Genomic DNA, 72,089 nt, shown 5'->3' with positions numbered 1-72,089 from the left:
AGTGCTTTCTACAATCCCTTTATATCCGATGCAAACTTCCATAATCCCTAAAACTACTTGTGATGACATGGAGCGTAAAACTAGGAGTTTCATATGGGGAGATACAGTAGATTGTAAGAAGACTCATTTAGTCTCCTGGGATACCTTATGTAGGAAGAAGCAGGACGGTGGTCTAGGAATTAGACAATTGAAAGGGATGAACCAAGCTATGATTATGAAAGTGGCTCATGGGTTGATGACTGATACTGAAGCTTTGTGGTGTAAAGTTCTCAAAAGTAAATACAAAGTGGGCACCCAGTTGTTCCCAAATGTAAGAGTCTCTAGAACTGGATCGAATCTGTGGAAAGGAGTAGCTCGAGTTTGGCAGCCTGTGGTGGATAATTCTCGAGTTCTTGGTAATGGACAGAACACGTCTTTTTGGAATGATCGTTGGGTTCCTAATTGTACTCCTCTTTCACAGCTTACGGTGCATCCGATTCCTGAAGATTGTCTTTCATGGACGGTAGCTGGATGTGTAACTAGTCAAGGGAGTTGGAACTGGAATTTATTTCAGCACCTGCTGCCTAGCTCAGTTTTGCAAAAAAGTTCAAAACCTTGTGCCTCCTTTCTTACAAGGTGGTCCAGATAGAGTGATTTGGACAGGGACTAGTGACGGTAAGTTTTCAGTGAAGACAGCTTACTCTCTCATTGCACAAACGGAAGTGGTAGATAATGTATTTCCTTGGGACAAAATTTGGAAATGGCCTGGTCCTGAGAAGATACGTTGCTTTCTTTGGCTTTTTGTTGGGGATAAGCTCTTGACTAATGTGAAGCGTGTTCAGAGGCATATGGATGATTCAAACATGTGTTCCAGATGCTTAGTTTCTGAGGAGAATTCCATACATGATATTCGTGATTGTCATATTTCTAGAGATGTTTGGAAACTTATTGTTTTGCAGGTAAAGCAAAAGAATTTTTTCTCCCAGCGTTTCAATGATTGGTTGCAGTCAAACCTCGTGGTTGGTGATATGGGAGATAATCGGGAGTGGCCTTTGATTTTTGGTATTGCTTGTTGGTTCATCTGGAATACCAGAAACAAAATGATTTTTGAAGGATCTCAGGCTAATGCTTATAGCATTGTTCGACAGATTTGGTGTTACCATGATTATGTGTTGCAGTCTAGAGTTCTTTTTGTATCTTCTGGTCTTCATCGAAGGAATAAAGAGGAGCGATATATTCGCTGGACCTTTCCTCTAGATGGTTGGATAAAGATCAATGTAGATGGGTCTTGTACAATGGGAGGAATGCGTACTGGGTGTGGCGGTGTTCTTAGGGATGATACTGGGAGTTGGATTGTTGGCTTCTCAAAATACCTTGGTTGGGGTAATTCTCTTACAGCAGAACTTTGGGGTTGCCTTCTAGGACTTAAGATAGCTTGGAGAAGAAATTATCGTAGAGTGTGGTTGGAAGGAGACTCGGTGGTCGCTATTGATTTTATCAATAAAGACTGTAATCAGGAACACCCTCTGGCTACTTTGGTTCATCAGATTCGTCATTACATGCAAAAGGACTGGCTTGTTCATGTTTCCCATGCTTACAGGGAAGAAAATCGTCTAACGGATGCTCTAGCTGGTTATGCTCATTCCTTTGGTTGGGATTGGCAAGAATTTACAGCTCCTCCAAATTATTGCGAATCCATTTTGAGGGATGATGTTGTTGGCGTGGCTATGCCCAGATTGTGTCTTTATTTGTTTTGTTTAATTTTCCTTGTATTTCCAAAAAAAAAATAAGCGAAAATTTTTTATTACCAACGACGGTTTTTGGAAGTTATACTATAATAATTGCACAGTAAAATTTAAAATATTTAACAAGAAAAGGATTTTATTTAATATGACAACAAACATATAATTATGATATTCAAAAATAAAAGTTCTTAATAATTTTTCAGCATAGGATTTTTTTTTAAATTTTATAAAAAAAAGCATAGGAAGTTTTAGGAAGCTTGTTGTAAAGGATGAAAAAAACTGTAGAAGACGTTTGGTAAAGGAGAATTTTTTTTTTTATCCGAAAATCTCGATTTTCATAAATATGATAAAAGCATTCAGTTTACGATAATATTCAAAAATTAAAAATTTAATTTTCCAGAAATCTTACAAAATATCTTATACCAAACGCTTCGTTAGTGTATTTTGTTGCTCTCTTCTTAAACCCCACCTTGCTCTACCTCCCTTAGGTGTTGATGTACTAGGCATCCCACGATAGAGGTAGCCATGACCATGACAATTTGAGTTTACATGATGCGAATTTATACAAGGGTTTTATGTTTATCATTTAACATAATATAACTTCACTTTCCTACACACACATTAAAGAGGTGGGGTCCACATGTTTTTTTTCTCTTTCATCATTCCACTTTCTCTCTCCCTTTTGATGTGAGAGTTGGAAACAACACTTACATTATGTTACATAACACTAATAAAACCCTTTATACAAATATGAATACATTCTATATGGACGTAATACAACTTTGAAAATTGGTCAATTTTTTTTTTACATTAATACGATCCGTTTATTATTTGGATTGACATCACACAATAAAATAGAATGCAACCTTAAAAAAAATTGTAAACAGATCTTTACCCATAATTTAATGCTAATTTCATATGCCAATTGTTACCACCAGTCTATGCCAACAAACAAGCGCCACGTAGCTAAAAGAATTTGAACTAAGAGAAACCATGTAGCTCTATTGGTGGTCACTGATACTCCCAACACTGTGATGTAATCTTAAATAAACCTATTTTTTGTTAAAGCAAAAAAAGACAAGAAAGTATGATTGTATATATATTGATGTAGGAAGGTGTGATTGTATTCTTAGAGCCATGAATTATTTACTGATGTTTTTATACTTTGAATTAATCTAGACTTGATGCATGTATTCAGTTAATTTGAACATGGAGCCTTATTATTTGTATTGACCCATTGAGGGAATTGCAGTCCGTGTGGGACTTGCAAGCTATATGTTTAAATTATTGTATCAATTAGGTGATCTGTATGTGTGGGACCATATTCGCAGTTATCCGAAATACAACCGCTATGTTGTCCGAGAGACTCCGTCAGGAATGACACTTGATGTCATATCTTGATGGTCAATGACCACTAATACTGGCTCATGAAATTAATTAGTAGATGTATATTTAGATTTACGCTTTCGCAGTATCTTGCATTATACTTATGTTGATTTTTTTTTCAAATTTTGGGGGGAGGGGAGCGGCCGTCAACCCTAGCACCTCCCTGGGTCCGCCCCTGATTAACACAACATGATATAAATAACTTATAAGAAGATTAACATGGATCAATTTTGTATTTGTAGAATAATATACAATACAATATAAATTTTTTATATTAATTTTTCTAATACGAACATGATATGAATTTGAAAATAGGTTGACCCGAATATGAATTTCTCCTATTGTATTTATACCATGTCACTGGATCATATTGAAAATTGCCACCCTTAATAAAGGTATTTAGAGTCTTCTATAGGAATATATCATCATTAATAGGTATATTCCTTTATTAAGAGAAGAAAAAAATCATAGTTTAATCAAAAACAAAAAAAAACAAATTATAGTCATCTGACATTTATGATAAAGTGGTGAATAAAATTAGTATTTTTTTTTTTATAAATGGAATCCCAAATGTACTGTAAGAACATTTTCTTTTATAGAACTATAGCCAATATCCTAATGTACTCTTGTACGCCTTCAGGGCAAGGTGTCTCTTATTATTGGGGTTGTGACAATGATAGCATGGTCCAAGTAAAAAAAATGCTTGAACCAAAAAAAAAAAATGCTAAAAGGGTCCAAATAACTAGACGTGTCAAAAAAGGCCATCTTAGCCCTAACACATAAGGCCCATTCCAAACATGGATCAAAAGAATTAAACTCATTTTCCATCAGAGTGCATAATTTTCTCGGGAAAATAGCTCTACTCTTTTCAAAGCCTAATTTGGTTGTGTTCTGGTAGATTTACCGTCATCCTTCCGTGTGATGCTCAGATTGGCTCTTGCACTCGCACCCACACAGATAATCATGTGATATTTTAATTTTTTTTGCTGCAGTGTTGCTTCTTGCGTTCTCAGGGCTTGTTTATACCTCTATCAGAGTTTTTCGACTAGGAGGCTGCAAAAGAAAGCACGATTGACACACGTAGATACATACACAGTCAGCAAAAGGGAGCATGTATTATCTCTTCTCCTTTGTAAATTTAACCTCAGTGATTATAGGTCAATAAGATGCATAGAGTATTCTTCTACTGTTTCCACTAATCAATCCTTTATCTCTAAGTACACTTGGGAGTTGATTTTTCGTATTGCTTGGTAAGTTTATTTAGCACTTGAGCCTTTTGATATGATGCATAGAATGTAATTGGCATGTCAGCCCGTAAACCATTATGTTATGCAATCCTATATTGCTTTTGGTGCTGCTTCATTTGATTAATTTGTGAGTTTAAGAGTCACAAATTTGTGTTCGATTATCTTAGAATCATTGATTTACAAATTTGTTATATATGTGTAGGCAGCTTTCCTATGTCCGTTACTTCCATTTTTTTTTTTAATTTTTACAAATAAGTTGAGATATTATTTTTACAAACTTGTTGCCTTGCTAACAGTTGTGCAACAAGTAATATAGGACTTTTTATGAGTCCCAGTTATCGTTCCCACAAGGATCTTTGCGTTTTAACTTGAAATAAATTGGTAACTGCTAACAGAACTAAAAATAGAATAAAATCAAATGAAAGGCTACTACTATTCTAAACTAGTGTACTGAAAATGTTTTTGTGGAGATTTTCTCTTTTTAAAACAGTGATTTTAGTTGGTGAAAGGATCTTTAACTACTGCCTAGAAAAATAACTTAACTAAAAGACTTGTAAAATATTTTTTTGTAATGATTTTCTTTTATGTTTTAAAACAGAAAATTTAATTTCAGATTTGGATGAAAATACAAAAAGATGAAAAAGATGAGTTTTGAAAACAGTGTCTGGAAGTAAGTTGGGTGTCTATTTCCCCTTCCCTCATTTGTCATTAGGATGCTTTAACAAAAAACATAGATTGCTTCCAGCTTAACGAAAATACTAAAATAATTGTTGTTTCCCAACAACAGTTTTCTTCCACTAACAACAGTTGGCATATCCCTATGTCACTGTTGTCTTAGGACCTTGAAGTACCATTTTCACAAGTTACATGGGGTAACTTCATCCCTGGAGCCATACCCATTGAGAGAGATTTCTCTCAACTTTCCATGTGCTTACAGTGAGGTCTAATGTGAGTTATTTCCCAATAATCTCACACCACTAGGAGTAGCCTATGTTTGATCATCACATATTAAACTCAACATACAAAAATGCACAGTAAACAAACTGGGAAACAACACTGTAAACTTCAAAACACCACTAATAACAAACGAGTTCCGAGTACTCTTTCCAATGTTGTTAAAATGTAGAGTCTATGTAAAAACGGTAGGGGTGAGTAAAAACGTAAAATCGCAAAACGTAAACGAAACGTAAGAGTTTACTAACGTATTAAAAATAAAATATATATCCAATATATATAAAACCAAAACCCTTAAACATGTTTATTTTATAAGAATGTCAATTTTAATCTGTTTGAATTTATATAGAATAATTTTAATGTTTTAATTATATAAGTTATTAAATTTAAGCTAATTAATGACTAAAACTATATATTTTTTTATTATTACGTGTTATATATATATATATTTGAACTATGCAAAAAAAAAAAACATATTACGTTTCGACACTACGTTTGAACCGTTTCTACGTTTCGACACTACGTTTGAACCGTTTCGACTCAAAACTCGTTTCGACTCAAAACTCGTTTCAACTACCGTTTTGACTCGATTTTGGTCATAAAATGTTGACACGGTACGTTTTTACGTTTCGACACTACGTTTTTACAACACTGACTCTTTCAACCCAACTCTAAGAAAATTAACTCATCACCACATGTTGAAGAGCTAACAAACAGCAAGAGTACATAATAGAAACAGAAACTTTAAAACGTACTAAAAATAAACCCAGGAACTATCAACAGCAGATAGCCCTGAAGAAGTGCTTACAAAAATTACAAAACAAAAATACTAAAAATTGAAAACAGAAACAGTAACATAAAAATATTCTAAGAGCAGAAACAAAATTTCAGCGAAGCAGAGAAGAAGAGACTGTCCTACAAAATGCATTTTTCCCTTTTTTTTATAGCTGCTCCAAAATCACCTCCTCCAACCGTACGTACGCTCCTCGCTCCAATCGATCGTGGGTGTCCCTTGCACGATTAGCAACGCACCACAAAAGCAACTCCAGCCACTAACGACCTCCAGCTCATCAATTTGTTTGGATTTTTCCTTGTTACAACAAAATCGGCTAGGGTTTGTGTGGGTTGGTTTGATTCAAGAACTGAACTGTGAGTAGGCTAGGATTCTGTGTGGGTTCTGTATCTTGAATACAAATCAAAGAGTGGTTCGGTTTTGAGATGGGTGTCTGATGGATATGGTTCACTCGATGGTGGGTTTGTTGTGCTTAGGGTTTTTTTCTTTTTCTTTCAGAACTTTCTTCACGATTCTGAGTCCTACCCCTCTTGTTTCCCTTCCTTTCTCATTTCGGGCTTCTGATCAGCAAAGGAGTGACCCAATTTTTCTTCATTCTTTTTGATTGGAGAAATATCACTAATTTGGGCCTGAAACATACAAAATCAGCCCATTAATATTAAAATCAGAAAAATTCACTTCAATGCAATATTTGAGGTTTTTATTAACAAAGATATTCTTTTCACTCCCATTTTAACATCAAACCACATGTTCAAAGTCACAAATCATGGACTTATCACTACACTATGTCCTTGATGCTTATAAGCAGATCACTGGTCTTGGTTTCAATTCATTGGTGGTGTCAAATGATTGCTTTGGTTATGACCTGCAGCTAATGGGCAGTGTCTAATGGAATTTGCGTACTTAACACTTTGGTTATTGTGTATGAAGTAGTTTTATTGATTTTTTTTTTTAAATATAGCTTAAAAACATTTTTTATTCTGCATTCTTGGAGCACCTGGTATCCCAAATCAGACCTATGATGGTTGCAGAGCCCTTCAATATAAGCGGCGTAACAATAGGAATGAGGAGTCACCCCAGTTTCCTCCATTTCTTTAAACACATAAACCACCTCTTCCAAATCACCCTTCCTACAAAGTGCCTTGATAACAATGGCATACGCGTAATGATTGGGGCTCAAAAAGCCTCTTGAGTTGCTTGTAAATGGCCAATGCCATATCCACTTTACCATGTTCAACCAACCGGTTGATGAGAAAGTTACAAGTAAAGATATTTGGCACAATCCCACGCCTTCTAGTTTGAAACAGGAAATCAATAGCCTCATCAAACATGTTAAGACTAACACAAGTTTTAACAAACACATCAAACGCTCTAAGCAAGTGGTGATTCCCATCAACACCCTCCAACAGTGACTCAAACAAGTCATGGATTTCAAATGAAGGGTATTGTTTTGAAAGAGCAATGAGATCTAGGAACAGAGAATCCAACCTCCTATCCAAGCCCCAGTAGCACAAGATCCTGACGATAGCAACATAGGTTGAGATGTTGTGAGTGAGCCCTTGTTGCTTGACTTGAGTGAAAAAAGAAAGTGCAAGAGCAGGGTGATTGTGCAATCGGTTCAGTGTTTGAAGCACATAGAAAGTGTGTAGCTTAGGGAAAAGCGTGTTATTGGTACAAGATGAAGATGATTCTTCTTCAGTTTCACTGTCTGAGAAAGTGGGTGAATTGAAGTGGGCAAGTGCAGTGGATGCAAACCTTAGATAGTGTTTGGTTCGGGAGAAATTTTTTTTTACTAAGGAAATGTAATTGAGAGGGAAATGGTTGGAAAGTGAGTTTGGTAGGAAAATGTAAAAAAAGTTGTTTGGTTGACCGAAATATTACCAGAGAAATTTATTTAAATATGCAAAATCTATGTTCGGGAGAAACTTTGCACCTGTTTTTTCACTTCCCCAATTATCTCAAAATACCACATCTCAAGTGGTATTCTGTAACAGTGAATTTCATCCAAAAATCAACACAAAAGTCATTTTCCTATCTATCCTATTTGCCTAGTATTTTTTGAAAAAACCTGAACCAAATGTGGTATTTTCAATATCTACTTACACTTTCCCATCAATCCCAAAATAAACCTTCAACCAAACACTACAGGTGTGTGGTTTTGGAGAACCACTTGATGGGAAGTTTGAATCCATGCCATATGGAAATTGAGAAAAAGGCTTATACTCACATAGAAACTGCAAGAATGCAATAGGTAGAAGTTATATGTTAATATAAACCACTTGATGATTGCTCTTATATAAGCCGTGTCCTAGAGTTAAGACTAAGGTATGATAATAGCTTCAATAAGGAAAATTAAACTTCACTTTAAAGATTGCATAGTTGCAGACAAAGAAATACTAAAGTAACACTTTTAACGTAAAAACATGATGTTTACCATAACTTTGATTATACTTGTATTGGAGAAAGATGTTACACCGTTACATCCTGTTTATGCATTAGTTGTATCGTGCAATCCGAGAGTGACGTACCATCCCTCAAAACTATTTTATTTCATTAGACCAAATTGTTGCAATATGATAATAGAATTTTATATTATCATATAGTTATAATGTAATAAATATAATTGAGATATCTTACATAAGCAAATATAGGTATATGAGAAGCTCGTATAGGTATATGAGAAGGGAGATTAACCCCACAGCTGAACAGTTGACGCACTGTCCACTACAAGGCTAGTAACTCATAGTAACTCATTAACATTCAAATTAATGAGTTTATATCGGCTAAACCACTCTTTCAAATTAACTTTCAAGCCAGAAACAATCTCAAAGAACTGGAGAATGTAGAGAGAACATTCACAAAAACTATCTCTATCATCCTCCAAAATGAAAGAGTGTCACTTCAAACAGAAGATAGAGAATCCGTAATTCCTTGTGCACCGAAAAGAGGCAAATCAATTATGGTGATCACAAGCCACCTCTTCCACTTAGTTAAATTAATTCATTAAATTATAGAATCAGTTATATTAAATTTTAAATAATAAAAATTACACTTAAGATCCATCACTTATGTTGTTGAGATATATAGTTCCACATTGGTTGTATGTGCAACTAATATGAAGTTTATAAGGCCTTGGGCACTTCCACCCTTTAAGTTAGCTTTTGGGGAGGTGTATTCCAAGGTTCTTTACATAGTATCAGAGCCTCACCGTCTCCCACTTTAAAGTGGAATTTAAATAAAAAGCACAAAAAGGTAAACAAAAAATAGGCCTGTGCAATTTCCACGCTTTTAGCCTAAAGGGCTCTTGCGTGAGGGAGCGTGTTGAGATATATAGTCCCACATTGATTGGATGGGCAACTAATGTGGCCTTTATAAGGTCTTGAGCACTCCCATCCTTTGAGCTAGCTTTTGGGTGGTGACCTCAAGGTTCTTAACATGCTCTTGCGTGAGGGAGCGTGTTGAGATATATAGTCCCATATTGGTTGTATGTGCAACTAATATGGAGTTTATAAGGCCTTTGGCACTCCCACCCTTTGAGCTAGCTTTTGAGGCGGTGTATTCCAAGATTCTTTACATATGTTGTGGGTTCTATGGTGGTGGCTAGATGGGTGGGTGAAGCTTTATGTTGAGAAACTTCAATGCAAAATTGAAGGTTTTGCATTAAGGGCCCGTCACTAAGGAAAGTTGGAGAAGACTTGGAAAAGATGATGGCAAGACTGACATCATTTTATATTTAGAATGCCTATTTCTCTTGGCTCTTAATTCATCAATACTAGTAGACTTAAGGGTTTCATTTTTGCTAGGGAAGTTTGTCTCAAATTTCTTCTCCCTCTTTCTCTTTTTATGTCTAACGGAATCCTTCTCTTGGGAATCTGAACTTTTGGGCTTCGTCCACTCTGGCCTACAAAGAAAGAAAAAGAGAGAAAAGAAGGACTCTAATTAAGCTTCCAGGAAATAATAAATCAACTTGCGATCATCTTTTTCATAAGCAATTAAATCATACCCTTGGTAGATGAATCTTCAGGCATATTTTCTGCATCATTAATGACCATATTGTAGCAACTAGCAAGGGAGGGTATGTGGACGGCCTTATATACATTATAACCTGTTTAAACAAAAATTTAAACAGGTTATTGTTTTAGTTGTAGATATATCATATAATTTTCTATTAAATTAAACAGGTTAGATTAATTCATTGCTTATATATGCGCTATGTTGTCACACTTTCAGTGAAAGGACTCTACTTCCAAAATTATTGCTACTGTCACAATTGATCTCACCAACTACAAGCAAGCTACACACACACATATCATATTATACACCAAATTTATTAATTATATTCATCAAGCTATTGGTTTTGATATGCTCTTGTGAATAGGGATATGTTCTGATTTTTTTTAATAATTGTATTTGATTTAATGTATAGAAACTGAAAAATATGATGGAGTATGTGAATAGGACTATAAATGTAGATGATGAAGTTGTTTCTGAAACTCCTCTTGAAATGTCTGGAAGTGTTGAGACAATTAGGAGAGAAATATCTATTGTTTGGAAGTTCCGTTGATTCATGGAATAAGAATAGGACTAGAGTTTCAATGAGAGAGTTTATTGCTTTTAGAATTTGAGGGAGTTTAAAAATGTAAATTTTGCAAACAAAACAATCATGAAATGCTTCATCAAAAAATTAATCAGTTTGATATGAAATTAATTGTGATTCATATCAATTAAGATTAAAATATTAGATTGATACTAATTAATTGATACAAATCTAATTATTTTGTCAATGGATTGTCTTAACCACAAAAGAAGATTATTTCAACGTATAAAAAGAAGAAGAAGATTATTTCAACAATGCATAATTGCAAATAAAGATTCATTAAAAATGAAAATAATGCACAAATCCAATAATAAAAGTAGGAAATGAACTATATTCAATTTTTAGATTATAGGAAGGAAATTTCGACTATACTATGTGCTTTACATAGTCAAAATGTATGCTAAATTCCTTATTGTTAAAAGCGTACTTTGAGGAGTGTATAGTCAAATTGAGGCTAAAGCTAGTTGCTTAGCACTTTGTGCATTTCAGTCTCACTAGGGCGTTTCCATATTGCCAATAGCACGGGGGCATCATTGTATGAATTTAGTAGCAATGTGAGTAAACCTTCCCTGGTAAGTGGTATGTGATTCTTTGATGTGGTAATCTTTAACTCAAGTTCACAGTCTTTAAAGTGAACAACTTTTTCGTCTTCGTTGACCTCTAAATCCCTAAACATCCCTGCTTCGTTTGCTTGTTTAATTATTGTATGAATCTTATTGTTCATGTTTTACATTTAACGAATACAATCTTCTTGTAATGAATAAAAGAGTTAAGGATGCATGATAGCCAAAAGAAGAAGTTAAATGTTCATCATTTCTTTTTTTCTCCGTTTTAAGGTCATGCCAAATTGATTTTTGACGTCAAAATTCTATCATTATTTACAGTAACTTTAATGAAAACTTTTCAATAAAATTTATATTAAAATTTATCCTTTAAATTTTCACTCTAGTTGATTATAATCTTGTTTGATATATATTAAAGAATAATACAAACATAACTGAAAAAAATGTTTGCCTTTTTAAATAACATAACTTATGTCATTTCACTATCACAAAGAGGTGGAATTCATATTTTTTTGGGTCCATTTTCTTTTGCATGATCTATTTCTTTCTCTCACTTAAAATAATATAATTTTGACACATATTTTTTTCGGTATAATTATGCAGCATAAGTGACAATGATTGAGTTATAAGATGTTGTTAGGTGTTTGATGTGTAATAGATATGCATAATGATTTTGTGATATATATAAATAAAATATAATAAAAATTATACTTTTTATGTAATAAATTATTTTGCTTGTAATAAAGTCAAAATAATAAAAGGATATAACTTATTTGTCTTTTCTTTTCTTTTTTAAATAATATCTTTTTTCTCTTTTTATGTTGTACATAATAATTTATTACTTGATTTAGTTTTTTTTTTTTTTAATTTATACTTTTTTTAATCATTTCTCCAATTACTTTTTATTTAATTATCCTATTTAAATAATGAATAATCAAATAACATCTCTCAGTATATCAGAGCGCATCAAATTGATTTTTATTTTTATTTTTACTTTGGGTAATTATAACAAATTGATTTCCGGGTTAGACTGATTCATCGTAAATCCAAGTCTTATAAACCTTTAGCCTTAAACCCAAACAAGTTTTATGTGTTTCAATTCATTTTTCAGTGGTGGCACGCTAAAGAAACCTGAAAACCCTTTCAATTCATTCCCAGAGGAACTGTAGAGATGAATAGGTCGAGAGCCGAAGGTGTAACCTTCACTAAAGAACCCTACATCGAGGATGCAGGGCCACGCCGAGTGTGAGTGTATATATATATATATATATATAACCTACTTTCTCATCATCATCATCATCACACATTGTTTTTGATTCACTTGCGAATAAAAAAAAATGGATTGTTACTTTGTTGTTTGTTTATTGCAGAAAGAACATGCAGTTTTCCACGTTATCAGAGTCAGAAGTCGGCAAAATTGGTGAAGTTCAAGTGTGGAGATGTAATTATTATGATTCATTTAAAAAGCCCGTTCATGGTGGCTTATTGGATCCTCGCATGGTACCTTTTATATTCCTATTTCTACGCTTTTTGAGTTTGCAACTTGTGCAGTTCGGCTTCTAAAATTTTCTCTTTTTTTTTTTTGTTGCATTTGGGATATAGGATGTTAAATCAACCTGATAATGTTTGTTTTGTGTATTGGGCCTGGGTTGAATTTGGAGTTGTTTACAATTTTGAACTGCAATGCACTATTTATGGGATATTTGGTTTTTGTTTGTTGGGTTTATGATGAGATGGTAGATGTAGCAGTCATATATTAGGATATATTTCCTTTGTGTCTGGGTGTACTATATGGATGAAGCAATTGCCTGTTCAATTTGGTAACAGGTTTTATAGATTATGACTTATTGGACATGTGCTTATATATGAGGCAATGCTTATTAAGTGGAACTACCAAGTTTGTTGTTTGAACTTTGAAGTCAAATTTATTCATGAAAGGAAGCTCCATAAGGCATATATGTATATAAACATGTGTATGCATGTGCGTGCAAGTCCGTGCTTTGTATTCTTTAGATTTTTTCATTGTTTTATGAAGTATAACATGTATGGTTTATCCTGCTCCCTTTTTGGGCGTGTTTTTACTTTGACAGTTGGTGTGTTCTTCCTGCATTGTACTTTGTTTCGCAAGAAAGAGTGACACATATAGGAAGAGAGACACACATGACACATCTTAATTTATCCTCACACTATAAACTGCTATCCAGTTAACACATTACCCGAAGTTACTGAGTTCTTTTGATATTGGTAGTTTATTTTTTATTTGAGAATTAAAACACACATTTTAGTGTTTTGCACGTGAAATCCATTTAATAGGTTTGCTGGTTTAAGAAGTCTTACATTTAAACCTTCGTAAGTAAAGCTTTTGTCAGACTTGAGGTTTTTTTTTTCTGTTAAGGAAGTCAGGTTGATGAAATACACAATTGGATGATATTACTTGTTTGAACTTTTAATCTGTTTGATCATATATTTTTCTTTCCTAATGCTCATGCCTTTCCCTTTATAAAATGCTAATGTAGCAATCTTTTTCATTGAATTCAGGGCCCTGCTAATAAAAGTCTTGAATGTGCAACATGCCATGGGAGCTTTCTTGACTGTCCAGGGCACTATGGATACTTAAACCTTGCCCTTCCTGTTTTCAATGTTGGATATTTAAGTACCATTGTGGAAATACTGAAGTGTATATGTAAGGTATTTGAATTGTTACGAGTTCTTTATCTACTTTCTCTCTCTGGATTTTGTTTTTTCCTTTATTTCCCAAGGCTCATCAATATGCACAATACCATCTACAAATAGCACACCAAGGCACCTCTTCTTGGATATCTCTTGTTTGCTCATCCATAACTAGGGAGAAAGGATAAGGACTCGAAGTAAAACCTTGGTATCAACCTACTATTATTAGATAATAGCTTGATGTGCCATTACTTGAAAAAGTAAGGTTATAATATGTACAAAACTCATGTTATAATGCATAAAAATCCATTTGCAAATTTGCATGTCATACTCATTACTAATGGACATTCTATTTTACTCAATCAATTTTTTTTCTTCGTTACAGTTATCTGACATAAATTTTGTATATATAATATAGCATGCTTTTAAATATGTATTTGAATTAATTTTGTGTTTCTTAGTGTTCTACTTGAATTATATGTTGTAAAGAACCAATTCAACCCAAAAGCTTAAGCTGTTGGGTAAAGTTACATCAATGGTTTTATATATCTCAACACGCCCCGTCACACGAGAGCCCATTGGGTTTGAAGGGTTGACAATGCACAGGCCACCTACCTATGCGAAGAAAGAAGTTCCACTAGAAAGAAAATGGGGGGCGGTGAGGATCGAACTCGGTACACCGAGGCTCTGATACCATGTAAAGAACCAATTCAACCCAAAAGCTTAAGCTGTTGGGTGAGGTTACATTAATGATTTTATATATCTCAACACGCCCCCTCAAACGAGAGCCCATTGGGCTTGAAGGGTGGACAATGCACAGGTCCACCTACCTGTGCGAACAAAGAAATTCCACTTGAAAGAAAGTGGGGGGCGACGAGGATCGAACCCGGGACACGAGGCTCTGATACCATGTAAAGAACCAATTCAACCCAAAAGCTTAAGTTGTTGGGTAAAGTTACATTAATGGTTTTATATATCTCAACATATGTTATTGTTTGGTGTTTTTTCCAGGGCTGTGCTCGTATTCTCCTTAATGAAGATACCTGTAAAAAATATTTGAAGAAAATAAGAAATCCCAAAATGGATGAATTGCAGAAGATTGAGTTCGTGAAAGAGTCTATAATAAAAAATTGTAACAAAGCCGGGAAGTGCCCAAGATGCGGATATATCAATGGTTTGTTTTTTGCTTTATTCAAACGTCTTCTATTTTAGGGAATGATGTTGCTTCAGGGCACCCATTTTTTTGAACTAATTGTCACCACACATGGCATAAATAAAACATTTTGTCCCCTATTCAATAGAAAATACCATCTTGTTCCACGAGTGGAAATATTTGCATGAATTGCCAACCATTATAGGAGTAAGGGTTAAATATGATTGCCTTGCTTCATGCATGTTAAGATATGTGCTTTTTGTGTCTGTATGGTGATATTGGTGATGACTATTGTCATACAGGTTCAGTAAAGAAGGTTGCATCTACGCTAAGCATCATTCATGATTGCTCAAAATGTAACAATGATAGTGTTGAAGAGCTCCAATCAGCACTTTCTCATATAAGAGAGGCTAGAGCAACCAACAACTTGACTGCTCGAATTCTCGATCCTTTCCAAGTTCTTTCCCTGTTTAAAAGGATGCTTGACAAGGTGGATATTTATATTATGTGGATGTTTTCTTGTTGTTTTTCGGGTTTGATTTTCCTTCTCTTTCCCTTTTTAAAGATGGAAGACATCATGAATGCCATGTAGAGGTTTACTTTTCTCTCAAGTTGAACATTTTTATTGTAGGACTGTGAATTACTTTATGTTGCTGAAAGACCAGAGAAACTCATCATAACAAACATTGTTGTGCCACCTGTTGCTATTCGACCTTCAGTTATAATGGATGGATCACTGAGGTAATTCCAGTTTGGTTGCATTTGTGTATCTGTTTTTTTCCTTTGTCAACATTTTTTGATGAGTTTGGGTTGGAGGGTTAGGCCGAGGAAAATTATACTTTTTTATGAGAGGAGAAATATGAATGCTCCTAGAAGTAAGGAGGAAACAGTAGTGGGAGAGTGGAACAGAATGTACATGTGGCAGCAAGGTACTGGAGTGGAGAATTGTGCAATGATGGGAGAGGAAAGGAAACATGAATAAGGAGGGGGTGGAAAATAGTGGAGAGGCATAAAAGAATAGTGGAGAGATTTGGTGACTTAGGTCAGGGAGGGAAGAGTCTGTGTATCAGCTCTCATAGTTATCTCTCATTGTTGCCTTTTCTACGTTTCCTCTGTTTAGTATGTTTTTCTGTTTATTGAGCAGTATTCCTCCCATGTAAAGGAGATCTCCTTGTTCTATCCTATTTTCGGTATTCATCAGTCCTTATCAAGTGGGTATTAGAGTTTCCAATCCTTAGAGCCTCTGGATGGTGTTGACACACTTGGAGAGCCACTCGAAAGCATTGGATAGAGGATGGACAGAATTTCTGGCCTGATCTAGGAGAATATTAATCGAAGTTTTTGGTGTTGATGATGACACAGAAGATTGTGGTAGTCGTTTGAAATTTAAGGTTGAGTTTGGAAGGGGAAGGTAGCAATAGGTGCACCAGGAACAGAGGCGTGGGGTCCATTGACATTCAGGAGGTGCAAAGAGAGGAGAGGATGCATTTGCTAGAGGTGCCATATTTTAAGGGCAATGACCTACATGGTTGGTTGTACCGTATTGGACAGTACTTTGAGATCAGTCAGATCTCAGAGGTGGAGAAGGTGTCTGTGGCAGTGGTTTGTTTGGACAAGGGGAAACTGATAGGGGAGGGTATTGGCGGGCCTTTGAAACATGCACATAAAAGAAGAAAAGAAGAGTGAGCTTGAGTGTTTTGGGCCTAGGGAAATTATACGTGTTTATGAGATGAGAAATAGGAATGCTGCTAGTAGTAAGGGCAAAACAATAGTGGACAGTGTAGCAGAATGTACACGTGGCAGCAAGGTATTGGGAAGGAGCATTTTGCAATGATTGGACGGTAAAGGAAATGTGAACAGGAGGTGTTGGGAAATAGTGGAGTGGCATAACATAATTTTAGAGAGAATTGGTGGCTTAGGCCAGGGAAGGTAGAGTCTGTATATCTGCTTTGATTGTTATCTCTTATTGCTGCATTTTTTTGCATTTCTTCTGTTCAGTATGTGTTTCTGTTAATGGAGCAGTATTTTTCCCCTGTAGAAGAAATTGCCCTTTTGAGTAGTATAATATTTCCAGTATTAATTCCAGTCCCTATCAATCGTATTCTTCAATGGAAAATTGATGTAAAGGTGTTGTCGACTTGTGCTCTCTTTGTAAGCATTAGAAATATAAAAAAATTGAATTGTTCATGGAAACCCACCTAACAGCTTATGGTTGTAGGAGAATTGGTCCTTGGCAAGTTTGTAGGAGTGTAGGTTCTTGGCAAGGTATTAAAGCCTCTATGATCAAATGATTAGGAGTCCAATCATTGCTGACCCCATCTTTCTTGAACAAATTAAATTTCAAAATAAAGACATAAAAAGCTTACCTCAACTAGTTTGGAATAAAGGTGATGTTAATGTTGATAAAGAAGTAAAAAGGGTCTATGCATTGTTTGGGATAGGATTATTTTTTGTGCTTCCATCTTGGATGCACATGGTGTTCTAAAACTGTTTTCTTTGGTGCACATTTTGAGGGACTGCAGATCTCTTATAAGCTGATGGTTGTATTTTCTATTGTTTCTTTTGTCCCCCCTTTCTTTTGTTTTTAGGAGGCTTTCTGATCCCCTGCCCTGTTTGTATATATTACATGAAAATTAGAATTCAAACATGTTTCCGTTTTTATTTCCTATTAATTAGGATTGATTATGATTGATTATGATTGATTATGATTGATTAGGATTAATTGTGATTGATTAGAATTGATTGTGATTAGGATTGTGATAGGATTGATTAGTCATCGCTTAGTCATTCTTAGCGATTCTTTCTTGTATAAATACTCACTCATGTAATTTATTCAATATCAATATACAAAAACTTCTTTTCAATATGGTATCAGAGCGGGTTCGTTCCTACCCTAATTCAAATCTGAAATAACCATCCAAACACTTCCATCACCGTCAAACACCTCCTAAACACCGCCTTGAATCTGTCCAACACAGAAACCTAGTTTACTGACCTCCGATCAAAAAAGTGAGGTGACCATTCGACTCAGAAGGATCCGACGAGTCGACCGCCGCTGGACCCATCGCCGTCAGCCGCTGCACGCGCCACCACGCGCCGCCTTCCAGACGTTTTTTTTCCGTCGCGACTTGCACAGACCTTCTCGCCGGCTTCTCCCCTTCCTGTTCCAGAGGTCAGATCAAAAGTTTACAAAACTTGATTTTTCATCAACGGTCAACCCTTCTCTTTTTATTCATGGCTTCCTCAAAACACTCTTTTTATTACCACGAGCAACCTCCTAAGGCCACTAGTCATGTGGTCCAGCAAGGTACAACTTTCCATGTTGATAGTCAAAATCATTGGATCCTTGATTCTGGAGCCTCTGATCATATGACAGGTAATCTTGGCTTGTTTTGTTCATACACTCCATATTCTGAACCTTCTCGGGTCAAGATCGCCGATGGCAGTTTTTCCCAGATTGCGGGACACGGAACCATTAAACTTTCTGAGCTGATTACTTTGACATCAGTTCTTTATGTTCCTTCTCTGACTTGTAATCTCATTTCCATTAGCAAGCTCACCTCTGAGTTGCATTGCTTTGCTAAATTCTTTCCACATGGTTGTGTTTTTCAGGAACAGGACTCGGAGAGGATGATTGGCAGTGCTAGAGAGGATGGTGGACTTTACTACTTTGAGGAGGATGTGACTCATGAAGCTGTTTTCGTAGAAAAAAACTCTATGTTTCCTTTTGATTCATGTAATGATGTTATGCTGTGGCATCGTAGGCTAGGCCATCCAAATTTTATTTATCTTCAGAAGTTGTTGCCAAACTTATTTATTAATAAAAGTCCAAGTTTGTTTTCTTGTGATATTTGTCAACTTGCCAAGCATACTCGTGCTCATTATCCTTCTAAAGTTCACCATGACTCTTCCCCATTTTCCTTAATTCATAGCGACATATGGGGTCCAGCCCGTGTTAAAAATATTTCAGGTACTCGATGGTTCATTACCTTCATTGATGACCATTCTCGAGTTTGTTGGGTGTATCTTCTAAAGGATAAGTCCGATGCTGCATCCGTGTTTAAAAAATTTCATGCCATGGTTCAAACCCAATTCCAAGTTGCTATACAAATTCTTCGTACAGATAATGGCAAAGAGTATTTTAACTCTATTCTTGGAGAATATCTTTCCCAACATGGCATCCTTCACCAAAGCTCGTGTCCTGACACACCCCAACAAAACGGAGTTGCGGAAAGAAAAAACCGACATCTCCTTGAAGTTGCTCGGGCTCTTATGTTTACCACGAGTGTTCCTAAATATCTTTGGGGAGAGGCAGTTCTCACTGCCTCGTATCTGATAAATCGAATGCCATCTCGCATTCTGAAATTTCAGTCTCCTCTTTCTAGTCTTGTTCGTATCTTCCCTTCCTTCCGAGGTGTCTCCTCCTTACCTCTCAAGTTATTTGGTTGTGTTGTATTTGTCCATATTCCCTCCCATCAACGGTCTAAGCTTGATCCTAAGTCTCTCCAGTGTGTCTTTATTGGTTATTCTCCTACTCAACGTGGCTATAAGTGTTATTCACCCTCTCTTCGTAAGGTCTTTGTCTCTATGGATGTCACTTTTTCTGAGAATGACCCTTTCTTCCCCTCGACTTCTCTTCAGGGGGAGTCTATAGGAGTAGATGAAGATCAGTCATGGGAACCTATTAATGCCACAGTATTACCTCTACTTTTGGAAACAGGGGGAGCTACATAATCCTCACCATCAGGAGCCTCCTCAACATGGGGACAAGTTTATAGCAGGCGAAAGCCTCCTCAAAGTGTGAATAACCCAGAGCCTCTACACTGCCAGGATACTGAACCATGTTCTAGTTCCAGCACCCCAATACTTGAGTGTCATGGTGAAAATGATCTACACTTGCCCATTGCTCTCAGAAAAGGTACTCGATCTTGTACTACTCATCCTATTTCTAATCATATTTCATATGGAAAGTTGTCCCCAGGGTTTCGTGCTTTCAATACTATGTTGGATAGTACAAAGATACCAAGAAATATACATGAGGCTCTCAATGATAAAAAATGGAGGGATGCTGTCTTTGAAGAAATGAATGCTTTAGAAAGAAATGGAACTTGGGAGATAGTGACCCTACCCAAAGGAAAAAAGGCAGTAGGATGCAAATGGGTGTTTACAATAAAATTCAATGCAGATAATAGCATCAACAGATACAAGGCAAGATTGGTTGCAAAGGGTTTCACTCAGACTCATGGGATAGATTATCATGAGACTTTTGCTCCGGTTGCTAAAGTCAATACCATCCGAGTTCTCTTATCTCTTGCTGCCAATCTAGATTGGCCTCTGCAACAGTTAGATGTGAAGAATGCATTCCTAAATGGTGACTTACATGAAGAAGTCTATATGGATCCTCCACCTGGTTTTGAAAGGGGAAATGAATCAGTGTGTAAACTAAAAAAGTCTCTATATGGATTGAAACAGTCTCCCAGAGAATGGTTCGACAAATTCACACAAGCAGTCAAAAGAAGAGGCTTCATTCAAGCACAGACTGATCATACTCTCTTCCACAAACACTCTAAGGATGGTAAAATTGCTATTCTTATTGTATATGTAGATGATATAATTCTTACAGGTGATGATATTGAGGAATTGAACACCTTGAAGAAATTTCTAGCAGCTCAATTTGAACTCAAAGACCTTGGCACTCTCAAATATTTCCTTGGTATGGAAGTTGCTAGGAGCAAAACAGGCATCACTCTAACACAAAAGAAATATGTTCTAGATCTTTTGTTGGAAACAGGAATGTTAGGGTGTAAACCTGCTGAGACACCTGTGGAACCTAATACCAAGTTAGGTATTGAAGATGGGAATGAGGTGGATAAAGAACAATATCAGCGATTGGTTGGTAAACTAATCTACTTATCTCATACGCGTCCTGACATTGCCTTTGCGGTGAGTATGATTAGTCAATTCATGCACTCACCCAAGGAGAAGCATCTTAGTGCAGTCTATAGGGTGCTTAGATACCTCAAGAATACTCCAGGAAGAGGATTATTCTTTAAAAAGGGGTATAAAAGGACAATTGAAATCTACACTGATGCAGATTGGGCAGGCTCATCAGTAGACAGAAGATCTACCTCAGGCTATTGCACCTATGTGTGGGGAAATCTTGTTACTTGGAGAAGCAAAAAGCAAACAGTGGTTGCAAGAAGTAGTGCTGAAGCAGAATTTCGAGCTTTAGCTCATGGAGTTTGTGAAGGAATCTGGTTAAGAAGACTTCTTCAAGAGTTGAAGATTTCATATTCCCTACCAATAAAACTATATTGTGACAACAAGGCAGCTGTTAGCATTGCTCAAAATCCTGTGCATCATGATCGAACAAAGCACGTGGAAGTTGATCGTCACTTCATCAAAGAAAAATTAGATGATGGAAGTGTGCATTTGATATATGTTCCAACCAAAGAGCAAACGGCAGATGTCCTTACCAAGGGCCTACACCGTCCAGCATTCGAAGACTTGATTGGCAAGTTGGGAATGATCAATATTTACCTCCCAACTTGAGGGGGAGTGTAGAAAATTAGAATTCAAACATGTTTCCGTTTTTATTTCCTATTAATTAGGATTGATTATGATTGATTAGGATTGATTATGATTGATTAGGATTAATTGTGATTGATTAGAATTGATTGTGATTAGGATTGTGATAGGATTGATTAGTCATCGCTTAGTCATTCTTAGCGATTCTTTCTTGTATAAATACTCACTCATGTAATTTATTCAATATCAATATACAAAAACTTCTTTTCAATACAAAAAATAGAATTTCTTTTCATTTTTTGTGTATTTGGATGCATCTTTTGAAAAAAAAGCATTAGTAAAAAAAAGAAGCTAAAAATGTGTATGTATTTTTTAATCCAAGATTCCTGGCTTCTGAAAAAAGCAAAAGCCAATGCAATCCCTCTAAAATTCATTTTTTCCCTCAACACAAAACCCAAGCATGTATTTTTTTCACTTTAACATGTCCTTTTACTAATTTAAACGTAAAAGTGCTTTTTTAATTTAGTATGTAAACAAATTTTTTGTTTTAAAAAGTGCTTTTCAGATAGTACAAAGCTTTGGCTTTTTAAGAAAGTCATTCTAACAATAATGCACAAAAATTCATTTTTTTCAAAAGCTCATCCAAATGGACTCTAGTTCCTGTTTGGGCATAGGCATTTGCCTATGCTTCCAGCCTTAGCCATGTTTCATGGTTGATTCATTGATGTTTTTATTTATATAAAATTTGTTAAAACTCGTATAATATTGAGGCTGGCTCTTGTATAATACTATACCATAAAATTTATTCCTACTGTAATGTTAATTTGAATTATATGCTGTCTAGAGGTTATTTTGCAGTTTGCCTGGGATCGTTTACATTTATATGCTCTCTTTTAAGTTTTTGTTTTGTCATGAGATCGTTTCTTTTGGTTCTAGGATGTAATTGTGTTGATGATTTTGGTTTAGGATGGTTGGGATATGCTTCAACTTGAGGTTGCTCAATTCATAAATAGTGATGTTCGTGTACCGTACTATATGCAACCAACCAGGCCATTGGCTGGTTTTGTTCAGCGCCTTAAAGGGAAGCAGGGACGTTTCCGTGGCAACTTATCTGGTAAACGTGTTGAATATACTGGCAGGACAGTTATTTCACCAGATCCTAATCTGAAGATTTCTGAGGTCAGACATTTAAAGCTTGCCATACTTGTGTACTTTTTGTCCTTTACACGAAGCATATGCCAATAAACTAGAAGATTCTGTTTTCAAGGTTCAAGCTTATGCCTCCTATTTTGTTCATTTGCTTCAGGTTGCAATACCCATCCATATGGCTCGTATATTGACTTATCCTGAGCGTGTTACACATCACAACATAGAGAAGTTGAGACAATGTGTGAGAAATGGTCCTGATAAGTATCCTGGTGCAAGGTTGCTTAGACATGCTGGTCACACATGGTTTGTACTGTTTCATTTTTCCCTATATGGATTAATCTCAAGCCAAATATAATTATTTGTGACTAATCTAGAGTCAATTATTATTTTGCAGGAACTTAAAAATTTCTTCTAGGAAGTGCCGTGCAGATGAACTGAGATTTGGTGATATTGTTGATCGCCATTTGGAAGATGGAGACATTGTTCTTTTCAATAGACAGCCAAGCTTGCATCGGATGTCTATAATGTGTCATCGGGTAATTCATTAAAACTAAAATGTAGGATAATGTCTGATTCGAATCACATTTCATTAATCTCTTTATGCACATGCAGGCAAGGATTATGCCTTGGAGAACTTTGAGATTCAATGAATCTGTATGTAACCCATATAATGCTGACTTTGATGGTGATGAAATGAACCTACATGTCCCACAGACTGAGGAGGCTCGAACAGAAGCTATTTTGTTGATGGGGGTAAAATCATCGGATCCCATTGTCATTTAGGATTGCATGTTGACTATTATAATGCTTTTAGATCCAAATCTTACTGTGCAACTTTTTTTTATCCAAAAAGAATTTCATAATGCATCCATCTGCAATGATCTTCTGATTGCTCCGGTGGAGGGTTCCAATTCAATTATCTGTCTCCTTCGTGTTGCCAATCTAGCTGTTTCTTCTTCCATGTTTTTCATGATTTCTGCAGTATTTTCCATGTACGGCTTTCCCACAAGTCATTTTTTAAAGGAATTATTCCCGTCACTGTAATTTGTGATGCTAAATTTGAAAATTACCATGCTTGGTAAGTACTGATATGCATGGAATACATGTTTTGTGCCATGAGATAATAGTGCCACCATGATATTAATTTCATAAACGGAGAAGTTTATTCATGATTTTACTCTAGATGCCTTGTTTTATCCTTCCTACTTCTATTTTCATTCGCTATGATTCAAAACAGCTTGTTTTATACCTTGTTTTGACCATGCTAGGAACATGTTTGGTTTTGCTTGCTCCAAACATTTTTCAGCTAAATGCTCCCTCTGCAACATTTTGATTATAAGCTTTTTTAAACAAAATAAGCTAATCCCTACATTCGGTAGGATTGGAAGATTTTTGTTAAAAATGGTTCATCTATCATTATTACATCTTTAAATAGTGTGATTTGTTCAGTTGAGTTTGAGTGTATGATGCTCAATAGTTGTAACTTTGTAAGCATTTAAAGAACTTTACAATCTGTTATTACTGATATTTTGCTTGTTTTCAGGTGCAAAACAACTTATGCACACCTAAAAATGGCGAAATTCTAGTTGCCTCTACTCAAGACTTTTTAACCACTTCCTTTCTCATAACTAGGAAAGATAATTTTTATGACCGTTCTACTTTTTCACTTATTTGCTCATACATGGGGGATGGCATGGATATTGTTGATCTGCCAACTCCTGCAATTATTAAGGTGAGATTCGGTGCTTATAAATTTGACATCCACAAGATAGACTCACATCTTTATTATAAATATATATATATAAGGCTTATCGTTTCTTAAGCTGCTTGAGATAACTTTATTTGCTAAATCATAACCGTATAAAGATGGATCAATGGTGATAAAGGGAGAGAGAGAAAAAGAGAATCATAACCATTTAAAGGTGAATCAATTAATATAAGGAAATAAATAAACAAAACGACGTAGGATGAGTGTGAATTATCTTTTATGGATGTCAGTCATAACCATTCAAAGCAGTTTGAGAAATATTTTTCTCATATATATATATATATATATATATATATATATCTTGTTTTTATGGATAGATAGATAGGTAGGATGGGTGTGAGCATATCCATTTCTGGCTTTTATATCAACATTATCTTTTTGTGCCATGCATAAATTTGTGGCTTGGTTGAATTCTCCACCGTTGATGTAATATTATAAGCTGCATGAATTTGTCCCAGTGATTCAATCATGTTTGCTAATTTATACTGTCAGTGTATATATTTTATTATTGCAATTATCTTTGCAGCCAGTTGAGCTTTGGAGTGGTAAACAGTTATTTAGCATCTTATTGCGCCCGCATGCAAATGTGAGAGTCTATGTGAATCTTACTGTTACGGAGAAAACATACAGCAGAGAGCTTGATGACAGGAAAAGAAAATTGAAAACAATGTGCCCGAATGATGGTTTTGTTTATTTTCGCAATAGTGAGTTGATCTCTGGACAACTTGGAAAGCTGACTTTAGGTTAGTTATTTTAAATTCGCTTTTAATCTTCATTTATTTCATTTCATATTTGTATGCTCAAAAAGATTGTATAATTGTAGATAAACTTAAAATAAAGATGACTAACTTATATTACATGCATATATTTATCAAGAAACAAAACTACTAAACCTTCTTAAGCTTTCCTATAAGTGGCTTAGTGAAAGTCACAACAATTAGGGAAACTAATAAATGTTGGGGATCTTTTAAACTTTATTTAACCATTGAGTGGTCATTGGGAAAGATACGAAACAAAAGGCAACTTGTCTGTCAAAGCATTATGAGTTGTGGATTGAGAGTGTTTGCCCATTGTTACGGGTGTTGATGTAACAGAGCATCCTCCAAAGGTTTGGAGGGTATATTCCCGTAGGACCACCAAGAAACAATGGTCCGACTTGCCGGATGCACATTGGAGGGAACAAATTCGACTGAAGTTAGGTTGGAGATGCTGGAAAAATTATTTGAATAATTTAGAATCACTGCGAAATATAGCTTCTTGGGGAAGGAAATTTGAGGGAATCGAAGAATTTTGCTTCATTGTCAAATCTTGGATGCAGAAGACAAGGGGAGAAATTTCGGAGCACAGAGATGGCTATAATGGGAACACTACCGATGATGGAGATGGCACCAGCACCAGATCTTCTGATGGCTGTTCTTGGTCTCACAAGGTAGAGCTTCCCAATTTCGAAGTGAAACGAGCCATTAGGTTGGATAACAAGGGTGGAAATTCTTTTTGAACTTCAGGAAACCGTAGTGACAGAAAAGGTTCAGATGGATTTATTTGCATGGAGGGGACTCATTGGTTCTGCTTTTTGAAGAAGAAAACTCCTAACCTTACTTGGGAGGCTCTGACGAAAGCTATAATCCAACGATTTTGGGACAGAACCAGAGCAAGTGTGTATGAACGCCTAACAACCTTGGAGCAGGAAGGTACAATTGATGGTTTAGTCAAAGAATTTGAGGCACTAATTGCTTAAGCCCCAGACATAGACGAAGGATAAATGTTGGGATATTTTTTATTTTTGGAGGGTTGCATCACGAAATTTGCAGCCGTGTGCGCCCCCATGCTTCACAGGACATCCATCGTGCCATTGACATCGCATGCGATATAGAAGACGACCTTCAGTTTTCTGGTTTGAGTTGTGTGAATGTGGTTTGTAGGCCACGTGCCAACCAATGGAGTGGACATTTTGTGGGTTGTGTGATGTTTGTTGTTTCATTCCGGCCTGCAAAACTCTAAAAAAATAATGATAATAAAAAAATAAAATAATAATTCAATCGTAAACAACACTCCAAAATATACAATTTAATCATAAATTATTATAAACAACACTCTAAAAATATTTAAATCAATCATAAATTATCATAAATTACACTAAAAAATATATAAATCGAACATGAATTATCATAAACAACTTTCCAAAAATATATAAATCAATCATGAAATAGTGGTCTAGTTAATTTTTAACACTTTTGCATGCCCTTAATGGCTTATGCTTTTGCACATAAGTTGGTGACCTGCTTTGTTTTGCATGAGCTCAGGAAATGGCAATAAGGATGGACTTTTCTCTGTGCTACTAAGAGACTATAAATCACATGCTGCTGCTTCTTGCATGAATCGTCTAGCTAAATTGAGGTAAATATGTCCACCTAATGGGTGGTAATATTAATGTCTGCCTTATGTTTGATAAAAGCAAAAAATTTTAAATTAAATAAAAAGAAATGCTGTAACCTCAAAGAAATGCTTTCAAAGTAACCCTTGAGGGGTGGCTCAAGTGAGAAGCAAGCTTGAGCTTAGATGTTGAGGTACCTTTGCAATGTCCGTGTTTAGCATCAGGGCGCAAAGTGAGGAATAGTTTCACACTCAAAGGGAGTTGGGAAACCTTGTAAAACAACAAAGAATGCTGTTATAGTATAATTTCTGTTAATAGCTGCATTTATGCATTTTGATGGGATTTAGAAGCTTCAGAAAGTATACGATTCTTTTGCTTGGACGCAGTGCTCGATGGATAGGCAATCATGGGTTCTCGATAGGCGTTGATGATGTCCAACCGAAAGAGATATTGATCAGCAAGAAAGATGAAACAATTTCAGATGGTTATAGGAAGTGTGATGATTTTATAGAAGCTTTCAATAAAGGAAAGCTAGAACTCAAAACTGGTTGTGATGCTGCTCAAACATTAGAGAGTCTTATAACTGGTGTATTAAATGGCTTACGTGATACGGCAGGGAAGGTATCCATTTCTTTTTCCTAAAGTATTCTGTCTTTATGTTTCAGACAAATGTTTGCCCTTCAATAACTTTCTTTGTAATTTTCCCAGGTTTGCATGAGAACCCTACACTGGAGAAATAGTCCATTGATCATGTCGCAGTGTGGCTCCAAAGGATCTCCTATTAATATCAGTCAAATGGTTGCTTGTGTTGGTCAACAGTCAGTTGGAGGTCGTCGTGCTCCTAATGGGTTCATGGATCGGAGCCTTCCTCATTTCCCTAGAAAAGCAAAAACACCTGCTGTATGTTCAGTTCTCATTATTTGGAACTCTATTATGTGATGTTTTTGTCCATATCAATACCTACTCATCCTTAATTCCTTATCTGCTGTTATTTCTACATTTTTTTCCTTTTGAATAACTGATAATATTGTCATAAATAACTTGATAAATAATAGGTGGCTAAGAGGTAGCAATTTTTTTGAAAAAATCATTATTTAACCAGAAAGGCTGCTTAATTCCATTACATTTCTTTCTCCTCCCCTCTCCCCCTAATTCTTTAATAGAAAATAATGAATAGGTCATCAAAAAATTGTTCAACCATTTGGTACAGGGCATCATTATATGCTCTTAGGAACAAAAGTTATCTGGAAAAAATAAAATAAAATCATTGTGCAGCACAAGTGTTAGAATATTAGGGTTATTAAGGTTAGTTCTACATGTATACTTGACCTAATTATTTGTGTAAATAGAAGCATTAGTTTAGTGTATGATATTGCAAGAAAATATCAATCTCATATTGCTCAGATTCTATCTCTTTTCTTCCATTTCTGCTTAAACTCTAACTTCAACAATAAGCATGGATGATGTGAGAAATGACTAAAGGAGCAATTATAGTCTTTGAATAATGAAAAATTGTGTCCATAAAACTTGGGTAATGATGATGCCTAGTGAATAGTTGTGTCAATAGAACTTGGGTTATGCCCATGAAAGTTATACCAGTTACTTAGATTAGTAAATGGGCACAAATATTAAAGTAAAGGTCTAATTGCAATATTTGGCAAAATAGTGTAAGCTTTAAATGAAAATCACACAGATTTATGCACCTGATATGTGAGCAACACGCAGTCACATCACATACACTTAACACAGCTATTTATGTAACGAAAACTGAAACTTGAGAATTGAGAAGCTAAATTTGAAATTGTATGTTCGTCATGGCTTTGATCCTTATTGCGTATTGTCATCAACATCAATTGCTTTCACATTTGTTTTCAGCATACTATAGTAAACTAAGCATACTATAGTAAACTACCTTTGTTGGATATTGTATTCCTTTCACTTTACATATGTAGTTCTGTGTAACTGACTCCAAAATAAAATTGCTTTTGTATATTCACCACATCTTTGAATCGTTATTGTATATTGAACCAATTTCTTTCACTTCTTTTGTCTGTCTATGCACAGCTGTAAATTTCTATGTTGTCTTTTGCCTTCATTGTGCACTACAGTTCGCAGTTGTTTCTTACATTGAAAACTGTTATTGAACTCTTGATGCAGGCTAAAGGTTTTGTTGCTAATTCCTTTTACAGTGGATTGTCAGCTACTGAGTTTTTCTTCCACACAATGGGAGGGCGAGAGGGGCTTGTTGATACCGCGGTAGGGTTCATATTTTGAATATACTATGCACAATATGTTCTTTATCACTTGTTTCAATTATAACAAGAAGTAAGAATCATAGGCTATCTGATATGTGCTATACTTCTATGAATCTATATTAACTTTTAGGGAGAGCCTTTATATGGTTTCGTAGATGTGCTTGTGGGTGAGATATACTTTTACTTAAACCAGTTAATATTTTTATTTAGTATAATTAATGGATCACGAATTAAGGCTGCATGTTTTTGGCTTGGTTATGAGACTAGGAAAGTCATAAGAGTGAATCTTGAAGTTCTTCATTTGGAATAATGGTTTCTTGTTACTTGACCAGTTAACGGATTTATTGTTACTGCCTGGAAGTTGATGTGGATTTCATTACATTTGATGATATTGGTGGAGCATAGCTCAATAGGTCTATCTCTTGGTCTTTACCAGGGGGGTTGTTGTAATAAAAAAATAGGACCAGTATGGCCTCCCTATAACAAAAAAAATTCTTTTTACAAACAAATAAAAAGGTATAGTTAAATATTATGGATATAGGAGCCACCATTAGTGGTAAAACAAGGAGCATTCATTTTGTGATGTTTTTCATTAGTTACTTTTTTTATTTACTGGGAGGATAAAAGTTGGAGTCCATTTTATACTGCTTGTGTGTTTTCAGGTGAAAACTGCAGATACTGGATATATGTCTCGTAGATTAATGAAATCTCTAGAAGATTTGTTTTTACATTATGATTACACTGTAAGAAATGCTGGTGGTGGTATTGTTCAATTTTGTTATGGAGATGATGGCATGGATCCAGCAGGCATGGAAGGAGAAAACGGAAAACCATTAAATTTTGAGCGGTTATTTCTGCGAAGCAAGGTTTGAAAGCTGCCTTTGTTGTTTTATGGAGTTTCATTGCTATTGTCTTGAATCTTGCAACTTTCTGAAGAAAGATGTTTTTTCCTTGTTAAGTGCGCCTTGGTCTTTTATTTTGTCTTTGTAGGCCATATGTCCTAGTCATGGAGATGATGAAATCTTATCTTCCTCAGATGTGTATAAAGTAGTTCATGAGAAGCTTTCAGAAGTTGGTATGTCTAGGCTAGTGGTGAAAGGGGTTTCAGAGGATGATACAGTGTCAGACGTGGACTCCTCTGCCGACTTCATAAATTCTCTACAATCCTTTATCAAAGATGGTACAGAATTATCAGAAGAAGCTTTCACTGAGGACAATTCTAAAAATCAAAAAAAATTTATCCAGAGGATATCTGGGATCACTCGGAAACAACTAGAGGTAATTATCTTCTTGTCCTTAGTATGGCATGCATCCAATTTTCTTATTTTGTAAGCTTTTTTCCCCCTTATTTATTATTGTTTGCTTCATTTGGTCCTTGAAATCTTGTTATTTCACGAGCAAGCCTTGGCAGTCTAACTTGCTTATGCTAAATTTTTTTGTTGTGTACCTTTGTGTGCTAGAACGTGGGGTAGAAGTCTTTTGGGAAAGAAGTAAAAGGAATATTTAAACTGTTAAAAGAGTGCTAATTTTTTTTATATTTCTAAAGATGGACAACTAGCAAGAACTTGCCAAATTTGAATAAAGTAAAATATTTCAGTTGGAACTATTACTATGATGCAGCCAAGGTAAGTACAACAAAATAAATGTTTTTTTTTTTCAATAGAAGAAATTCATTAAGACAAAGTGAAGAATATTACAAAGAGTTGGGAGGATAAGAAATCCTTCTTAAAAAAGGGGAGAAAAAACCTCAGAGAACAAAGAATACATCAATGAGACAAAGCTTCCCCTTCCCTCAACATATCTCTGAGGGTTCCCCTTTTAAAAGGAGCATGTACCTTACACCAAGTGGAAGTCAAACACCTAATCTTATCACAAAGAAGCTGCTCATCCAAAGAAATCTCCTTGAAGATGAGCAGAATAAATGTTATGTTCTAAACCAATTGGTGCTTTGAACATTTGTTTTCGTCCATTAGTTTTTGACTCCCCTTCCTTAAGAATCTGTAATTTTCTGCTTCGGTGATAATGGCTGTGTCTTCTGAGTCATTGACTCTAATTTTATTTAGCAATGTTCCAAGTGAGTGTGGAGTGCAAGTTGTTTTAGGCTTATCATGAAGCGTCCATTTACGCATGATTGCTGTTGCCTAAAATTTATATGAGTTGTCTGTTCTCGCCTCGCAGTAGTAAATTTTAGTTTTATCCCTTAACTGAGGTAGCTGTTAACATAAATTGTCAATTTCAGTTGTAGCAAGTACAGATAAAAAATCAGTTGTTATTTATCTATAATCTAGGCTATCCCTCCCATCATGTAGGTAAGTCTTAAAATAATATCAAGGGGCTAAAATCCATGTGCTTGTGAAGGATTGGCATTTGACATCATGACAACAATTAAGGTAAAATGTTCTCCGGCATAAAAGGATGATAAGACATCCAAAGTGATGCTGCTTTCTGAACTGATTTCCTCTTTGTTCTTAATTAGAATGTATGAATGTATTGTATTCAATTGTGTATAGAACTATACAAAAGACCTCTATTTAAAGAGGTTAAATGACCTAATGGGCCAAACCCAAATAACCTACTAAAATAACAGAATAATAAATAATACAATACTATTTAATATTATATTATTTCTAACACTCCCCCTCAAGCTGATGCGTATATATCACAAGCTCCCAGCTTGTTACATATATGTTCTATTCGGGGACCTCTCAGAGCCTTGGTGAAAACATCTGCAAGTTGATCACTGGAATTGACAAATGTTGTTTCTATCTCTCCTGATTGAATCTTCTCTCTAACAAAGTGACAGTCAATTTCTATATGTTTGGTCCTCTCATGAAAGACTGGGTTAGAGGATATATGCAATGCTGCTTGATTGTCACAAATGAGCTTCATGGGCTGCTGTTCACTTAGATGTAGTTCCTTAAGCAATTGTTTTAGCCAGATGAGCTCACATGTTGCATTTCCCATTGCCCGATATTCTGCCTCTGCACTTGACCTTGCGACCACAGTTTGCTTCTTACTTTTCCAAGAGATCAAGTTTCCTCCAAGGAGAACACAATATCCCGAGGTGGATCGTCTGTCTGAAGGAGAACCTGCCCAGTCAGCATCTAAATAGCTAGATACCTTTGCATTCCCTTTATTTGTGTATAATAAACCTTTTCCTGGTGCTCTTTTGATATATTGAAGAATCCTGATAACTGCATCCCAATGGGAGTCACAAGGAGAGTCAAGGAATTGACTTGCCACACTAACTTCAAAAGAGATGTCTGGTCTTGTCACAGTAAGATAATTCAACTTTCCAACTAATCGACGATAACGACCAGGGTCTGCCAATGGCTCCCCTTGTCCGGGTAACAGCTTAACATTAGGATCCATAGGTGTATCAATAGGTTTACATCCCAACATACCAGTCTCATTTAGGATATCCAGTGCATACTTCCTCTGACAAATGGAGATGCCCTACCTAGACTGTGCCACTTCAATCCCTAAGAAATATCGAAGTCTGCCAAGATCTTTGGTCTGAAATTGATTGAATAAGTACTTCTTTAACTGATCAATCCCAACTTGATCGCTGCCAGTAATAATGATGTCATCAACATAGACCAGGAGATAGATGCACTGGCCAGAAGAGCTATGCCTGTAGAAGACAGAATGATCGGCTTGACTTCTGGTTAAGCCAAAGGATTGAACAGCAGAACTAAAGCGACTAAACCAAGCCCGAGGGGACTGCTTCAAGCCATATAAAGATTTACGAAGCTTACATACCATTCCAGAATTCTCCCCCTGAGCAACAAAACCTGGTGGTTGCTCCATATATACTTCCTCTTGTAAGTCACCATGTAAGAATGCATTTTTGATATCAAGCTGTAGAAGAGGCCATTGATGAATGGCAACAAGTGCAAGAATAGGCGAACAAATGCCATTTTTGCAACAGGAGAAAAAGTATCCCCATAGTCAAGACCAAATATCTGAGTGTATCCCTTGGCCACCAAACGAGCTTTGAGGCGATCAACAGTGCTATCAGGACCAACTTTGACAGTAAATACCCATCGACAACCGGCAACTGACTTTCCAGGAGTAGCATGAACAAGATCCCATGTGCCATTGGAGTGAAGTGCTTGCATTTCATCAATCATTGCTTGATGCCAACCCGGATGAGAGAGTGCTTCACCTGTGGTTTTAGGAATAGAAATAGACGAAATACTAGAAACAAAAGTAAAATGTGGTGAAGAAAGTCTATCATAACTCAAGAAACTATAAAGTGGATGAGGGTTACGAGTGGATCGAATACCATTGCGAAGGGCAATGAGAGTAATTTCTGATGGAGGATCCGGAGGGGAAGAGTCGACAGCAGCAAGCGGTGAGTCAGTAAGGGTCAAATCCGCTGGAAGCGCAGGCTGACGACGTTGGTAGGTGAGAAAAGGACGGTCCTTAGGGATGGAGGCAAGGGGCTGCTCCTCCGGGATAGAGTCTCCTGCAACTGGCAAAGACAAATAAAGAAAAGGAACAAGAAGAACTTGATCAACTTGTGTTATCTGAGATGGGATAGAATGCAAATGTTGTTGATCAAGGAAAGTGACATCAGCCGAGACAATATAACGCTTGAGATCAGGAGAGTAGCAACGATACCCTTTTTGAAAACGAGTATATCCAAGGAAAATACACTTGAAGGCTTTGGATGTTAATTTATCTTTTCCTGGAGTAAGATCATGAACAAAGCAGGTACATCCAAATACATGTGGAGGTAGAGGATAAGAAGGTGCTCTTGGAAATAAAACACTATGTGGAACTTCGTTATTGAGTACGGAAGAGGGCATGCGATTGATGAGAAAGAAAGAGGTGATTATAGCATCTGCCCAAAAACGAAGTGGAACACTCATATGAATTAGTAGGGTACGAGCAGTTTAAACCAGATGTCGATTCTTACGTTCGGCCACTCCATTTTGTTGTGGAGTGTGTGGACAAGTGGTCTGGTGTAACGTCCCATGTTTCTCTAAAAAATTAGAAAACTCAAGAGACACATTCTTTTGCATTATCACTGCTCAAAATTTGAATAGAAGCACCAAATTGAGTATTTATCTCGGCACAAATTTTTTGTTAAATTGAAAATAATTCAGAACGATTTTTCATTAAATAAACCCAAGTGCAACGAGAGAAATCATCAATAAAGGTGACAAAATACTGAAAACCCAAAACAGACATTGTTCGACTCGGACCCCAAATATCAGAATGAACAATAGAAAAAGGAGCATCAGCTCTTTTATCGACTCTATTAGCAAAGGAGGAGCGAGTGTGCTTTCCTTGCTGACAAGAATGACAATTTAAAGACTTAAGACTGGATAAAAAGAGAACCATATACTGAAGCTTGGAGAGGCTTGGATGACCCAGACGGCTGTGAATTAGCTCAGGAGACTCTGTGAGAGAACAAGCTACTGGAGAAGGTGGTGCAATCAGATAGTAGAGACCTCGTGACTCAATGCCTGCTTCAATCGTCTTCCCCGTACCCGAATCCTGTATAGAAAAGGATTGTTTAGAGAAGGTAACAGTACATGAAAGAGAATGAATCAACTGGCTAACAGAGATTAAATTAAAAAGAATGCCAGGTATATAATAAACAGAACTCAAAGTTAAAAGGGGTGTTGGGTTGGCTTCCCCAATTCCACGAGTGACAGGGGGTAGGTTATTAGAATAAGAAAGTGAAGTGAAGAGATCTTTATTACCACAAAAATGATGAGTAGCACCTGAGTCTATTATCCAGGGTCCAAGAGATGATTGATAAAAACAAGCAACATGATTACCAGTGTCTTGAGTAGGATGTTGAGAAGAGACCTTCTTGAGAAATGCACTTGAGAAGGTGGTGTAGCATCAGTTTGAGCAAAGTTGGCAGTCAATGGCTTCAAATGAGGGTACTTCTTATAACAGCGTTCTTCAAAATGCCCAAGATTCTGGCAATAATTGCAACGAGGCCTTTGTCTGCGGCCACGTCCCCGACCGCGTCCACTATTCCAATTGGAATCACTGCCCGAGAAAAGAATGGAGATGGGGTAGTACTGGAGATGATGCCAGTCGTGTTTTTGGACGCATTACATGAGCCCTCCATCACAAAATAAAATAAAGGAGATGACCAGATCTGAAAAGAGGAGAGGAAGGTTCTGTCTCGGAATGGCCGAATTTTTTTTTGCGTGAACAGTACCTGTACGGACGCGTGAACAGTGTTTGTACGGACTATGGACAGTGAAATATGTACGGACGGTGAACAGTGAAATCTGTACAGACTGTACGGACGCGGTGAACTGTGATTTTTTTTTTTAAAACCCGCGTGAACAGTGTAGAACCAAGCCGGAGGGGCGCACGGCGTTAGAGGAAGGAGAGAACGCCTAAGCAGTGGGCTTAGGGTTTTAGCGGAAGCGAAAATTCCCAGAACAAAGAGCTCTGGTACCAAATTAGAATGTATGAATGTATTGTATTCAATTGTGTATAGAACTATACAAAAGACCTCTATTTAAAGAGGTTAAATGACCTAATGGGCCAAGCCCAAATAACCTACTAGAATAACAGAATAATAAATAATACAATACTATTTAATATTATATTATTTCTAACATTCTTTTTATAGACATCTCCAAAAATAGATTGTTCCTAGCAAGTCAAATGTTGCACATTAAACATTTGGAACTCATGCCCTAGCTAAATGATGAATAGATGAGCAAGTACGTAATTGTCATGCACAACGGGTGAACTCAGGATTCAGAGTAAGTTTTCCAAATTGTGAAAAGGAATAACTTTGGGACACCCGGATTGATTTTTACACGGGGCTATATTTTTTAATTTTTACCAGGATTATATTTTATTGGTAGAGACATACACCGTCAGATGCTGTGCACACACATGGAAATGCTCATGATATACATTTGTATCGTCCAATAAACAATAATATGTCTAGCGATATTGTGTTTGTTAGTATTATGCTACAAGCTGTTCTAATTGATTGATTGATTCATGCATTTCTATTTTATCACTCGTAAACTACCCAATGCTTGTCTCATTTTTTTTCTTTTACAAAAAAGTAAAATTAAAAGTTAGAAGTAAATAATTGATTTTTGGGTGAGGTTATTGACAAAATTCCTCTGCAATTGATATACATAAAATTTAATCAACTATGTATGTGTTAGAGATATATAAACCATTGATGGGTCTTCACTTAATAGCTTAAGCTTTTGGGTTGAATTGATTTTTTACATGGTATCAGAGCTTCAATGACCATAAGATCACGAGTTCGATCCTCATCACCCCCACTTGTAGAATTAAATAAGCATAAGGTAAACCAATTTTTTTTTTTTTGTTGGGTCTATACAATATCCGCGTTTCAAGCCCAAAGGGCTCTTATATGAGGAGGTGTGTTAGAGAATAATATAAACCATTAAAAAGGCCTTCACATAACACCTTAAGGTTTCCTGTGTATTATCCACTCTTCATGCCCAGTAAACTCTTGTGTGACTTTTGATGGGCCTTCACTTAACAACTTAAGCTTTTGGGTTGAATTGGTTATTTACAGTATGCTTGTTGACTTTTATCTTTTCAGTACTTTTCACCATGTTATCTTCACGACATCTGGTTCTTAGAATATACATTTATTTTCTATTTAATTAATGTGTTGTTCTTAGTAGTTTGAGATTGTATTTTACATAATACTCTGTTTTTCAGGTTTTTCTGGATATTTGTCTATCTCGTTACCGTTCAAAAAAAATTGAGGCTGGAACCCCAATTGGAGCTATTGGAGCTCATAGTATTGGAGAACCTGGGACCCAGATGACTTTGAAAACTTTTCACTTTGCTGGGGTGGCAAGCATGAGTATCCTTTATTTGACTATGTTGTCTACTTTGATGATCATTACTTGACTGGAATTTTGCTGTATGTTGATTAGTTTTGAATGTTGTCCCTTGACCTGTCATTAGATGTTACTCTTGGAGTTCCTCGCATCAAAGAAATAATAAATGGAGCCAAAAAGATCAGTACGCCGATCATCACTGCAATACTTGAGAATGATGACAATATAATTACTGCAAGGATGGTAAAAGGTCGCATAGAAAAAACAAATTTAGGCGAGGTATGCAGTTGTAGGGAAAAATAGTGTTATACCCTGATTATCTGTCAATTATATGATTATTTATATGCTTAAAACAACATACCCTGTTATTCAATTATTTTTCAGATGTCATTAGTTATTCTTTCAATAGTTTGCTGTATATATGGTGCTTAATTTTTGGGTACTTTTCAGATCAGTATAATATTAATTTGGATTACTATTATTTTGTGCATTACAACAATAGTTAATTCTTAGTCACAAGTTTCTGCTGTGTGTATAGGTAGTTGATGATAGTCATTTTGAATTTTGTTGCTCATGCTTTTTTCTTGTTTAGGATTATACTTCTTTTTTATTTTCTAAAGTTATGCCATGATCTATATATTTGATAGGAGTACTTCAATTATAGTTGATTGGATGCTATGGAGCACCAACTCTTTATGAGAGGAGAGACGAGCTGTGTAGTACATCCCTTTGACATCTGTAAATAGTACTCACTAAATTTAATATTTGACACTTTTAGATGGTTTTAAAACTTTGTTTGAACTCATATATGACTTATCAGGAGAAAGAATGATCTAGGGTAATAAGTTCTACAACATATTTGCAATCTTTCAGCAAGTTATTTGTATTAATCCTGTCATGTACAGATGTCCAAAAAAGAGAGTTGAAGTTAGAGAGAGTTTGGGTTTCCAAATGGGTTTATCATGGAGTGTGAGTGAGAAACTGAAAGAAAACACCACAAGAATTTCAGGCCCAAAATATTCTATCTAAATTTGTTTTTAGAGAAGTAAACTCAATTAAAAGAAAATGGATTATAGTTCACTAGTTTTTCTATTATTCAAATCTCAACAGAAATGAAAGACCCAAATACAAATTCAAAGAATGATCTTGAATAGAATATAAGGGGCTAATGGGAAAATTTTGCCAGGTACGGAGATGACAGGGATAATTCTCTGAAAAATGGAAAATTCCCTACCCAAATTTCCTCCCAAAAAACATAAAAAAAATGCCTGAGAATATTGTTTGACACTTAGAATATTTATCCAACTTTATTGTTGTTTGTTTTAGTTGCCTTGGTCCTCTTCAAGTAATTTAACAAATTGTGTTAAGGATCACTTCATTTTCATTTGAATCTTATCTTCAGTTAGTTGATAAGTATCAATCATGTATATATATAAATATTAAATATTCTGCCTAAACTACTTTTTTGTCCTTTTGTTAAGCACCTGTCCTGAAGCACTCATCTTCTGATCTATTCTTGATTTGTCTGATCTCAAACACTGTCACTTTGTGCCAATTGATACAGGTTGCAAAGACTAAAATTGTTATGTCTCCAAGATTACCATCAGTTGTTATAACGCTTGACATGGAAAGAATCCAAGATGCACATCTGAATATAGATGCTAATACTGTAAAAGAGTCAATTTTGCAAACTAAAAAAATAAAATTGAAGCCAGAGGTAAAGAGTTTCTCTGGTAATTATGTTTTTCTTTTTCTTTTATGCTTGCAATATCCAAAATTTTGGTTGATGTGCAGCAAATTAAGGTTTTGGATATTAAAAAGCTTGAAGTTGTTCCCCAAGATGCTGATAGAAGTAAAATCCATTTTCAACTTCACTATCTCGAAAATTTGCTCCCATCAGTTGTGGTGAAGGTATTTTCATTTGACTTTCTTAATGGTTGATACCCGATGAAGACAGCATTGTATTTATTTTGTATTTTTAATTTATTCTCAGATGGGAAAACAAGTAACTTTTATTTGCTTAACTTCAGGGGATTAAAACTGCCGAACGTGTTGTTATTGATAAAGAAGAAGATAAAGAGAGGAAGGTTGAAAAGTTCAAACTACTGGTGGAAGGGTTAGTTCTTCCGGTTTTCATGATATGCTTTTAATTTTCACTATAACATAAGTTTCATTCATGATATTGCACGTTAATAAGTGTTAGATCAAAGAGTTGCAGAAGGGAGCTTAAGACGCAAGTTGATGTTGACATGGAAAAATGCTGCTTCATCATGGCCACTGTCTGAGCTTCTACTAAATGCGTATAAACAAGCCTCTTTATTTTCTACTATAATATAAAGTGATAGGAGGTCAGTAGAAGAAAGAAAAATACCATATGTTTAGGAGAACATTAAATTAAAATCATGAATATGATCATAGAGGAGAGTATCCTGCTGGACTGTAAAGAACCTTGACAGAGGACAGTCCGGGTGTAATACGAAAAAAATACTGTTAAAAAAACTATTGTTGTCTGGACACAGTTAAGGAATAACAATAATAATAATAATAATAAACCACTTCTCATGAAATCTCGAAGTTAAAAAAAAACTATTGTTGGTCTGGGCTCGGGGGCATTGTCATAACATTCCTTTGTATTGCTTCTTGTTATTTGTTAACATTATTTCGTAATCTACATGTATTTTTTTTCCCTTCAGGATGGGCCTTCGGGAGGTTATGGGAGTTGAAGGGGTTGATGGACGTAAAACTGTTAGTAATCATATCATTGAAGTGCGGGACACTCTAGGAATTGAAGCTGCCAGAAAGTGTATCATTGAGGAGATAAAGTTCACAATGGGAAGTCATGGAATGAGTATAGACATACGCCATATGATGCTTCTAGCAGACGTGATGACTGTCAGGGTGAGTTATTTGGAAACTACCCAGCAAGACCATTATCTATGTTTGTGCTATGTAGATTTCCACTTATGCAAGTGTTTTATCAAACTAGGGTCAAGTCCTCGGAATAACAAGATTTGGAATTCAAAAGATGGGTAAAAGTGTATTAATGCTTGCATCATTTGAGAAGACATCAGATCATCTTTTCCACGCATCCGTGCATGGGAGGGATGACCCGATTGAAGGAGTAAGTGAATGCATTATCATGGGTATACCAATGCAGATAGGCACTGGAATGATCAAGGTCAAACAAAGGTGAGACAAGAATGCAATGTATGTTAATGTGGTTACAATATTGCCTTTTCATGGTAGTCCTATTTGTTATACATGCATCAGGTAAGCTTTCTTGGCAGAAACTTAGGTGCCAGTGCTAGCTTAATTACAGTTTATAGTTATGAGCAGGGGTAAGTCAATAGGGTCTACAAATATCTCCTATAAATTAAAATACAAAATAGTTATAAAAATAAAATCATGACTCAATTAATTATTGTTAGAGATATGTCATTCATGAACCTCTACCTAATTAATTAATTAAGCTTTTAGGAAAGTTAGACCTTGACATGGTAGTAGAGCTTTCATGATTTGCCCACATTCTTCTAAATAAAGTTGGATTTCAGTATTTATGATTGGCATGTGGATATTGCCTATGCTTCGAACCTAGAGAGCTTTTGCATAAGAAGTCGTGTTAGAGATAAAAATTGTTCATTAGTCTCTACCTAACATATTCAAGTTTTAGGAAAGTTGTTCCTTGATAATTATTATATGAAGTAGAAAAGAAAAAAAAAATTCTTACCTCATTTTGAATCCTATCTTTGATAGTTTGATCTACTGCTCATGTTCTCCATGTATTGATTGCATTGGATTAAGAACTTAAATGGATGCTGACATTGTGTGTGTGTGTCTATATATATGGGGCTATATTTTCTTTTCTCGCAGAGGATATCAATTTTTCCTGCACACCCATGGAGAACCGTGTCAACAGTTTTTTTATTTTATTTTATTAAATAATGGGATCCACTTCAAAAAAATGTATCTATTGCATGAGAGATCCATTTGCCTGTTGCTGAAGAATATGATTTCCATATATATATATATATATATATATATATATATATATATATATATATATAAGGTAGGATCCTTTGACACCGGTATCAAATTTGAAGTTTGACAACTCATCTAAGAGCCGTTAGATAAAAAAAGATCAATGGTGTCACATGCTTACAAATCAGAATCGTTGATCTTTTTCAATCTAACGACTTTTAGATGAGGTGTCAAACTTCAAATTTGACACTGGTGTCAAAAGATCCTACCTCTCTCTCTCTCTCTCTCACTCTCTCTCTCTCTATATATATATATATATATATATATATATACTCTGCTGCAATATATGCTTTCTCTCCAGCAATTGAAAGTTATCTGTTTCTTCCGTTTCTGAACCCCTCACCTTTCTTGTCTTATTCATTACTTATTATGGTCATTACACTTTAGCTAACCCCTCTGTTTCTTAGGTTGGATCCTCCGGTGTTGCCTCAAGGAACCGATCCTATTCTATGTTGAGTTCGAAGTTGTATATTAGCAGCAATAATGTGGATCATCCAAAATGAGGGTCATCCAGGATGCAGTGCACTGAATGTTATGAACTTAAGGTCACCACATTTACTCATGAGATTGCCTGACACTCAAGTGGTCTTTAGCCACTGGCATATAGCTGAATTGGTAACAAAGGGAGGGATGAGGGGAGTGGAAATTTGAGTATATATCAAGAATATAAAAAATTTGTAATAACATTATCATTATTTGGAAAAGCGTAAAGGAAAAGATAAGGTATGGCATTATTTTTGACCAAGCATTACCCTTGATCACAACCACTCGTTTTCATTCATTAATGATGAGATAAGAGTGAGAAAAATATATATTTTTAAATGAGTGGTTGTTGTGATCAAATAACATGATCACATGATCGCTTTTTCATATGAGAGGATTCAAATTCATCATGCTATGGAGAGAGTTTGTGGGTCCCACTCTTAAAAAAGAAGGAACAATGATGACTCACCATTTTGTTGAGTGTGCAGGACAAATTTCTTGTGTTATGCGACAGGAAATTCACCAAGCCCTTTTTTTAAATCCAAAATGAGGTAAAGCATTTCATTGGTTAATAGTAACGCAAAAGCGTATATGAATTGACTAAACGGAAAAGAAATAGGATTCAGATTAGTCATAACTCAATAATATTTTTATTTAACTAAAAATAACTGCATAAATTAGGTTTACAATGCCCTAAAATAGGCAATAAATAGTCAAATAATAGAAATTATGAAACAAAATAGGTGTTGGGTATAGCTCTATTATTGTTCAGGAACTGAATTTAAATAAACAAAATAATAAACAAAAAAAAAATGAAAATTTTCAATTGGGGTGATAATTTTCAAAATACAATTGAATAGATTGTTTGATATTTTTTTCAATCAGTATGTGTATTCTTGTCGTGTTTATGTTAAGGGTATCTATGTTTGTTTCGTGTTCGTGTTTGTGTTGACCCGTTCAAATTAAATAATTATAAATTTATCCATACTTATCCCACTTTTGTTTATTAAATTGAGATTATTTAAGTAATATTAATTAAAAAAATAAAATTAGCACCGGTCATTCGTGTCAACTGGTGTAAAACTCATGTTATGTTTATGTTAAGGGTTTTGATACAAATAGCTATTCGTATCGTGTTGAGAGAATATTCGTATTCATGTTGAAATCATATCAACGCAAATTATAGCCCCTAATTTTGAAGTTGTTGATATTTGGGGCAATATCCCTCTTGCTTTTTGTCTTTCACCATGAGATTTGTTGTTGAATAGCACAAGCACATAAATCATTTTATTAATTCCTCCATTACAGCGGCAAAGTTTACAGTCTTTAAATTCAACCCTTAAGCAAGAACAAGAAACGCCTTTACATATTTTCTAATTCTTTTCCAATACTCCCACCCTACAATCGTTTGTCTTCGACAGAGAACTTTCTGTGAGTTAGGTTACAGGGTTCTCAACTAAGTTCAGGTCAAAAAAAGTAAATGGGCAAAGATGAAATCCAAATTGACTACAGCAGGCTAAAGCATAAGTGGGAAATGCAAAATGTCTCATCTTATTTACAAAATATGAATTTAATTTATTTTTCTTTTCTTTTGAGGTCCCTTTCATAGTTTTTAACTCGGGTAATCACAGAGAGTAATTTGCAACTGGGAATTATCAGACTCAGCTGAATACTGTCTGATGAAAGCTCTTCTCCACCAAATCTCAAATGCCTTCTGAATATTAGGACAATCATCTCCTTTATTAAGAAATCTATCAAACCAATTGAGCAACACAGACTGTTGTTGTAGTAAAGGCAGTGTCAATATAGTTTGGCTTAGTCCATCCTCAACCAATTTCTTATCAACAGCTCTAGAAGCTCTTCTCATCCATCCAAAATCTTCATATAGAGCTTCTAGCCATGTTGACAACAAGGAAAATCGAATTTCTTTTGGTACCAGTATGTGTCCCCTTCCAATGCCAATACATAGTTGTGCTGTGATTCTACTGATCTCATGGCGGTAAACGGTTGGAACTTTTGAATGAAGTGTAGCAAGTTCTTTCTGTTCTGCCCATATTTTCACAAATTCATCACCCATCTTTTTGCCAATCAAAATGTCAACAATCCACTGAATATTGTCAGCTTCACGAGTTATTTCACTCATTAGAACCCCGCGATCTGGCCTCTCATCCTTGCCGGTTGCTTCGGACAGGCATAGGACAAGCGAACTGATGCACCTATGGCAAAGGTGATAAAGTGTGTCTTTAGAAACATCAAGTCTGCTGCTATCATTAGATGCATTCTCTTTAAGCAATCTAGATATCAAAGCTTTCATTTCCCTACGAGCTTTGTCATCTTTTGCTTGTAGAACACCATTCAGCAGGTTCATGAAGATGTCATCGGCTCTTGCAGCAGTAGATGGATCAGATGATACTCTATGAAGAACTTGAGTTGCAGAGTCATGAAGCTGCAGATGACCTAGCTGAGATATTACTTCCTCTTGTTCATCCTCAGTCCATGGAATAGCTTCCAAATATTCTAGGCATGATTCAACCCCAAGGTCAAACATGATAGCTGCTGATACCTACAAAAGAAGGTAAGCCAAAACAAAATGTGAAACAAATAAGAAGTCTCATTCTAGGAAACAAAAAGGGCAACCTGGTTCTATAAAGCTTCCCCGAAGGGTCAGATCCATTGTGTGGTTAAGGAAAATAAAAAGCTCTGAACAACAATGATAGCTTAGTGAAATATCACTCTTGGGTTGCTTGTGTGTTGAGCTGGAATATATTTTTCAATACTCCTAATAATATTGAATATTCAGTGTATCACCCACTAAATCTAGAAACATAATACTCACTTATTTGCATTTACTTTGTCCACTTTTTTTATTTTAATGCCATATGAATCTCAAACATTTCAAATTTTACTCGTCTAGCTGATCATAGATAAGATTCGATAGACAATTTCAAGAAACAGGCTGCACAAGGGGATAGTATGCACTAACATGTCCTGCCAGGGCTTATGGTAAAGAATTACAGTTAGGGACCAATTTGTGAATAACTTCACCAAAAGTACCAAATAAACACTAATGTGGTAACTTATGATATGAATGTGGAATAATTAATCACCAAAAACTACATGATTAGATAAAGTTAATCCCTCACTCCGTAACATAATTAACCACAAAAGACATGAATTGTGTAGAAGACAAAGTTGCTTATTATTAGTATTACTCTAAATAAAAGTCCAAATCTCTCATGTTCAAAGTCAAAATCATTCAACTAACTATAAATTTAATGCAACATAGAAATTCAACAAACTAAAAATGTGTATATTGGAACATACCTTGAGCAAGCTCAAAACTTTAGAAACCCCTTCACCCATTAATCTCAACCTTCTCTTGAGATCTTCACTGTGCATCAAAACGACAGCTTCAACGTACACTTCAACGTCGTCACAGTCACTGATCTCCACCGAGTGCGATAGCCCACTCTCACAACGAAGCTTCTCCGCGAAGAACCTGCTCTTGTCGGCGAGAACTCTCTTGTGCACATCCATTGAAACCTTGAATCCATCCCTCGAAACCACCGTGAGTTTCACATCACCGCCGCCACCGCGAAACGGCTCTTCATCGAGAAGCTTCAATACCCGATCTTGCATTTTCCGGCGCTTGTCGTCGGAGAATTTCGACTCGCGAGTGTGCTCCTCCGACATCATATCGAAGAGGGTCTGGGTCTGGGTCTGGGTCTGGGTGTGAGTATGGGAATGAGTCTGACTCGGGCGAGTTGAGGAGGGAGAGAAAGGAGGAGAAGAGAAGGTTCTAGAAGGTGAGAAAGAGAAGGTTGTTAATGTTGGGTCTGCAATGAAACCCTGCTTTATCATCGCAGATACCTCTCTGGATTTCAGTGCATTCTCTCTACCCATCGAATTGGAAGAAACCCAGTAGCAGTGGCAGTGGTAGTGTTAGCTGCTACACAAAGTTGAAGAAATCGGAGTTGGAAATGGAAATTTTCCCAGAATTTCACTCACTCACAGTCACAGATTAGTACCTTCTTCAACATTAGATAGAGAAAGAGAGAAAGATATATAGAGAGAGAGAGAGAGAGAGAGAGAGTAGTAGCTGAGAGAATCCAAGAGAGGGTGTAGTCTGTAATAATAATAAGGGAAACCAAATAAAAAACAATTGTTTCTCTGTTACAAAATGACGGAGATTAAGATTATCTACTGGCATCTGCTCTTCCCATTTGAATAATGTAATGTTACTCACATAAACGTTCATGCTTTTTTTTTAGTATTAAAAAAGGGTTCATGCTTTATGTAATGCAGAGCGACTTTCAAGATGAACGACGGTTCTCATGTATTCACACAAAATTTTTTAGTGTGCTTTATTTTTATTCATACATTTTATAAGAAACTTTTTCAAGAAGTCACTTATTATTCTAAGTCAAATACACTTAATTATGAAGTCTTTTTATTCTGAGCTACTGAAAAGTAAATGCATCAAAAGTAAATATATCTTGTTAGTGTATATATATAGTAATTATTAATTCTTATAAGTCATTCTCAATTATACACTTTCATGCCTATGGAGAGTCTCTGGATTCCTCTCATTTGAATGTTAATTTAATCATTCATGTACCCTTTTGCTGGCCGGAACATTTTACGTTAGCTTTTTCAGTAACCATACATTTTTTTTTTTTATAGGTTACAAAGAATAAAACACACAACCACACACTCACACACACCCTATTACACACACCCACACCACTAGGCTAGCCGTAGTGGATAGTAACCATACATTTGATTACACATTACCACTTTCACTAATTATGCAATCGTCAGTGTCCGGAATATTAGCCTTTATCAACAAAAATTAATTAATTTCTTCTGATGTTGCTTTTGTTGAATTCTTATATTTATTTCTTCAACCTTATATCTTTACTAATGTATGAAGTCAGAAGTAAGAATGGATTCCTTAAAAAAAAAATATTAAAAAGAATGAATGAATTCTTATCATTTAACATGATAAGATTACTAAGAAGATTTCAGACATATGGGTTTAATATTTGTCCTTTTAAGGAATACATAATTACGTCATTTTAAATAAGAAAAAGACACAAGCAATAAAAATTATGGAAGAGAAAGTATGTGATTTTTTTAAATTTAAATTTTAAATAAAAAATATTAGGTTGTATTTTTTCTCACTTAAAATGACACAATTATACGTCATTTAAAAAGGATAAATATTTTTCCCTTTATATATTTTCCTCATTTACTATTTTGATTTGTGCTCCATATTATTATAATCTCAATTAATCTTTATTACTTTTCTTTCTTCTTAAGATTCTAATATAACAATATTGAAGAATGATAAGTAAGACAGACATAAAAAAAAAGATAAATAGAATATCTCGTCTCTATCTCATATCTGAACAACTGAAATTATCTCACATGATGTCAATGAGATGATCACATCCTTCAACAATAATAAGGAGGGGTTCTTAAGTATATACTTTTTTTATTTTTTTGGGTAAACATATATACTTAGTTTTATCTAAAACTGTAATGCGATTTCAATTGGGCTTTTTTCACTTCATGTTACGTGGGTAGGAATTTAGTTCATTTAAATGTTTGTTTGAATAATTAGTGAAAATTTGCGGTTAAAGTTGGCAACTTAATATACTATTTTTTTATTGTTCTTTTTCGAGATGTACAAGGAAGGATAAGCGATGATATAATTACGTCCTTGTTATTATAAGTTATAACTAATAAAAAATGAGTTCAGTTTACTTTTTATGTGGATTCGTACTAAAGTTCTGTGTGGTTGGTACTTTGGAGGTCATTGCCAACTGCTTGCAAACTGTACTGTACGAGGGTCCCAATCCAACCCTGTGGGAACTTTAAAAAATTGTTGTGCATCTCCATAAGTATAAGGTGTCATGTCATGATTAAAGGAGTGTTGTTACTTATTCACAAATTAGAAGTGGTTGAAAATAAGTTTAGGCCGGCCAATAAATGATTTGGTATTTGTTGGTGTTTGGTGGAAATAATGAAGCGTGGATGTCCAAATGGCATTCCTGCAAACCAGGCACTGAAGAAAGAAAGAACGAAAGGGACAAGGGGAAAACACTGAATAAATTATTGTAAAAAGATTTACACCATCACTTGGCAAATTAGAAACATCACACCATTATTCATAAATTACAATGACCATGATCAAAATCAAACTTGGATTGCTTAACTGGGATAGCTTCAGGCCTTGTCCACTACTAAAGCAACAGATTAAAATTCCATTAATTGCTCAAGAACCCAACTTTAACCTACATATCAGTAGATAATAATTTAGTTAGTCACTAAAATGGTATATATATATATATATATATAACAAAGTTATACTTACAACCTTTTTTTTTACAACCTCTTACTACTATATCTTAACAACGTCGATTTTCGCCAATCAACGGTTATCATTTATCATTTACCACCATATCTTATATATATATATATATATATATATATATATATATATATATATATATATATATATATATATGGGCTTATCATTTCTCAAGCTGCCGGAGATAAAGTTATCTCCGGCTGCTAAATCATAATCGTACAAAGATAGATCAATTGTGATAAAGAAAGAGAGAGAAAAGAAAAATCATAACCATTCAAAGGTGAATCAATTAATATAAGGAAATAAATAAACAAAACGACGTAGTTTTGGGGTGGTCGGCGATAAACTTATCTCAAGTTGCCGGAGAAATATTTCTCCCTATATATATATATATATATATATATATATATATATAAAAGATTGAGTGTAAGAGTCATTGCTTTTACATTGGTGTAAGTTGATCCTGTCTCACACATATATATATATATATATATATATATATATATATATATATATATATATATATTTCTCATTTTACATTTTTCTCATGTTACACTCAAAATTAAAAAGTAGATCCCATCTTGATTTTTTTGTCTTTTCACTTTTTTGTTGACTCCACTCATGTATTGTGAATGTAACATAAGAAAGTTATGTCATCTAAAATGAGAAAATTAATCCATATATATATATATATGTATGTATCTATATATATATATATATATATATATATGGGTTAGGATCATTTTATATCAGTGTAAGTTACGCTCTCAACCTTGTCCGTTAATCTCATTTATATCTAAGAGCTCTAATTTTTTAGTAATATGAGTCATTGGATACAAGTGGATCAATAGTCAAGATTAAGTGTAAGACTTCTAACTCTTACACCGGTGTAAAAATATCCTGCCCCTATATATATATATATATATATATATATATATATATGGGGTAGGACCAACTTATACGGATATAAGAATAATAAGTCTTACACCAAATATTAACCGTTGATTTTCATAAATCTAACGGTTCTGATTTATCGGGTCACAATCATTAATTAATTATTAATTTACAATAAATTATAACCGTTAGATACACGAAAACCAACGTTTGATGTAAGATTTATTATTTTTACACCGGTACAAGTTGATCCTATCCCTATATATGTGTGTGGAGAGAGATAGTGATAAAGAGACCTTTCAGAAGACATTTATCTCCTCTAGGCCAGGATCTACGAATTTGGCTTCCTTATCTTCTTCAGTTGTGTTGGAGAGAGGAACATCAAGCTCTGGAGGTTTCTGGTAAGACACAGAATGTTTTACTAATCAAACAGGTAATGACAATATGAAATAGAGGATGAAAGTAAACATGGTGTAGCAATATGGAAGCTAGTGCCACTAAAGTTTTCTTATGTTACCATGCAACGAACTAGGGCCCAGTTGACACCCCGGAAGAAGGGGTGATGCTTAATGTCATTTGCTCCTCCCTGTGAACCCAATCTGCTTTTGGGGTCTCTGTCCAACAACCGGTACATTAACTGCTTTGCACTGAGACTTACCTGCATCATCATGACACACAAGATTATCATCTAATTCCTTTGCACACATGTGGATTCAAACTTTTTGAGGTTTTATCATTCAGCATGAAGCATATAACTCCAGACTATAGTCTGATCAGATGAGGTTTTTTAAGTATTTCATGTGAAAATTCCAATTTTCAGAGTTCCAGCTATTATAAGCCTATTGGTATATTATTATTCTGCAGCAAAGTCTAAAAGCATATTTGGTATATATCTATTGGTGAGTATCCCTTGCACATGAATACATGATTATCCGATGTCAGATTATTTGCATTCTCGCATTGTGCGCCCTAAAATCAAATGATAATGAATCTGCTAAGCTTTTTGTAACACCCTCAAATTTCTAACAATTTATAAAAAAATTCTTATAATAAATAAATTGAAATGACTAGGAGCATAAAAATGGTGGAAGAAAGTTTAAAACAAAGAGGCAAGAATAGAACTTTAGTATTTAATTGCAAAAGAAACATGCATGCTTCAAAAGCTGGCCATAGGCTGTGTAATATTATTGTCCAAAGTTTGGCAACTATAAATGCAATTTGACAGTCATGACTCTTATTTCAATTTCTTTAACTTGTTGATTATGTTGAATTTCAAGAATACAGCTTCCCCCTGAAAGAATTTAAGCAGACTTGTGTGAACATAAAGTTGTGCAGTAGAACAGTCTCACTCACCTGTTTACTTTTGGGAAATTTCAGATCCTTGTGGAGAATATTTGAAAATGTTCTTTGCCTATTCTTTCCCCTGAATGGTGTATACCCATAAAACATTTCATATAGAAGAATTCCTGTAAAAAGCAATGCATGCTGTGAAAATATGTCTCAAGTGTGTCCGTACTAATCTGACTGTTTTCTTTTGTACGTGAAAGACACCAACAGTTTAGGATGCGGCCAATCAATTACATTCCTTACAGTGAGAAAGATGCAATTAGGATGAGAGATGAATGTTTATCTTTATCTTTATCATTTCAAAAGTCTTTTGGTCAAAAGATTTCAATTTATTCTCTTCACATCATGAAATCCACTTAATTGAGAATAAAAAAAAGGGCGTGGCCTCAGTTAAAAAAAAGTTGACAAAGACAAAGGTTTAAGAAGAATGAATAGAATTAAGCTCAACTTATAAGAGAATACCATATGCTGAATAAACATAGATATATCCACTATACAGAATAAATTTGAAATGTATTCTGTTTCTCCTTTTATGTTTTCAAATTGTCGAGTTTTTTTAACATTCATTTAGTTGCCTAATGGCCTTTATTTATTGTAAGAATTAAAAATTACCAAGAGCCCACCAATCCACAGCACTAGTATGGCCGGAACCCGTTATAATTTCCTGCACAAGCATTGAACTGTCAATTACAACAAATTGTGAGAAGTGCGTAAAAAAAGGTCTCTACTCTCTACATTGGAACAAGAATTATACGTGTCTAATTGGCATGTTTATCAAGAATGATCGGACAAACAAACTGCAAGTCCCCTCATTCTCCTTAACTCCTATATCAAGTATGAAGACTGTACTACAGAACTTATTATACTTTCTAGTGAACTATATCATTAGTGCTTTCATAAGAATTTGGTGTCCAGTGTAAAGAACTAATTCAATCCAAAAATTTAAGTTAATAGTGAGGTTACATTAATAGTTTTATATATCTCTAACACGCTCCCTCATACGAGAATCCTAATCTACCTGTGCTAAGAAACTCACAATATTTAATTATTAGAATGGGGGCCGTGAGTATCAAACCTGTGACATGGAGGTTTTGATACCATAATATTTAATTATTAGAACGGGGGCCGTGAGTATCTAATCTGTGATACGGAGGCTCTGATACCATGTAAAGAACCAATTCAATCCAAAAACTTAAGATAATGGGTGAGGCTACATTAATGGTTTTATATATCTCTAACATCCAGAAATAATTTTCTGCTCAATTATAATATGTCCAGAATCAACAAACCGGAGCTATGTACTCTTCTGTGCCAACAAAAGAATTTGATGCTCTCATAGGTTCAGCCATAAATATTGGAGCCTGGTTTCCTTTCTGTTGTTTCTTCTTTTCATTTGTAACTGGAACTAGAAGCTGTAAAGAGTGCAATCAGACATGTATAAAATTGTTTCAGTAATCCGAGTTAAAAAGTATAGCTTCTAAAGTAAAACTTCATTATCTGAAGATCTTGTCCCTAAGGTACCTGTGGTTTGCAAGATGTTAAGCATGACAAATCAAAATCTGTTAGAGACACATGTCCATTGTTCTGGAGTAACACATTTTCTGGCTTCAAATCCCGATATATTATCCCTGTGAATTCTCACCAAACAATATCATTATTTAGATGCTGTTTTGAGTGTGTCTTGGAATACGTAAATAAAATTTTAAGCGGCAAGATTTCTTGCTACGACAGAATTTTGTGATAAGAAAGGATCATTTAATAAAGTTGAAAGGAAGTTCATGAGTTAAAAAGAGAAGGTAAAAACAATAACTATCACCATTACTCAAATAATAATTATAATAACAATTATTAACATCATGTCATATGGGTGATGAAAAGAGCCTACCTTGACAATGAAGGTACTCCAATGCAACAACTACATCAGCCGCATAAAATCTATTATATCAACCAATCTATGTCAGTAAAAGGAAAGTAGAGAAACACAAGTAGCTGACATTGTTGAAGAAGGATCATCTGCTTTAATAGTGGGTATTGACAACTATTTAATAAAGTCGCAGTACAACAAATATTAAATGAAAAAGTTTATAACAATTTAAGTCCATTAGAAAGAACATCTATTATGTCTTTTATATGCATAAGGTGTAGAAGTGGGAATACATGTGTAAAGAACTAATTCAGCCCAAAAGCTTAAGCTGTTGGGTGAGACTACATTAACGGTTTTATATATCTCAACACGCCCCCTCACACGAGAGCCCACTGGACTTGAAGGGTGGACAATGCACAGACCAACCTACCTATGCGAACAAAGAAATTCCACTTGAAAGAAAGTGGGGGACGGTGAGGATCGAACCCGGAACATGAAACTCTGATACCATGTAAAGAACCAATTCAACCCAACAGCTTAAGCTCTTGGGTGAGGCTACATTAATGGTTTTATATATCTCAACAACATGAAACAATGAAAGAATAGATATCAAAGGTACAGATAATTGTCAACTCAATAAAAGCAAGGGATATAGCTGAAATGGTGTGAGCATTTAAACAGAGAGACAAAACTCTGCCTTGGTGCAGAAGTGGGAGACCAATAATGACCTAGATAAAATTAATGAGGAAAGGTTTGGTGGCAACATGATTGGAAAAAGTCTGATTTGAATAAAAAGGACTCATAAAATATGAATACATATTGAAGGACTCAATTCATTATGATTGACGTTGAAAGCTTGAGAGTTTCTGTAGTGAGCATACAAGACTATAATTTAGCATTTACAATAAAGGAAATATGTTTCTCATGTTGCATGAGACAAAATTGTCTTATGTACACACTTTTTTGTGTTTTGAATGAAAAGCATATTACCCTTACAATAAAAGGAAAGTTGTTATTGTTTTCAAAACTCCCCCTTCCCCGCTACCAATTTTGACTGTCTTCAAACAATAAACTTGTGATATATCATATATGTGCATGCATACTTTGCGTAGTAGTATAATATACCTCACTGCATCTTCCTTAAGGACCTTTGATGGCTGTTGTTCAAGAAGCAGGAATAGTTCTCCACCAGGACAGTAATCAGTTATCAAACAAACATGTGTTTTGGTCTGCGAATATATCAAGTTTCAAAGAATTGACAAATTCATTTTATAATGAGTGAATTAGTAAAGTAAGCATCATTTAATAGCTTGTAAACTTGAATTAAATGAAATAGGAATTAAAGGTATCAATGTTGGTCAAGACTGAGAATATGATGTATGAAATCATCCTCCATAAAAGCAAGGATGTATGTTAAAAGAGCTTGTAACATATTTGCACTTTATAACCACAGGGTCGCAGGGGGTAGTGATCAAGTAATTTAAAGATCCTAATGTTCCTACAAGTTTCTCTAGTCACTAATAATTAATAACTATCTTACTTTGAAGTAATATGGAAGTTTCAAACCTGAAAGGAAGCATATAATGCAGGAAGAAAAGGGTGGTCCAATATGTCAAGGATTTCTCTCTCTGTGCAAGCTCTATGCACCTGTAGTTAATAGTTAAAAGAGAACCAGTAAGATAAAATTGACTCATTAAGTGATAAAATTTAAAATGTATTACCAAAAGGCAAAGAAAATGAAGCCAATTCAGTACAGAGCAACTTCCATGGGAACATTTCTAAAACTCTAGATCGTAGAAGGTGGACAAGTAGAAATAAAAAATTAACAGTAAAATGAAAAATATAGGCATGCCAAATGATCATATTCAGTACCTTGTTACGATTGAGCATAACACCCTTCTCCATAGCCTTCATGGCAAAATGTTGACCAGTTCCACATAGCTCCACCAGATGAACGCTGAAAGCCAGTAAACGAGTTGTATAGTAACATCATCGCCACAGAAGCTTTATAGGAAAAAGTAATTAACAGAGAAAAACTTCATATCACCCAAATCAATGAAGAAATTCTAATTAAGGTTATAGGATTTTAGCTCTATTGAGTTTTCAGCTAAACTACGGACTAATTCATCAAGAAGTCTCTTATATATGCTGAAATTCCATTGAAGAAATGTTAAAGACTTACTAGTTAATAAACACCCATTAACTAAGAAACTTAGACGGTTTGACTTATCTGGTAATTGGTAATGATTGGAGCAATGAAATCATTAAAAAATACATGTAAGTTCATAAGTCGTTGATGCATGTAAAGAACCAATTCAACCCAAAAGCTTCAGCTGTTGGGTGAGGCTACATTAATGATTTTATATATCTCAACACGCCCCCTCACACGAGAGTCCACTGGGTTTGAAGGGTGAACAATGCACAGGCCCACCTACCTATGCGAAGAAAGAAATTCCACTAAAAAGAAAGTGGGGGCGGTGAGGATCGAACCAGGTACACAGAGGCTCTGATACCATGTAAAGAACCAATTCAACCCAAAAGCTTAAGCTGTTGGATGAGGTTACATTAATGGTTTTATATATCTCAACAATGCAAATGAAATCCACCAAGTTGAAAGGGATTGAACATACAATGAATGCATTGTTTCAGGTTTTGTTTCTCAGGTACCATGTTAGTTATAAGTTTCCAAAACATCACAGTTGTATGGTTATAATTCATTTCAGCTGCCAAATAATTTAACCCTCATGCCACATTTTCAAGCACATTTGAAGGGTAGTGGAAAAGAGAAGCAGGTGAAAAAACCTGCCAGTATCTCCTGATCCCAAAGGTTTAATTGGCTTAAAATGCTTCAAACCTATCTGTTCTCCACTGTCTAGGATCTGCAAAACCATGGTCACATAATCAATTGGCAAAACATAAATGGTATATTCAAAAAGTGACAAGGAAGAAAATCCAAGATATAACAACCATAAGGAACAAAGAAGGATCTTTGATGTCATGTTTACCAATTCAATAATCTTCAATAGAATACATGATTAAAAAAATGAACACTTCCAAAAAAAATCTAAAGAAACTAGAGAAAAATAAAGAATGTTGTTGTAAATAGTGTCATAGAAGTCCCACATTGTGTATATGTCTTTATATTTCTTATTTGGTTTAATATATATAAATGAAATCTCCTTCGTGTAGTTGACACAAGGATTACAATGAATACCTCTTGTATCTTGATAATTAACATGGTATCAGAGCTTAACAAGAGGAATCCTAATCCGCGTTTTTTCGGTAGACCACTGTCCGCTGAGTAAAATATATATATTTTTTCCGGAAACAGTCATATCTGTCAGTTTCCGGCTTCCATATATCGTCTAAGGACCTGTTTGATCACTGTCGCTGTCAGGAACCACCGTTGACTGCCGTCCGCCACCGTTGACCGCCGTCTCCGACGACTTTTCCTGCGAGTTTTCCGGCGAAACACCCACCGTTCTGCTCGCCACAAAGAGGCGGCCCTCTTTGTCCAGGACCCACCTAGAGATTCTCAGCCACGCGCTCTCACGCGCGTGAGACAGCAGCTGCAGCCCGTCTTCTTGCAGTGGCGCGTAGAGGCGCGTGCGGCTCTGGTTTGCCATCGGACCACCACGGTTCTCCTCGTCTTCTCCTTGCGCACCTGGATCTGTCCTCACTTTGTGGTTTTGACTTCTTTACGGCTTCCCACAACGTCTTTTCCCTTGCTGGTTACTATTCACGCGTGTCTCTTTGCTTTCCATTACTGTTCATCTTTGTTTCAGGTGACTTATGGCTGATTTGTCACCCCATGATGCATCCAAGGGTTCTCAAAAGAATGACACGCCTGTTTTTACTAATTATGTTAATGTTCCGCTGCACGTCGACAAGTTGGATGGCTCCAATTATGATTCTTGGGCTTCTGATCCCCGACTTTGGTTTGATGGGCAGGATTATGCTGACCATCTCATTACTAAGGCTAAGTCTGTCTCGGTAGATGAACGCCCTTGATGGAAAAAGGTTGATGCTCAGTTATGTAGCATCATCAAGTCTACCATCCACCCGTCATTGAAGCAGATCTTCTGTGCTCACGTCACTTGTGAGTCTGTTTGGCGTCAGGCCAAGTCCCTTTATACCAATGACACTCAACGACTTTACGGGGTTTGTCAAAATTTGATAACCGTTATTGTTGTTCAACACTTTGATGTCTCTATGTCTGCTTATTTGGGAAAAGTTTAGGGTCTCCTTCTTGATTTCAATGAACTTTTGCCGCTTGCTGCAGACCCTGCTAAGGAACTTGAGCAACACAGCACATTCTTCATGCTTATGGCTCTTTATGGCTTGCCCCCGGATTAATCTGTCAACCGGGATCAGATCTTGGGCTCTACTACTGTTCCATCCCTGGACTCTGTTTGGTCTACGTTACTTCGAATTCCACCTAAGTCTACTTTGGAGCCTGTAATATCTGCTCCCTCTTCCATTGACCCTTTTGCACTTGTTTCCAAGGGTTATGTACGTGGACGAAAACCCTCTAAGGGACGCTTTCATTGCACTCATTGCAACAAGTCGGGCCATACTATTGATCGTTTCTGGGATCTTCACGGTCGCCCTCCTCGCTTTGCTAATTTTGCTCAGAGTGTTGCTCCTGCCTCAGACTCTGCTTTGATTGCTGGACCACAGCCACCTCCGTCTGTTCTCACTGACTTCTTGCAATGGTATGAAGAGAAGCGTCCTCCTGGTACCACTGCCTTTGGTGCACACACGGGTAATTCCTTTGCTGGTATTTCTCACTCGCCCTCTCTTGGTCCATGGATTCTCGATTCTGGTGCATCTGACCATATTTCTGGTAATAAGTCTTTATTCACCTCTCTCTGTACGTCTGGTCCCCTGCCCAGTATCACTATGGCTAATGGGTCACTGGTTCAGTCCCAAGGGATTGGCACTGTTCTCCTTTTTCCTTCTATTCCCATTAACAATGTGCTTTATGTTCCTAATTCTCCTTTCAACCTTATTTCCATAAGTCGCTTGACTCAATCCCTTGACTGTATTATTTCCTTCACTAAAGAGTCTGTCATTTTGCAGGATCGGAGCTCGAGGAGGACACTTGGCGTCGGATCTGAGTCCAACGGCCTTTATCAGCTTTCGACTTCTATCCCAGTGTGCACTGTTGTGGATTCTCCGCTTACTATCCACGCTCAGTTGGGTCATCCGAGTCTTGCTAAGCTCCAGAAGATGGTCCCACGTTTTTTAAATTTATCTAGTTTGTCTTGTGAGTCATGTCAGTTAGGGAAGCACACTCGTAGTTCGTTTCCCGATCGTGTCAGTCGTCGGTCTTTGTCTCCTTTTGCTTTAGTTCATTCAGATATTTGGGGTCCTAGTCGTACCGTTTCCACTATGGGGTACAGATATTTTGTAACTTTTATTGATGATTATTCTCGATGTACTTGGTTATTTTTAATGAAAAATCGGTCTGAATTGTTTTCCATCTTTAACAAGTTCTTTAATGAAATCCTTACTCAATTTGGTGTTTCGATTCACCTTTTTCGAAGTGATAATGCTCGTGAATATTTGTCTCATCAGTTTCAAACCTTCTTTGCATCTCACGACATCCTTCACCAGACATCATGTTCACACACCCCTCAACAAAATGGGGTTGCTGAACACAAGAACCGTCACCTCATTGAAACTACTCGGACACTTTTTTTACATGGTCATATCCCCTTCCAATATTGGGGTGATGCTGTCCTCACAGCTTGTTATCTCATTAATCACATGCCTTCCTCCGTACTTAATAACCAGGTACCACATTCTGTGTTGTTTCCCCATCAACCTTTGTACCCACTCACTCCTCACGTCTTTGGTTCTACTTGTTTGTCCATAATCTCAGTCCTGGCCTTGACAAGTTATCTGCTAAGTCACATAAATGTATTTTCCTGGGTTACCCTCGCTCACAAAAGGGTTATCGTTGTTACTCTCCCAGTCTTCGTCGTTACTTTGTCTTGGCGGATGTTATTTTCTTTGAGTCTATCCCATTCTTTGACTCCTCCTCCTTTCCCAGTGACTCTGTTGCTACTTAGCTACCTTTACCCCTTGTTTCAGTTCAATATATCCTTTCACCACCTCCTTCTTTAGATGTCCCCGCCCTTGTTCCCCCCCTCCAGGTTTTTCGTCGTCGGCAACGTCCACCTGTTCCCCAGGACCCTGCCCCTATTGTTACTGAGGCTCCTGTGGACTCACTTCCGTCATCATCTCCTCCGGCAGCTCCGATCCTTCCATCTGACATTGATCTACCCATTGCACTCCAGAAAGGTATTCGTGATTCTCGTCCCCCTCCCAGGTATTTAATAAATCTGAGTTATCATCGTCTTTCACCAACCCATTTTGCTTGCCTCTCTTCTTTTTCTTCTGTATCTGTTCCTAAGACTACAGGTGAGGCGCTATCACATTCTGGATGGCGACAGGCCATTATTGATGAGATGTGTGCACTTCAGAGCAGTGGTAACTAGGATCTGGTTCCCCTTCCCTCTGGGTAGTCTGTTGTTGGCTATCGATGGATATACACGGTCAAAGTTGGTGCTGATGGTCAGGTGGACCGTCTCAAGGCCCGATTGGTGGCTAAAGGTTATACTCAGGTATTTGGCCTCGACTATGGAGACACGTTTTCTCCTGTGGCGAAAATGACTTCTGATCGTCTCTTTATTACTATGCCAGCCATTCATCACTGGCCTATGTATCAGCTGGACATAAAGAATGCTTTCCTCCATGTTGATTTGCGGAAAGAAGTTTATATGGAGCAACCTCCTGGGTTTGTTACTCAGGGGGGCTCTAACCTAATTTTTCGTCTCCGCAAATCCTTGTATAGTCTCAAGCAGTCTCCCCGGGCTTGGTTTGGAAGGTTTAGCACTGTTGTACAGCAATTTGGCATGACTCGGAGTGATGCTGATCACTCAGTCTTTTATAGACACTCTGATTCAGGTTCTATTTATTTGGTGGTATATGTTGATGATATTGTCATTACAGGTAATGATAATCATGGCATAACTCAGATAAAACAACATCTTTGCCATCATTTTCAAACAAAGGACCTTGGAAGACTCTAATATTTCTTAGGGATAAAAGTGGCCCAATCCAAAGATGGCATTGTACTGTCACAGAGAAAATATGCTATGGATATTCTTGAGGAGACAACTCTGTTGAAAGCTAAGCCCGTTGATACTCCTATGGATCCAAATGTCAAGCTTTTGCCAAATCAGGGGAAGCTATTTTCAGATCCAGAAAGGTATAGAAGATTGGTTGGGAAACTGAACTATCTCACAGTTACTCGACCAGACATTTCCTTTGCAGTCAGTGTAGTAAGTCAGTTCTTGAATTCTCCTTGTGAAGATCACTGGAATGCAGTAATCCGTATCCTCAAGTACATCAAGACTGCTCCTGGCAAAGGTCTTCTCTATGAAAACAAAGGTCATACCAGAGTTGTGGGATACTCAGATGCTGATTGGGCAGGTTCTCCCATTGATAGAAGATCCACCTCTGGGTATTGTGTATTCGTTGGAGATAACTTGATTTCCTGGAGAAGTAAGAAACAAAGTGTAGTTGCTAGATCAAGTGCTGAAGCAGAATATCGCTTTATGGCCACAGCTACCTGTGAACTCATCTGGTTAAAACAACTACTGAAGGAACTCAAGTTTGGAAACACTGGCCCAACATCTCTCATTTGTGATAATCAAGCTGCTTTGCATATTGCTTCAAATCCGGTGTTTCATGAAAGGACTAAGCACATTGAGATAGATTGTCATTTCCTTAGAGAAAAGATTCTCTCGGGAGATATAGTCACTCGTTTTGTCAACTCAAATGATCAATTAGCTGATGTATTCACTAAGTCTTTGAGAGGACCTAGGATAGATCAGATATGTAACAAGCTTGGTGCATACGATCTATATGCTCCAGCTTGAGGGGGAGTGTTGTTGTAAATAGTGTCATAGAAGTCCCACATTGTGTATATGTCTTTATATTTCTTATTTGGTTTAATATATATAAATGAAATCTCTTCGTGTAGTTGACACAAAGATTACAATGAATACCTCTTGTATCTTGATAATTAACAAAGACAAAATTGAAGCCAGCCCAAATGTCAAATGACACATGATGAAATTTTTACCACATATGTCAGTGTTAGTAGTTTATGGCCATACTTCGTACTAATAATTCCTGAATCTTTAATTAGTTACTAACAATAACAAGAAATACAGGAACATATGACATAGTTTCAAATATAAAAGTAATACCTTCTGAATGGCTTTCCAAGCAGCGTCCTCTCTCCTATGAGGTTTGGGCTGAACCAGTTTTGAATGATTTATCCATAGATCTTCAGGTTTCTGAAGGTAGCCAAAAGGTCATGTAACAAATTGAATTCAAATGCTTTTCAGACGATAAAGATAATCAGGAGACATTACCGAATTGGCATCTGGAAGTTCTCTCACTGCATCATCAATATTTTCTGCAGTCTCTTTTACCTGAGGATGGATGTCAAATAAACTTGTTACAACTTGAAAAATACAAAGCATAATAAATTGATCAAAGTTTCCAACTGTTACAGATAATACCAACAAATTTTATATCCAAAACTTTCTGTTTGGTCATAATAGAGGCAAAATAGTTTGAAACTCAAGAAAAAGCGCGATTTCAATGTAAGATAAGGGTTTAACTTTTCAGCATTTACTACAGAAAAGTTGTCTGCTATACACTATGTACTCCGGGGAATACATAGTGTAACTTTTGAAATCTAAATAAAAATAGAGTTCATTTCAAAAGTTACACTATATACTCCCTACATAGTGTGTGGCAGATAAATTTTTTTGGCGGAAATGTTTTTCCTAAATGAAGCACTTGAATAGAAACCAGACCAATTTTTCTCCCTCCTTTGCAGTATTTTCTGCAATGCGGTTGTGAAGAGGCTCCACATGTTGACTACCATCCAGTTGAACTCCAATAAAATATTGTACTTCTCCCTGTTAAACAATTAAAGAAGGAAAAGAGAAACAAGTTAACCTTTGTTTCTTTTCAAAGTTTTGGTAAAGGAAATATAATTAACCACCATGAACAAAAGTCATATGCCAAGATATTAAATATACAACACCTTCAGAGGACTATCATAAACTTTACCTTCTGATCACGCATAGGTTGCAAATGAAACAGGTTCCAGAACTTTTTACCTGGATTGAGCAAAGAAATCTTCAATAGCAAGTGCAACATTTTCCTTTGCAGACTAAGAGAAGGATTCAGGATTTGAAAATAGGAATATATGTGAAAATATCATGAACTGTTTTTTATCTACTAGTACTCATACAGGTTTTTTGTGAAAATTTTTGGATATAACAGCATTTTTGTTTCTTTTTAACAAGGAAGCACGAATACTTCAAAATAGTAGTCGTATGAGTTTAGGCAAATCTTATGATTTTTGAACTTTTATACCAATGCAAATGGTTATACCATAATAATTACATAAGTTATAGCATTTTACTATGTCTACAATAGTAACTTCCAAGATATTGATTCTCTCTTTTGTGTTAATTTTATGGGTTTTATAAGAGTTATGTTGTAGGAAAAATGATTCTGTAATGTTATAGAGATTTGTTTTGCGTGCCGTAATTTTTTTTTTCTTTTTTCTTCAAAAAGTGTGGGCCTTACAAAATGTTGTGTGTGTAGAAAAGTTTGTTGTGTCATGTTAAATAACAAATGTAAACCCCTAATTTTATATTTTGTAGTTTGTACTATAGTCGTGTTATTTTATATAATTTTTAAAATTTGGCACATATCCGTGTCCGTGTTATATGGTATCCCTTATCTTATGCCATGTCCGCACTTTCTAATAAAAGAAAAAAGTTGGGTTATATTGACAAAATTTTTTTTTACAAATTTACAAATTACAGTATGTCTAACCAGTAAGACTCTACTCGAGTATATTACCGATCAGACATAATGTAGTTTGTAAATAAAAAATTTATAAATATAACTTTCTCTAAGGAAAAAATAGTGTGGCACTGAATATCCTGAAAACTTTTTAATCATTTAAACTTAATATTGCTATACGAATTATTCACATAATACTTACAAAATTCCAATCTAAAATAAATTAGCTTATTAACCTGGGTACCCTATTGAATGTTAAATAAGCTTACCACTCTTTGTATAATTAATGAGCTGCACAGTAACTTCTGTTTGGTTGTCAATAGCCTCTCTAATTTTTCGCACTGTTGCTGGATCAGTTTCAGGTCCTTGCAGAAACCTATATCACCAAATAGCATATAAATAAATACCACTGAATTTTGGCATTATACGAATTGAACACCTTCTAGATCATTTCAAGGTATTTCAATCTTTTCAAGTTTTGAGAAAGGAATTTAAATTCTTATTACTAGCTTTCATCTGGCACTAGTATAAACTTGTTGTGCAGTAATTTTAGAGTTTAGTTTCTATTTTGTTTTATATATATTCTTTGTGCGACAATTCAGGTAAAGGTGCATAGAAGCACCAATTTACATGATTCTATGTAATTTCATTTTCAGTTGGTATATATGAACCAAATTGTTTTGATATTCATTTTCGTAGTAATGATATATTAATTTAGGATTTGATATTTCTCGTATTGTAGAAAATAAAATTATCTTCTACATACATATAAAAGCATGTGGAGCCCATATGAAGAGAAGGGTGAAGAAAAAAAAAACATTGGCCCCGTATAATTTTATATATGTAAAAAATAAAACTATCTGAGATACATTAAATCCATTAAATTAAAGTTTACCTGCAATTTCTTCCCAAGATTTCTTCACGACTATACTCTGTAAGCTCTAAGAAGCTATCAGATGCAAAGATCTGTAAAAACAAATACAAACATTACCCTCTTACGTACAGAAATGCATTATTTTTGGTGCAACATAAATGATATAAAAAATCTTACAATGGGGTTGTCAGGTAGCCTTGGATCAGTAATGACAAAGTTCTTCTCGATACGTTCAAGAGTGGTAGCAAGATCAAGACCCTTTCTTTTTTCCCTCTTCAGTATCTTTTTATCAAAACTATCAGGCCTCTCATCATCATCACTAGTCTCAGAGCTATCCTCAACAGCTTGTTCATCATTGCAGCCTTCGTTACTGGACTGAATTTTCCTGATGAACCTGAAGCACAGAATTTAAAAAGGCAAAATTTATGAAATTAATAGGATTACATCAAATACAGATTCAATTACAAAGAAAAACATCTAGAGATTATGTCATGTCAGCTATCAACTCTCCCAAAAAAATTTAAGTTATTGAATAAAACACACGATTTTATCTATCACTATATATATAATATAAAGGGAATATTATATTTACAAACTTTTTGTTTACAAACTATACTATGTCTGATCAGTCATAAACTCTTGATTGAAGTCTGATTAATCATACTTAGATAGTTTGTAAGAAAAAAAGTTTATGAATATAACATTTTCCACTAATCAAACATAGTATAGTCTGTAAACAAAAAAGTTTAAAAATATAACTTTTATATATATATATATATATATATATATATTGTATCTAACATCTCAAGAAATAAATTTTTTTAAAAAAAAAAATGAAAGAAAGAAAACTATACCCCATGAAAGAACGGCGACGAGAATTTTTGTGTTTCTTTTCAGAAAGCTCAATGATTGGCTGCATTGAATTTCTGTCACCTGCATGTGATTTACGTCTAAATGAAGCAACACTCTCAGATTTTCTCCTTGATGAATTTTTTGCTTTGTCTTCAGAATCATCATCATCATCACATGCTGATTTTTTGATCAAGGGACGGTTTGCTGATTCACTCAATGCCCGTGGACGCCTCACGGCTTGTACCAACTCAGATACTGAAGTGTTTGCCTTCTCTTTCTGACGAGCTGCGCAATTTAATTAATTAATTAATTATATGTAAGCTTTTTAGTTTGGTTAAGAATGTAACCATAATTTCTTTCAACTTGCAACTTGTGCATAGCATTAGCATGGTTGGAATCTTCTACATCATTTGGGTGTATACCAATTGAATTGATCTCGATTTACTATATATCATGTTTACGACAACGGAATCATGCAGTCTAACATCAGATTCTAATTATAACTAACGTACAACGTTGGTTATGTTCAATAAGTCTTGTCCAAACTTGACCTTATATATTAGGATTTAAATTTTTTTTATTGGTATTATAAACCTATGGTCATATAGGTCTTACTCATAATAGCAAATATGAAACATGCAAAACGCTAATATATATATTTACGTTATTAATGTCTAAATTAGGCGTACCTAGGTGATTTATAACATTTATTAAATTATTAAAAAAATAGTTTGATATTAATTATTGTAAAAAAAAATTGAAAGTATGGTTGTAGTTTGACTTATATTTAGAAATGTAAAATGTTTGTAAAATGATCTTAACTCACTTGAATATTTGCTTTCAAAATCTTATATATGTAGAAGGTTCAATATTCTTAATGATATATTCCTGTCTTATTTTCTTTCTCTCGTCGTGTTTCATAAGGCCCTAATTAATTAGAAAAGATCCCTTAAATACTTTTCCAGTGGTACAGTTTTTCTTATGCCTTAGCAGGGTGTAGTATTTTATATGTATATATATAATTTTGAAACTTTTGTAGGTATAAATTATAAATATATTACTATTAATTTATTACTACTTCATTTTCGATTTTTTTTAAATACATGAAGGGCACAAAACACACACACACAAAAAAAACCTAATAAATCAAAGAAACAAAGAAAAACAAGAAACATCATCCAGGTAAAATATCGCAGATGTTGCAAGGTTCCGTACCTGTCCAAAGTAATGTACCCTTAATATACGTGGATTCATTAGCGTTGTCATAGTTCTATTGACTCCATGCAAAGAGTACACCCGCTAAAGTCAAATGTTTTCCTTGATGTAACAAAATAATAACGCAGGGGTAACACTTCACCTAAGGTATACATATATTATAGTATTAACTAATTAATTAATCTCTTATTTGCATGTGATCTTAACTACAAATTTGTTGATTATTTTTCTAATTTAATGATTTAAAAATAATGTAAAATTAGTGAAAGACACGTCGAATACATACCATCATATCGAATCAAGGATTCGGGCAATCCATTGGGACGTATCATCTTTTCCTTGGACCCCTCCGTATGCTTGCTAACCTCCACTTGCATTCTGCCACATTTCCATACAAAGAAATAATCATAAATATATTGTGTTTCCTACTGTTCCGTTCCATTACATCAATTAAGACCCGCGTGCAACCAATGCCTTTTTTAATTATTTGTTTGTCAACCTAAAGCAATCAATAGCAAGAGGAGGAATATTCTTACTACCAAAATTTTCTACTACCAATTCACTATCTATCTAATTACTATTGAATCAATATCTTCTCTTTTTTCAAAAACTTTTTAGCATTTTCTCTTTGATTCAATGATAATTAGATAGATAGTAAGTTAGTAGTACAAAATTTTGATAGTAAAAATATCGTCCCTCCAACACCAATATATGAATAATGTGGCCTGAATAACTGTGACAGAGATATAAAGAGGTCCATTTAACAAAAATATTTATTTAAGAAAAAACATATATTATCAACAACCTCATAGGCTCGACAATGGGATCCTTATAGTTATTCCAAGTCCAGTTAATATTTCTTTTTCTACTTCCCATATCATATTTGGCATGAAAGACAATTTTCCTCCTTATGTTCTTAAAAAAATTTATAGCCTTTCGAGTGTAAAAAAAATAAGAAATGAAAATTTCTGGGCTGATTGACCATTTCATTCATATTCTGATTTTTTTTTATCATTTTATTTCTTTTTCTAACTTATATATCAATATACTTTTCTTTTCAAATTATATATCAATTTGATCCTCTTTGGTTAAATTTTGACCAAACTATAACCATTAACAAATTGTTTATTCGATTAAATGTTAGTTAGATTTTGATTAAATAAGGGTATACTGATATATAATTTAAGAAAAAAGGAAAATTGTTTACCGAAAAAAAAAAGGAAAATTAATATAAAGATTAGGAATAAGGGTAAAATGAAAAAATAAAATAAAATAAAATGGTCACTCTAGCCAAGTGCCCACCCATAAAAGAAAAGATACATAGATGTTTGGGATAATTATATTCATCATCACATTTCAAGTGTAGTAAAATAATAGGAACTTATCTCTTGATTTTAACTATTATTATTGACTATGTGTTTTTTTGTGTCACATCAACTTTTGAATATAATTAATAATAATAACCCAACATTTAAATAGTAAGAGAATCAATTTTGAATGGAAATAATGGACATAATAACAGAGCGCTATTTGGCAGTTTCTAAATCCAAAGAAAACGAAATTACAGAGCAGTCATAATCATAATGGAGGTTGAAAATGAAGTTAATCCCACTCATCCCCCTTCTTATCTTAGAATTTGCATACGACACTTGTTTAATACAATGACCAAATCAACAAAGAGTCAATTCCATGTCATTACAATATAAGGTCCCAAGTCCCAACCACACTATCAAATCAAAACAAGGACAACAATAACACCAAAAATGAACTATGCTAGATTCAATTATTAATGTAGCACCAAAGAGAAACTATTAAAAAAGAAAAACTATGGTTAACATACATACCCGATAAATTTGAGTACTTTGCCATCGTCGTCCTTAATGGGTGCAATAGTGAGAAGGTTCCAAAAGGGTGTCCCATCCTTCTTGTAATTCAGTAACCTTCCACAGTAAGTAATCCCTGTTTGCAGCGCTTCCCTTATCTTTGCCACGTCATCAGGACCCGTATCCGCTCCCTGTAAAAACCGACTGTACCCGACCCGACTCATAATCATAATCCGTTATTACCGTTTTCTATACAGTTATTACAGTTAAAAGACCTTGCGTTACAGTTAAAATATCCTTACAACCTAAAAAATTTACAATCTATTATCATCAAATTTTAACCATTGATTTTCGTCATTCTAACATTTATAATTTATAGAGAATTACTAATTAATTAATAAGTATGACCCAATAAATTATAACCGCTAGATTGACAGAAATCAACGTTTAAGATTTGATATAATAGATTATAAAACTTATCTACACTGACCCCAAAACCATGTTGTTTTGAATTAATGAAGGGTGTTTCCGTAATTTTGTTTATTTTTTTATGATACGAATTCTACCCAAACCCCCCTCATTAATTCCCTAAAATTATGAAAATATCATTCATTAATTCAAAACGACATAATTTTAAGGGTCACTGTATATAAGTTATATTGGGTGATTGGAGAAATATTTTACCCTTAATTAAATTAAATGAATATTGAAAAAGTTTATTGTTTCTCATGTTATAAGAGATAAATTTATTTCCTAAGTACACATAAAAGTGGGTGAAATTCATATTTTTTCTTTATTTCTCATCTCTTCACATGTGTCTAATACACTTTTATATATTTATAGATAAAATTTATCTCCTGCAATATGATAAATATTAATCCTATAATAAAATAAATTAAAATATTAGTGTACCAGTTCCTCCCTATGACCTCCTTGGATGTATAACCCGTCATCTTAAAGAACCCGGCACTGGCATACATAATCGGGTAATCGGGTTTGGTAGCATCCGAAACGACGAAAGTTTGTTGAAACGCCGATAAAGCGTCCCTCAAGTCCTCCGAAACCCTAGGTATTCCCCGGGATTCCATGCCGCCTTCGTCGGAGAATTCGCCGGAGCTCCTCACGGAGTTGTTCGAGTCCCTCCTCGAACAGCCGGCGACCTTCGCGCTCGGCTCAGAACCGCCGGAGTTCCGAACCACCACTCCCTGCGTCTTTCCGGTCTCCGTATCCTTTTTCAGCACCAAACCCCACTCCGCAGCTCTCTGAGCCGCCGCGTCGGATTCTCCCTCCGCCGGCACAGGATCGCCGAGGACGGCTGCGAGTTTCGGCGGCGACCTTGGAATGGGATCCTTGAGGGCCATCCAGGAGGTGTTGGTGATTTCATCGGAAGGAATGGAGTCGCCGGCGATTGGTTCCATCCATGTCTTCCACGAGGAATTGGAACGCAACGGCGAGTTGACTGTTTTCTCGGTGGTGGAGTTGGAGGAAGAAGGGTTGAACACTTCGAGCGAGCCACGAGGGTCTCTTGTAAATTGCTCCATCACCCTCACTCTCTGTTGAATTCATATATATACACATATGTTAATGTCAATTAATGATTAGTAATAATAAGACTCTGCATGTGTTTCTGAAACTTGTTAATGTGTACTTCAGAACTAACATTTTTAGCTATCATGATTAATATATGTTGTTATCCAAAGTATTAACCCAGGCTTGCCCTTATATGTTGTAGGGTAGTGTTTGTAATTGGAATGACATTGAACTGTGATACAGTGAATGATGAGTTGTCTGGGGGTGTATTTCGTCATTTCAATTTTGTTCATTCACTTAATCATGAGCACCTCACAGTGTTTAAGGATAGGATTAAAAGGAGTTGAGGAGGTAGACATCAATGATTATGTCAGAACTGAGACTAAGACAATGTCTAGGTTGTTTGCTGATTATGTCAGAACTAGGAAACCATACTGTCTGTTATAATTATTGATGGAAGCTCTGCTTAGGGAAGAATCCTTCTTATGGTAGCGTCTGTTATAATTATTGATGGAAGCTCTGCTTAGGGAAGAATCCTTCTTATGGTAGCGTAGAACAGAATTGAAAGAAAATATTTCAATCTAAACTTGCATGCTTTATAAACTGTTGGGGTATAAACTGACGTAGTACAAGGACAGTTGGAGAAGTATAAGAAAAGTTCAAACGTGAATTACTACAAAAAGAATCAGGTTGGATAGAGTAGATGTATATGATTGACAATATGCTAGAGTATAATGCATGACCAGACTAGGAAATACCTCAAGTTGAGCTGTGCTGGAATCAGGAATCCTAAAATTGGAAACTGGTTGGGGCTGATCAATTTGATGGGTTGTGTACTTGTGTTGTATTCTAATTTGTAGAAACAGCTTTTAATGACAGGAGGAGTAAAAGTGGAAGAAAAATATATAGGGAAAAAAAATCTGAATCATTGTGGAAGAGGATTGGGTTCCCATCCCTGTGTAGCCAAACTTCACATGGCTCTTGCACTCATTCCAATAATTTTATAACTAAAACCCTCTTCACTGAGTTCACTCTCAAATCCTACAACATTTGAGACATCAAAACTTCACTCTGTGTTCAGGAACTAAACAGTTTTTTTTCTTTTTGGCTTTTTAACATCTTAAAAGTCTTACCTTCAATGATTTCTGGTCCCAGTAATTGACAGTCTGGCAATGGGTTGTCAAGCAAGAAAAGCAACATGAGCAGAGAACGTGTACATCTTCTTAATCTTTAGGCACGTTGATCTCTGCAGGCTGTACCCTCAAGGTTGTTCCCAGGATAACACTGTTTCTGTTTCTATGTCTGAGATGGTGGACTTATTGCAGAGGACAAGAGCAAAATCAGACAACAAAAAATGGAATATATGTACTCATTTTTGGGTCTGGAAATAAAAAGAAAGAATATTAATACACCCACTATCTTTCATAAGAGAAATTATTGCTTAACTAAGAATAACAGGACCTTGCAGAAAGGCATGGTCATAAAGATAGGCTTGGGAAGTGGACACGTGAGACCATGTTGGCAGATGCGAGATGATACACGACCACAAATAATACTGAAGATCAGTATAAGTGGATAATTTTCCCATAAAGTTGGCTGGAAACGATGATTGATGTAGCTGCTTGCCAGTTCTAAAATGACTGGAAGCAAAGTGGTTCTTTGATCAACTTGTTCAATTTCGTGATGTGAATGATCGACAAGGTTACCTAGGATAAGTTATGGCTCAAATATCAATCATTCACAAATAACTTGGAATATTGCAAGAACAAAATATATTGAAACTCACTTGGCGCGTTTGGTACAAGAGATATTTTTTATATGAAAAAAAAAAGATTTTTGGAGATTTGATAGGAATTTTTTTATCACGGATAAGTTATGAAAAAGCGTTTGGTTGGATAAACTTTTGTCGAGAAAGTTTGATTAATTTTACTTATGCTATATTTGATTGATGGTAAAATATTGATGGAAATGTGAATCGAAATTACTAAAATACCCTAAATCTCTTTACATATGCGGTAATATATCATGAAGGTGTTTTTGACTCAAGAGACTATATTCAGAATCCAAGACTATGGAAAAAAAAAAAAAACCATGGGCTGAGTGGGATAATTTTTTACTTTTGTGAGAAAAAAATTGCTGACATTTTGTTTATAATACCCGTATCAAATATGATAAATAAATATTTTCCATCCCATTTTCTTCATCTTAAGGAAATAAAATTTTCCCAACACTTATTTTCTTCATTCAAGACTCAAACCATATATATATATAATTAAGTTTAAATTAAGTCAACTTTGCAATGTTATTATCTATGATGGTTGGATACCAAATGATGATAGGTCAGTTGATACATTGGAACTGAGCAGTTGGATGTGAGAGTATGTGTTTGATCCTTCCCAGTATCATCTTTGGAAGGAATTTAAAGTCTTAATTCGAAATCTGCTCCAAACAGAATTGCCTCCCATAAATAATATCAATAATTTATTCATAATGGTTGGATGAGAAGAGATTTGAACATTGTCATAAATTTCAACGATAGGAACAACTCTGAAATATGTTAAAACAAATTCTCTTCAAATTAAAATTTTATTTGTAATGTAGGACTAAGCATTGGTGATTTGGTGGGATTTGTCGGGTGAAGATGACGAATAATAAGTCATACCATAAACCCGCAGTTATAAAATTGCCAAAAGTTTTACAGTTGAACAACAAATTGAAAAAAGGTTATATGGATATTGTGGCAAAACAAGTTTGCGCGGTTGAACTCTATTTTAGGCAAAAAGATGGTGCAAACTAATATCAAGCTATCAAGAGTTAGTGTTGGGGCTGAAATTACTGTTTGAGCAGAAGTCGAAGCTGACGTTTGGGCATAAATTATCAAATTAATTCTCCATTTATGAAAGTTAATTTTAAAGTTGTGTCATTAATAATATTTTAACTATATTAAAAGGAGAGGGGTATATTTACAAACTTTTTGTTTACAAGCTACACTATGTTCTCGTGGGAGAATACTAGGTTACACTGTGTTCTCCCGGAAGTGCATAGTGTAATTTGCAAAAATTTGTAAAAAAAATTTGTAAACGGATCCTTACCCATATTGAAATAATATTATGTTATGTACAATTTTTTTCTGCATATAAGTTATCTGCAGTAAACCCAATACAACGTCGTTTTGAGACAGAAATCATGGTGTTTTTATAATTTCAATTTATTTCAGGATTATTATAGTCTTTATAATTAAATATTTTAATATTTCAATTTCAAAACGACGTCGTTTTGAAAATAAATGCAGATAACTTATCTGCAGAAATATTTTTCAGTTTTTTTTTTATCAAAATTAAGCTCTATTAAGAAAGCTCTACCTCACACAAGTACAATAAAAAAAATTAATCACCCACTTCAATAACAACCAAACAAAATAAAACTACACACTATTACGATGCTTATATTTAAAACTACCAAAAATTACTCACTAACATATTCTTAATATTTTCTTCATCTTAAAAGTTACTCTTCTCCTCAAGAGTAATATCAAGTAATTGAATAATTTTCGATATCTATATTTGCCTCTCCATTACTATTGATTGGAAAAGATCATTTAGCAATGACCATTTCTTTCCTCTTCTCAAAAAATTTAGAAGTAAAACTCTCTTTCGGTATCTCATATGTCATATCTGAACCAAATCTTGGTCAGGGAGCTTTCTGAGGAGTGTTTGATTGAGACACTTTGATCAAGTTCAATTTGTCAATAACAATGGTAGGGCTAGGGAAGTTTGACGTCAGAATTATTCGTGCCTAACTTGAGACACTTTGATCAAGTTCCATGATCTTTGGTGCCTCATATGCTTGAATTGATCGGACTGGATGGCAATTAGTTTCAGTTTCCCCACATGTTTC

General features: G+C 35.3%; 4 protein-coding genes across 5 annotated transcripts; 2 read left to right on the top strand and 2 right to left on the bottom strand.

Annotated features, from left to right (window-relative positions):
- Window positions 1-12,435: 12,435 nt before the first annotated feature.
- On the top strand, window positions 12,436-16,773 carry LOC133305595 (DNA-directed RNA polymerase III subunit 1-like). Its single transcript, XM_061505848.1, has 7 exons — window positions 12,436-12,509; window positions 12,635-12,764; window positions 13,803-13,952; window positions 14,946-14,979; window positions 15,390-15,577; window positions 15,719-15,828; window positions 16,479-16,773. Exons 1-7 carry the CDS (start codon window positions 12,436-12,438, stop codon window positions 16,771-16,773), a joined length of 981 nt encoding a protein of 326 aa, XP_061361832.1.
- On the top strand, window positions 15,776-41,629 carry LOC133305598 (DNA-directed RNA polymerase III subunit 1). Its single transcript, XM_061505851.1, has 21 exons — window positions 15,776-15,828; window positions 22,582-22,794; window positions 22,922-23,067; window positions 23,159-23,300; window positions 23,377-23,517; window positions 24,308-24,496; window positions 25,059-25,275; window positions 26,836-26,929; window positions 27,293-27,527; window positions 27,615-27,806; window positions 29,064-29,162; window positions 29,824-29,964; window positions 30,152-30,439; window positions 36,863-37,010; window positions 37,115-37,266; window positions 38,552-38,704; window positions 38,782-38,898; window positions 39,018-39,103; window positions 39,681-39,885; window positions 39,974-40,176; window positions 41,433-41,629. Exons 2-21 carry the CDS (start codon window positions 22,594-22,596, stop codon window positions 41,479-41,481), a joined length of 3,198 nt encoding a protein of 1,065 aa, XP_061361835.1. The 5' UTR covers window positions 15,776-15,828; window positions 22,582-22,593; the 3' UTR covers window positions 41,482-41,629.
- A 1,191-nt stretch (window positions 41,630-42,820) lies between these two features.
- LOC133305603 (BTB/POZ domain-containing protein At5g60050) lies at window positions 42,821-45,758 on the bottom strand. The gene is made up of 2 exons (XM_061505856.1): window positions 44,833-45,758; window positions 42,821-44,071 (listed from the first exon to the last, which is right to left on the bottom strand). Exons 1-2 carry the CDS (start codon window positions 45,409-45,411, stop codon window positions 43,121-43,123), a joined length of 1,530 nt encoding a protein of 509 aa, XP_061361840.1. The 5' UTR covers window positions 45,412-45,758; the 3' UTR covers window positions 42,821-43,120.
- A 1,851-nt stretch (window positions 45,759-47,609) lies between these two features.
- LOC133305601 (phototropin-1-like) lies at window positions 47,610-69,737 on the bottom strand. Of its 2 annotated transcripts, XM_061505855.1 has the most exons (24): window positions 69,326-69,737; window positions 67,575-68,215; window positions 66,684-66,866; window positions 65,126-65,217; window positions 63,627-63,909; window positions 62,950-63,166; window positions 62,794-62,864; window positions 62,168-62,274; window positions 61,152-61,201; window positions 60,893-60,997; window positions 60,443-60,502; window positions 60,275-60,364; window positions 54,792-54,868; window positions 53,862-53,946; window positions 53,556-53,636; window positions 53,115-53,218; window positions 52,011-52,060; window positions 51,647-51,753; window positions 51,415-51,537; window positions 50,738-50,789; window positions 50,132-50,244; window positions 49,296-49,436; window positions 49,075-49,176; window positions 47,610-47,807 (listed from the first exon to the last, which is right to left on the bottom strand). In XM_061505855.1, exons 2-23 carry the CDS (start codon window positions 68,201-68,203, stop codon window positions 49,078-49,080), a joined length of 2,919 nt encoding a protein of 972 aa, XP_061361839.1. In that variant the 5' UTR covers window positions 68,204-68,215; window positions 69,326-69,737; the 3' UTR covers window positions 47,610-47,807; window positions 49,075-49,077. The 2 variants fall into 2 exon arrangements, with proteins under 2 accessions (XP_061361839.1, XP_061361838.1); XM_061505854.1 differs by lacking the exon at window positions 69,326-69,737 and having other exon boundaries at window positions 67,575-68,364.
- Window positions 69,738-72,089: the final 2,352 nt, after the last annotated feature.

This window comes from Gastrolobium bilobum, unplaced genomic scaffold (assembly GCF_033153095.1).
Source record: "Gastrolobium bilobum isolate Gb01-03AN ecotype WA unplaced genomic scaffold, APGP_CSIRO_Gbil_v1 utg1533, whole genome shotgun sequence".
Taxonomy (NCBI): domain Eukaryota; kingdom Viridiplantae; phylum Streptophyta; class Magnoliopsida; order Fabales; family Fabaceae; genus Gastrolobium; species Gastrolobium bilobum.
Note: the sequence above shows the minus strand (reverse complement) of the source record. Positions and strands in the feature narration are given on the sequence as shown.

Coding starts and splice junctions, on each gene's coding strand:
- LOC133305595 (XM_061505848.1), top strand. CDS start 12,436: ATGAATAGGTCGAGAGCCGAAGGTGTAACCTTCACTAAAGAACCCTAC. Junction 13,953..14,945: donor TACTGAAGTGTATATGTAAG/GTATTTGAATTG, acceptor TGTTTTTTCCAG/GGCTGTGCTCGTATTCTCCT. Junction 14,980..15,389: donor TCTCCTTAATGAAGATACCT/GTAAAAAATATT, acceptor ATTGTCATACAG/GTTCAGTAAAGAAGGTTGCA.
- LOC133305598 (XM_061505851.1), top strand. CDS start 22,594: ATGCTTCAACTTGAGGTTGCTCAATTCATAAATAGTGATGTTCGTGTA. Junction 23,518..24,307: donor AAGCTATTTTGTTGATGGGG/GTAAAATCATCG, acceptor GCTTGTTTTCAG/GTGCAAAACAACTTATGCAC. Junction 37,267..38,551: donor AAAAAACAAATTTAGGCGAG/GTATGCAGTTGT, acceptor CAATTGATACAG/GTTGCAAAGACTAAAATTGT.
- LOC133305603 (XM_061505856.1), bottom strand. CDS start 45,411: ATGGGTAGAGAGAATGCACTGAAATCCAGAGAGGTATCTGCGATGATA. Junction 44,072..44,832: donor AAGTTTTGAGCTTGCTCAAG/GTATGTTCCAAT, acceptor CTTCTTTTGTAG/GTATCAGCAGCTATCATGTT.
- LOC133305601 (XM_061505855.1), bottom strand. CDS start 68,203: ATGGAGCAATTTACAAGAGACCCTCGTGGCTCGCTCGAAGTGTTCAAC. Junction 60,998..61,151: donor AACCTATGCGTGATCAGAAG/GTAAAGTTTATG, acceptor ATTGTTTAACAG/GGAGAAGTACAATATTTTAT. Junction 60,503..60,892: donor CAAAGGAGGGAGAAAAATTG/GTCTGGTTTCTA, acceptor ATCCATCCTCAG/GTAAAAGAGACTGCAGAAAA.